This window comes from Cupressus sempervirens, chromosome 3 (genome assembly GCF_028749045.1).
Source record: "Cupressus sempervirens isolate cs-2001-9-10 chromosome 3, ASM2874904v1, whole genome shotgun sequence".
NCBI classification, from domain to species: domain Eukaryota; kingdom Viridiplantae; phylum Streptophyta; class Pinopsida; order Cupressales; family Cupressaceae; genus Cupressus; species Cupressus sempervirens.
Genome location: NC_143120.1, coordinates 233,415,206 through 233,487,294, shown reverse-complemented (window position 1 = coordinate 233,487,294; position 72,089 = coordinate 233,415,206). Strand labels below are relative to the sequence as shown.

The window sequence follows — 72,089 nt, the reverse complement described above, 5'->3', positions numbered from 1 at the left end:
TGGTCTTGTAAGCACTACAACACCTAGTTAAATGGACCTCGTGCTCCTCAACAGTCTTAGAATAGATCAATATGTCATCCAAGAAAACAAGGACACATCGATCAAGGTACGTGAAAAATACTCCATTCATCAAACTCATAAACATTGATGGCACATTGGTTAACCCAAAGGGTACAACCTTAAACTCATAATGAACATAACATGTATGAAATGTTGTCTGATGAATGTTAGCCTCATAAATATGAAGCTGATGGTATTCCAATTTCAGATCAATCTTTGAGAACACTCTTGCTCCCTTCATCTGATCAAACAAGTCATCAATCCTCGGCAAAGGATATTGGTTCTTCACTGTCACCTTATTCAATTATTGGTAGTCAATGCACAATCACAATGACCCATCTTTCTTCTTCACAAAGATGACTGGTGCACCCCACGGGGATACACTAGGATGAATGTGGCCCTTGGCCAATAATTCATCCAACTACAATTTGAGCTCACTCAACTCCTGAGTAGTAATATGATAAGGAGCTCGTGAATTAGGCTCCGCTCCTAGAATGAGATCTATGTGAAAGTCAATGTTGCATTTTGGTGGTATTCCTGATATCTCATCAAGGAATGTTTCCACATACTCACAAAGGAGTGGGTGATCATCTAGTGTCACCTCATGGCTCTCAACCTCTTCAAAGTCACTGACAAAGATGACAGAATATATAGTCCACTGATATAACTAAGAGGAGGGGCAGGGGGGGGTGAATCAGTTATCCAACTATTATCAAAATCATTCACTTTAAACAATCTTAACCACATGAGTAATGTTAACTAAAACCACAACAAGATACTCATACACAATTAACACTAGATATGCGAACTAGGGAAACCTTTGATCAAAGGGAAACCCCGGTGGGGATGGTACCCACAAGATGATGTACTAATATAAATATTCCTTATTAGAGTATAGACCATGTTAGGAGTCTATTACAACATTTAGTACATATGAGTCCCTATTAGGAGACTTTGAATCCCTGTTAGGAGATTCCAACCCTGTTAGGAGTTGTGGAAGATCGCTGGACCCACTACCTAAACAACTTCAAGGTTAATATCAAAGAACCTATTGTCCAAATGATCTATGTATTATTCCTTGCAAAATTATATAACTAAAATGTATTATTCCTCTATCTCTATCCTGACAACCAGACTTCTACTCCTTTAAATCTTGTAACCAGATCTCATACTACGCATCCAATAATCCCTTGGATTGCTTATACGTATTCAGTAAGCATTATGCTCCTTTTTACATTACCCACTAATACTTCACATTCCACTTGATCCTATAATCCAAGTTCACATCATAAGTAAGGGAAAAAAAAAATCTTTATACCGTATCTTCATAATAATTCCTTGAGTTGGCCTTGAGGCTTTCCCAATTAATTAAAATAAGATAATTAATTAATTCACAATTACAATAGCATTGTCGGCTCACAGTTTATACAAAACTTCACATGTGTGAAACCACGTCTTGCATACACGTTGGTGTCACCACAATATTGACCTCTATCACTGTGTAACTGTGCATCTCTTCATGACATCTCAAATGAAAGATAGTGATAGATCATCAGAACTTTGTTTTCTAGTACTATGTTTCTGCACTACTTCCAGTAAATCAAGTGTAACTTTTGTACACCATTGACTCAGAGTTAGTCCTCTTAACCATGTCATTAAGACAACCTTAAGAACATGTCCTCCACTATGCATCATCTAAAACTTCCTCAGCTTTTGTGCATACTAAGATTACTGACTGCTATTCTTCCAGTCTTAACAAAATTACTGTTATGTTTACATCAATGAAAAATACAGTCATGAATGCAACATATCAATACTCTTCAATGCTTAGGATACTCCCCCAATGTAGTATCATCAGCATTCATGTTAACAATCTCCCCCTTTGGTATTGATGGCAACATAGATAAAAAAGCATCTAAGTTCCAAGACTACCAAACTATAGTTGATGTTGTTGCTACTGTCATCTTCTCAAATCCTCTTCATCAATTTGAAATCTTCTGTTTGCTGGCATGAGTTGTTCATCGTGAAGAACTTACAACACTTTTCTGGCTGCATATCTTTCACATAAAGATATCCTTCTGTACACTAACATATTCTTCTATGCACTGACATATTCTTTTGCACACTTGCATATTCTTCTATGCACTTACATGAATCTTTCTAAATCTCCCTAAAGAGATAACACTCCCCCATTGACATCTCAACCGGTGTCTCTTTCATATTTTCTATCCCGATTTCCTATGAGATGTTTTTCATGTACACATTCTCTCTGCCATTGACATAAATGTCAAAGGTATCAATACAAGTACACAATTATACTTCTTCCAACTCTTTTAATCATCTCAAGTGTCCAAAGATACTATTTAATACAAAATACCAAAATAACAAGAGTTCTCAATGTCTCAGTACATACCAGATACTCTCCCATACAAGAAACATCAGCATTTAGTCCAGTCTAACCATAATGCTTTGTACCACTAGACTGATGCACTCCTTGCATCATACTCTGAGCTAGGTAGGGACATAACCCCTAGCACACCTCTTAGGTACTCAAAATTATCTTCGAGAAAAGGTTTCATAAAGATATCAAAAATCTAATCTTTAGTACTTACATACTCCAACCTTATCTCTTTCTCTATTGCCTTCTTTCTCAAAACATGATACTTCATGAATATGTGCTTTGTCTTAGAATGCAATACTAGATTTTTAGACATATTGTACTTATGTTATCACAGTAAATGATAACAAGTTCTGTAAACTCAATCCCAATATCCTTCTACATTTGTTTCATCCACATAACTTAATTACAAATATTTACCGCTACAACATACTCTACCTTAGCTATACTCTAAAATATACAGTCATGTTTCTCGCTTAACCAAGAAACTAATCTTCCTCCAAGAAAGAATGTTCCACCACTAGTGCTCTTTCTATCATCTATACTACCCGCCCAATTTGCATCAATATATGTGCAAAAGGTTAAATCATTTGATCTATCATACCAAATTCCATAATCAAATGTACCCTTCAAATATCTAAAATCCTCTTTACTGCTGCATAATGATACTCTTTAGGATTAGCTTGAAATCTTGCTACAATTCCAACTACATTTGTTATATCTGGTATGGTGTGAGTCAGATATTGCAATCCTCCAATCATAGATCTATACTTCTTCTCAACTATAGGTGTTTCATCTTTACTATATAACTTGTGACCAGTTATCATGGGTGTACCAATAGGTTTGCAACTTTCTAAACCAAATATTTTCAACAAATCTTTCAGATACTTGGTTTATGAAATAAATGTTCCATCTTTGTTTTGCGCAATCTGCAATCCTAGGAAAAACTTCATTTCTCCTATCATGCTCATTTCAAATTCATTTTTCATCTCTTTAGCAAACTTATCAATTTCTTTATCATTTCCTCCAAATATTATGTCATCCACAAATATTACAATGATAAATAAACCATCATCAATTTTTCTCAAATACAAATTACCATTTGTTGTACCTTTAATAAATCCAAGATTAGACAAATACCTATCCAATTTTGCATACCATGTTATAGGTGCTTGCTTCAGACCATACAATGCTTTCTTTAATCTACATATAAATTCTCTTTCTTTTTTCAGAGGGAATCCATCAAGTTGCTCAATGTAGACTTCTTCCTCAAGTTCTCCATTCAGAAAAGTTGACTTGACATCCATCTAATAAATCTTGAAATTCTTGCTTGCTGCATAAGCCAAGAACATCCTTACTGCTTCCATTCTTGCCACATGTGCATAGGTTTCTTCATAATATATGTCTTCTTGCTATGAGTAACCTTTGCAAACAAGTCTGACCTTGTTTCTCACAACCTCTCCTTGCTCATTCATCTTATTTCTGAATACCTGCTTTGTTTCTATAACATTTTTGTCTTTAGGTCTAGGAATTAATTCCCATGTCTCATTCTTCACAATCTAATCTAGTTATTCTTTTATTTCTTGCATCCAGTGATCATCCTTACATGCCTCATCAGAATTATCCTCTTCTTCATCAGAATTATAATCTACCATCTTCTCTTTAGTACCAAACTTTTCATCAATCCTTACATTAGCGCACTCAACTATTGTCTTAGTTCTATAGTTGAAACATCTATATTCTTTACAATGTGTAACCAAGAAACATACCTTCATCGCTTCTGGGATCAAATTTACCAATATCATCATCTCTCTTTAGGTAACACTTACTTCCAAATATTCTGAAATACTTGACTGATGGTGAATGACCAAACCATAACTCATAAGGTGTATTGTTCATATCTTTTATGATATGTACTCTAATTCATAGTATATACTGCAGTGTTAACTGTTTCTCTCCAAAAATTCTTTGAGAAATCATTCTCAAATAACATCTCTCTTGCTACTTCTACCACTGACTTATTCCTTCTTTCAGCAATCCCATTCTGTTCAGGTGTTCTAGGTGAAGATAATTGTCTTTTGATTCCATTCTCTTCATAGAACATGTTGAACTCTCTAGAGGTGAACTCTCCTCCTCTATCTGATCTCAAAATTTTAATCTTGACATTAGATTCGTTTTCAACTCTATTCTTAAATATCTTGAATTTCTCAAAAGCTTCAGAATTCTCTTTAAGAAATACTACCCACACCATCCTAGTGAAATCATCAACAAAAATCATAAAGTACCTTTCACCATAGAATCCTTTGGTTCTTACAGGACCACTCAGATCTATGTGAACAATCTCCAGTTTCTCTGTAGTAGAGAACTTCTTGCTTGGAAAAGACACTTTCCTCTGCTTAGCCAAAATGCATTCCTTGTAGACAACATTAGTAGGCTTAATAATCTTAGGTAGATCTCTCACTGCAAATGTACTGCTAATCTTCACAATATTATCAAAGTTTATATGATAGAACCATCTGTGCCATAACCAACTATTGTCAACCTTTGCAAACAAACATGTTATTTCAGTAAGATTCAACTAAAATACATTACCTCTAGATTTGATTCCAGTACCAATCAACTTACCATCTTTGTCTTTGATAATGCAAGTCTTCTCTGTGAACTGCAACAGATATCCCTTGTCTACCAACTGTTCAACACTTAACAAATTATGTTTCAAACCATCAACAAAGTAAACATCATCATGTTAGTTTTACCATCAAGAGTAATAGATCCAATCCCTATGATATGATGGGTTGCATTGTTACCAACTCTAACAATACATCCATCATGATTTCTAAACTTGACAAATTTGTTCATATCACTAGTCATGTGATGTGAACATCCACTATCAATTATCCAATCTGATTTCTTCTCAACTTGGGAAACTAGAGCTCTCTCTTCTCTAATTTCTCTATCAAGATTATCTTCCTTAATAGCCACAAATCCTAATTCATCATCACTTTCACTCTTATCATTTTCATTAGATTCTTTGTCCTTATTAGCATATAAACAATTTATATCCTTATCTCTTCTAGGCTTAAATTTTCCTCTAATTTTTTTTCTCTCTTTTAGGACATTTAGATGCATAATGACCATATTCATCACAAATCCAACACTTAAATATTTTCTTACCATATTTCTCTCTTCTTACTAGAAGGGCTATTCCTTCTTCAATCTTTTTATCTTCTTCAAATCTGCTACTGCTGGCAAAGTCTCCTCTTATGCTTGTACATCTTGATAGATTAGGTTGAATTTCAGAGCACTGAAAGCTGTCTCAACTTTGGCTAATTCTATAGACTGTATCATTTCTACTTGTGTATAGATTCTAATCTTCCAAGAAATGTTTCCTTTGTTAAATCTTTGGTGCAAGGCATTACTATCTAAGTCATCTGAGTTGTTTGCTTGAATGGTGGTGATAAACTTTTCAAGATTTTCCATATAACCTCATCATCTTGTTTAGTTCCACTAAGAGATCGAATACCTGAAATAATCTATGATATTCTACCAACATAACTTCTTATGGATTCATTTTCCATCATCTTAGCATCTTGAAATTTGCAAATCCAATTTTGCAATTTCATTCTTTTTGCATGATCATCACCTTCAAAAGTAAGTTCTATTGCTTTCCAAATTTCATGAGAAGTTTGAAATGTATTTCCCTGATTGTATTCATTCTCTCAAAGAGCTAATATTAGGGCTTCTCTAGCTTTCATATTATACATGAATAGATCTCTTTCTCCCTCACTGCATTCCTTTAGCTTTGATTCTTCAACAGTTGCCTTCTTAGCTTTCATCAAAAGCCAATATCCTAGACCCATGCATAGCAGATGAGTCTTCATCTTTTCCTTCCAAGTATCATAGTTGGCCCCATCAAATCTTGGACTATCCTTCTTAAACATATTCACCATTCATCTCCCAAAGCAGTTAAGCCTTATCTTCAAGGACACGATGCTTTGATACCAATTTTTAGAATATATAGTCCACTGATATAATTGAGAGGGGGGGGGGGGAGTGAATCAGTTATCCAACTATTATCACAATCATTCACTTTAAACAATCTTAACCATATGAGTAATGTTAATTGAAACCACAACAAGATACTCATACACAATTAACACTAGATATGTTAACTAGGGAAGCCCTTGATTAGAGGGAAAACCCTAGTAGGGATGGTACCCACAAGATGATGTACTAATATAAATATTCCTTTTTATTGTTACAACATTCAATATATATGACTCCTTGTTAAGAGACTTTGAATCCTTGTTAGGAGATTCCAACCATGTTAGGAGTTGTGCCAACCTTGTTAGGAGTTGTGGAAGACAATTGAACCCACTGCCCAAACAGCTTCAAGGTTAAGATCAAAGAACCCACTGTCCAAATGATCTCTGTACTATTCCTTGCAAAATAATAGAACTTAAATGTACTTCCTCTATCTCTATCTTGTCAACTAGACTTCTGCTCCTTCAGATCTTGTAACCAGATCTCATACTATGCATCCAATGATCCCTTGGATCACTAACACACATTTAGTAAGCATTCTACTTCTTTTCACACTAAACACTAATACTTCACATTCCACTTGATCCTCTAATCCAAGTTCACATCATAAGCAAGGAAAACAACTTTCTTGTATACTATATCTTCACAATAATTCCTTGAGTCAACCTTGAGGCTTTCCCAATTTATCAAAATAAGATAATTAATTAATTCATAATTACAATAACACTGTCAACTCATAGTCTATACAAAACTTCACAAGTGTGAAACCACATCTTGCGCACATGCTGGCATCACCACATGATTGACCTCTATCACTATGTAACTACACATCTCTTCATTACATCTTAGATGAAAGATAGCGACAGATCATCAGAGCTCTATTTTCCAGTACTGTGTTTCTGCACTACTTCCAATAAATCAAGTGTAACTTCTATATACCATTGACTCAGACTTAGTCCTCTTAATCACATCATTAAGACAACCTTAGGAACATGGCCTCCACTATGCATCATCTAAAACTTCCTCAGCTTCTGCACATACTAAGATACTCCCCCAATGTAGTACCATCAACATTCATGCTAACAAGAGACCTCAAATAAATGACATCCATGTCACACACTTCACTTCAACTTCTTATATGAGATCATCTAAAGTGAGATTGGCCTCTACACCCCTACAAGTCCCACATGCCCACCTGTGTCATCCACACTATACCAACTTGTGTCAGTAGTCTATATTCGCTTGATGGGTGGCTAACCAATCCATGCGCAACACAATGTCATAAGACCCTAAGGATAGGAGGCGAAGATCGACTATGGTGATGAAGGTGCCCAAATCCAACACACAACCACTAACTATGGAATCCACAGTCACCTTGGAACCTGTAGCTAACTCAACCTGCCACCTATCAACCCATCGTGAAGCCACCAACCCACATCACTAAACAAGGGATGGTGTAATAAAAGAATCTAATGCACCAGAATCCATTAAAATAACAAAAGAATTATCATGCAACATAATTGTAGCCTCGACTATGGTACCCTGGTGCTCAGCTTGACAATTTTTAATCATTGAAAATAACCTATGGGATCTTCCTATGTCATCCACAGTAGGTTTAGACATGGCCACACCTTCGCTAGGTCCTGAAGATGTCTTTATGGGACACTCCATTGATTTATGGCCCCACTGACGACATGAAAAACATGCTTCTCCAAAATTAGAACCAAATCCACGTCCACCTTCGGAAGCACTAGAATACGGTTCACTCCCTCTGCAAGAGTCCTACTGATTACTCTGAGATGGATGACTCTGTTGGGACTACTAACCTCGACTCTGGTCATGACCCTTTCCTCCTATGGTACCTAAACTCTGTCCACCCTTTAGTGGATAATGTTGGCATCGTCGCTCCTAACAATCATGACCACCCTATGAGGGTGTTGGTAGAGCTTGACCCTACCCTATGACCTATATCTAAGGAGGTGGTACACTTTGTCCTGTGGTTTGTGTACTATGGCCCTAAGAGCCTGATCTAACACTGACCCCCTAGCCACATTGCTCTTGACAATTCTTGCTTTCTTAGTAGCAAGTACAAGTGTCCTAAGGTAATGAAGATGGACATCCCTAATGATAGAGTCTCTAAGATCCCTAACAAAATGTTGTGTGAGGAGTACCCCGTTGTAACAATAATTGGAGTATTGTCTCAGCCCAAAGAACTACCTCTCATACTGATCCACTATCATATTCCCATGTTTGAGGTCGTGGAACTCATTAGTGCGAGCCTCATAGTACTGTGGAGATAGGAATTTCTCCCTAAACCTCTCCTCTAAGATCTCCTAGGTGAGATCCATTATACTGATCTGGAGCTTCTCACTCTCCATATCTTACAACACAGACCCATTTTCTCTTAATTGAGTAACAACACAACAGGCCTTCATGTTGCTTTCATATGAATGTAAGGAAAACCAATGCCCCATATCCAGTAACCATGTCTCAGCCTTGAGATCTCCTCCTAGGCCATCAAATAGTGATGGTTTAAACCTTTGAAGGTCTCTCATCATATCTATTTGGATGGAATCTTCATCATCCCGACCATGGCCTCTCCTACAGTTATCCTGACTACCAGGTGGTGTGCGAGAACACTCACGCTTATGCCCACGCTCTTCTTCACCTCCATGCTTTGACAGGTGGGAGTCTCAATGGTGGGATCCCTCTTCCTAGCCATGGTCCTATCATTTTTCCTCAACTCAAGGTCCCAAATGAGCTATAATCTCCTGCAATAAAGGAAATAGTGCCCTAACATCTCCCTGATTGTTATCCGCTTGTCCTCCCCCAAATTCCTGACATTCTTCCTCCTGGTGTTAATCTTCATTGTTATTCCATCGGTTGTTGCCCTGACCACTAGGTGTATGTGCAGGAGGCATCAATAAGGAGAAACAAGATAAGGGTCAAATTCATACATAACAATCATATGTGTCACAAGCATATGCTAAAATAAGATACCAATGCACGCAATAAAAATAATATCATAGTGGGAGCATAACACAAAGATCCCAATGTTGCAACATGGGATTTGATACCAGATGTAATACTCGACCGGAGATCCTTGGAACAAGGATAAATAAAAGCCAATTTTTTTTTCAAGCATGGAATCAAACACATCAACATGCAATCGATCAAAAGATCACAACGAAAGACTTAACCACAAAAATCCAAGCAACCAACAAATCTCCAAGCATCACTACCTACTAACGCGTCCAAAACCAACTATGAAAGTTCATGCAAACAAGAAACCAACAATCTTTGATAGGTTGGAACCTAGGAAGGGGCACATCTCAAGAGGGTACCCAAAACACCCTCTGACTCTCAACCAACAAGTCTGGAGATGCTTGTTGTTTTCTTGAGCAAGTCTTTGCAAGAAATCATGTAACAATACTACCGAGCGATACTTTTCCAATATCTTGTGATACTTCTTATAACTACTTGGTGACACTTTTAGGGAGTGCGCAATAGACCTTACTACTACCATGCGATACTTTACCAGTGTTGCACGATAGAACTTATAATTGTCATGTGATACTTTCTAATATCGTATGATATTTCTCCTTAAGGTGTGTCATACTTTTCTAGTATCGCCCAATGCTAAACTTCTATCACCCAGGATTGCAAAGAAATAACTCGACAAACAATCAAAAGGGGAAAAGATTTAGAATCTCCACACTAGGGAGTACCAGATCCACAATAATTGAGGCTCGAACACTCGAATGAATGTAAAACAACCAAGCATGCTAAAAGGGATGAATCAAACACTTAATCACCTAGTCCATAGAATCTAGTAACAATGTAGAAAGATAACATCACAATGACATACATGAGCATAAGTCAACTATCTCTATGAACTGAAATAACATAAATCACATGGAAACATACTTTGGAAGATGCAGAGAACCATGTAAGCATCTAGCTTTGAAATTGAAGAGGGAGAAAGGCCAACTCTATAGGCTGGTCCCCAGCAATGGTAAAGGCAGTTACACCTCCTAACCATGTGGAACACATAGGCCCACTCCCATCGTGTTGATGGAGATAGTGATTTAACCTCAGATACACATAAGACAATCATCCATGGCTAACACTCACTCCAAACAGTATAGAGGACTGAAAACAAGATCATGAAACAATGCAATACAACAGGTCCTGGTCAAACACTCTATGGGTCTACTATGTAGGGAATTTGGTGGAGAGTAAGGTTCTTGGTGTTGCCAAGCTCAATATCATTATGAACTGTACCCCTCAGGAGGCCAATGTGATGTGTCCCTAGATGAATTGTACGAACAATATGATATTTTATTATCTTATTAATTACCCATGAATTTATATAGTTATCACTTAATTAGAAACTTCTTCGTGTACACCTCACCAGGAACATGACCTACGGTTACAAGAGAAGCCCCTCCACACTAGCCTACCCTACATACCCATGCTCATCACATAATGAGTGCTCATAGGAAATGCAGTTTCCCATCCCAACCCTAATGAACATAACTCAACCAACAAATAACCACGAGCTCGGGTCTTGCAAGAAATTTGAAAAATACACGCTCACGTGCTCATGTGTGGGCACACCAACTACACAATTATCATAAATAACAAGGGTTGGATGAGAAATAAAAAGACACAAGCAAACAAATCACTCAACCAACCTATATCAGGGAGTACAGATTCGACATGAATCCCAATGCGATAAAATACAACAAGGGTCAGAAAGATATCCCTAAGATAATTTGGATCCACAACCAACTATGGTGCTAAGAAAACTCAAGAAATCAGGTGACATACAAATCAAGGCGAAAACCCAAAAAGTAAAAAACTTTGAAATTAAAACCCATTTTGCCTTTGGGTACAAAAGAAATGAATATCAAATAAAATATGGGATTGGAGTCTGTATGTGAAAATGACTAGCATGACGGTACAAATCCTTAAACCCTCATCCCAAAAAATAGGGAAATGCTCATACTCGGCCAAACAGGTAGAGCTAGCAACCAGAAATAGAGGGGAACACTAGTTCTCAATCTCCTAACAAACAACTACAAAAATAAGAAGCTAAAATGAAGCTAAAACAGCCTAAAGGGAAAATACGAGAGCCCAATTAGTAAAATAAAAAACCTTGCAGAAACTACCAAAAGTCATAGCAATCCAAGGTCTCCCCAAGCTGGACCCAACGAGACCAACCTCATGAGGATCCCACATCCATAGCTCCTACAATGAACAAAACAATATTTCCTTTTGAAAAGGATTTGAAATTTTCTCTCAAACTCCTATTTCAAAAGTCAAAAAGTGAGGAATAAAATTCCTTTTTTGATATGTATTCACTTTTCAAGTGAATAAAAGGATTACGGTAATTAACCAGATCACCTAGTTAAACCCTTAATCAACCCAAACAAAAATAGGTTATTCCAAGTAATTGGAATTCAACTATGACAAAGCTACCGAGAATTAAATTAAATAAGATAAAGCCCAAAAATTTTCTTTAACCAATAAATCACAATAATCTAAAATAACTTTCGCAATAATTGCGAACCTCTAAATGCACAGACACACTCATTGGTCTAATCACATAATACAAATGAGTCCAGATTTATTAAATCACTAGAGGGTTTAATTAATCAATTAAATTGGATGTGTTGGCCATACATGGACTACATTGGCTAGGTAAGAACAACTAAATTACTAACTCCATGTGTCATTGTCGGGGATATAATTCTTGCACACTAAACAACACGATCAAGTGCAATTGCATATAATAATAATATAGCCAAAGTGATAATTGCATTAAATCATATTAAAATCATCCATTTAAATAACTCACTACATTATAAAACATCTCAAAGCAAGAATGAAGTAAATAGCCATAGAAAAAAATCAAAGTATCCAAAATCCAATAAGTCTGTCATATAATCATAAACATAGTATATGTCCAAATACGAAACAACCAAATATCATCATAAAGCATCATAAAGCATCAATAAGCACCATCGTGCAGATATGATCAAACTGAACATCATAGCATCTAACATCTATGATATTGATAAATCAAAATAAAGTATATGACCATTAGGTCATCTCAAATGTCCTCGAACATAAGTATCAAAGTATCTCTCAAAACCAAAATAACAAAGTATAGAATTCAAACATAGGAGGCACTACAAGTCCTTTAGGAAGTAAACCACAACGATTCTCATAAAAAAGGTGTGACCATTTCTATTGTTGAGGATATAGAGGAGGAAAAGAAAAACAAAGAAAATAGATTAGGGATAGATTAGGTAGGACTTTCTTCAGGGGGAAGTAGGTCGGCTAGGTTGGCTAAGACCACCTTGGCCCCACTATCAAAAGGAAAAAATATTGTTGTACAAGAAGAGGAAAATGAATCCTCTCAACAAAAATAGGATTCTACAATTGAAAAGGATAGTGAAGATCCTACGAGGAGGAGGAACAAGATGATGAGGAGGTCAATTTCCAAAAGGGTAATATTGATTTTCTGGATACATAAGGGAACCCTAAGGATGAGCGTTTTAGTAATGAAGATATGCAAATATCTAAGGAGGGAGTGCAAGGCAAGGGACTCAAGAATACAAAGGGGATTGAGAGAACAACAAGGATATTGTCTTGAAGCTTAAGGAGAACATGAGTTTGCTAGAAAACAAGATGATTGAGAAATGGAAGGAAATGAATAGAGTGGTGATGGGGATGTCAACTAGAAGGTCCAAAATCAAGAAACGACTTCAAATAATTGGAACCATATTGTTGTCCCTAATAAAAATAGTTAATAATGTCCTATATTTTTAAATTTTTGGTTTGGATCTATGTAACCTAGTGGTTCTAAGCTCACTGTCTTCTTATAGTTTAATGGTTACATTTACAAACACTTTTATTAATATTATGATTAAGTAGAGTAGTAGTAAGTTTTGGTTCAAGTTTTTTATTACTCCAAAATAATTTCCAAAATACTTCTTAGAATTACCTAGCTTTCAAGTATACTCTTTAAAAAGTTTTGAGTAGATACAAACAACCTAATTTGTTATATTGAAGTATTACATCTACAAACCTTGTTTGAATTCTCCAAATCTACACGATATTAGATTCCATAATATATTTTTTACAAATATATGATCTATATCCAGTTTTCAATTTAAGAAATGAATTTATGTCAGAATCAAATTAATTTCCTTCTCTTTTTTATAAAATCATAATAAATTTAAGAGAAAAAAATATTGTTGAAGAAATGTAATTTATAGTGGTCCTTTCTTTGAGCCTTATTAGTTCCTGCCTACGGCAGGTAACTTATGCTTTCGCTTAGTCCATTGTATTAATAGCTGCACCAATCAAATTTTAGATTTCATTCATATAGTAATGTTTGCAAAAGGTTTTGTAATTTGCATGATTTTTTGGAATTGAAAAATAAATTTTTTTGAAAATCTTATTGGCTCATGAGGAAAAAGGCAATGAAAAAATTTAATTTTCTTCAACAAAAATACAACTATTTTTTCCAACACCTCTATTAATGCAAGCATTAATTGCAACTTTATCTTTTCTTTTCTTGTGACAAGTGGATAAATTTTATTAAAAAATAATCATTTTCCTAACACCTCATGAATGCATTAATTTCAATTTTACCTTTTCCACATTTGTGACTAATGGACAAACTTTTTTTTAAAAAGACAATCACTTTTAATTGATGTTTATTTTTGTAATTTGTAAAATGCTATTAAATATAGATATTTTAATCAAGTATATGTATTTTAATCAAATATAGACATTTTAACTTTTTTAAATTGTCAATTTCCAAAAATTATTTTTTATATAGCTTAATTTCATATTTATTTTAATTTTAATTTATATATAAGTTTAAATTAGAATTTAGTTTCTTTTATTTTGACATATCTAAACCAATGCTTTTAATAGATTTATTGTTTATTTTTTATTTTTATATATAATTTTTATTATATTGATATTTTTAATTTATACTTTAAAATACATAATACTAATTTTGTATCAATTTTAATAAAGTTCAAATTGTTTAGCTTTGTATATTATCAACTTTATTTATGATAAGTGTGTTTGGTTTTTTTAAAGCATAAATGTTATTTTTAAATTAATTTATGTTTATTTATTTTTATGCATTAGATTTAAGCTTAAGAATATTGTCCACTTTCTTCAATTAGATGAATTTATCACTTAAACAAGATATATCAAACAATTTCATCATTAAAATTAATCAATTTAACTCTTTTTCAAAAATTATATAATTTTATCTATATCTTATATATAATTAGTTCATAAATATCTTTGCTCTCATAAATGTTCTTTACGATGTCATCTAATTTTAATTTACCATGATACTATAATATTTATTTATATATTCTTTTACTATTTTAATTAATATATATCATTGCAGTTATATAATTTAATAATATACTCTATACTCTGTAATTTGATTTAGCTTACCACTATAATATTCTATTTGTTATTACTATTTATTTGTTATTTTATTAAACTAAATACATTATATTTTAACCAAAACCTACTTCAATCAACCATAAAATCATGAAGGCAGGAACTTTGGCGCTTGCGCCCCTTGTTAACTACTAAATCCCATAATCAAACCCCAAAACATTTACTCGTTTGGAAAAAAAACATTACTCATTTGAGTGTTTAAAAATACATCGCATATTCCTTTCATTGAGATGTTAGGTACCGGGAAGAATCTGCAAAAATTTGTTCCAACAGTTTCTTATGATAATCGTAAAGTGTTATTCCTCACATGCACGGAAAGTACACTTTCCTGTACTTTCTCTCGCTCTTCTCTCACATCCAACATAACAGCCCTTTACAGTTATCGCTTGCGGTTACAGGCAAGTGACATTCTTTTCTTTCACAGGGGATAACTTTCAACTTAAACCGCCTTCAAACCGTACAGAACTGCCCTCAAGCTGCCCTGATCCTTCTTACCTCTCTCACATGAGAATGATTGAGCCAACAAATTACCCTGAAACCAGTTGGGCTTACCTCAACAGCAATATACATATGTAGCATTCAAAGAGTCGGTGCTTGATAAACCGCCCATTTGAATGACTGGAATAAATTAGAGTGACATTAATTTCTTTACCAAAAAAAAGGGTACTTATGAGGGTGGCAAAAAGAGCTCAAAAAATTGAATGTCACTTTGGAATCATAGGCTTTGAGGCTTTGAAAGATCAATTGCGACGTGTATATTCCTCTACTGGTTTATACACTTTTATGCTAAAATTGAATTAAGGGGATTGGTTAGTAGGTAAAGAGAGTTAGAATTGCAGAGCTGTTGAAGCAGCTCTTCTTGCATAACTGATAGGGATAAATAGAGTTAGTTTCAGGAAAAAAAGTCATGGTTCTAAGCCACTCTTAAACATCATATGCTAAGGAAAATATTAAGTCTGGAATTTTTTTTGTCAATTTTGACCATTTAACACTTCTATTCTAGAGATCAAGCTTTAGTGTGTGATGTTTAAGCCATCTGAATTCAGCCACGGTTGAAGTTGTTATTTATGAGGCGGAGAGACGAGAAAAGCATATAAAAGCTCATTCCATGTATCAGGAACCCCAGGTAAGCACCAGTGGCTGCAATCTTGAATCTTATCCTGGGCCAGTCGCTCATCTTGAGAAAGGTCTCTGTTTGTCTGGGAGTAGATGGAAGGATGGGCATCCTTGCGGTAATCTGTGAGTCTGGTGATGTTTAAGTAAGTTATTGCTGTCTTCATCTCTCCCTCTATTACAGACTCTAACACATTCATCATTGCTGGATATTTGATCAGATATGTCTCGTTGAAGATTGGTTGGGTTTCTTTGTGGCATTGCCCACCTGAATTCCACTGCCCTCCTCTGCAATACACCAATCAGGCATAAAGATCATCCATTACACAGCATTTCAATGAAATTACAGCAACTAGAGAAAAGGGGGCTTTACAACTGCTCCAAGTAAACATTGAACCACTTTCTCCACTAAAAATGTGATCATCTTTTGACCAGATTGCAAAAACTTACAAATGTCATCTTTTGGCCACTAAATCTTCTTGTAAATCTGTTTTATTCAGTGACTCTTTCAACTTTTGTTACTTTTGAATTTGTTGAAAAATGTTGTGAACAAGTTACCTGAAATGGGAGGCTGAGTACCCACGAAAGAAAACTTTTGTTTTGTTGGGGTCAATGTTTTTATCCACCCAGTGGCCCCATGTTGTGAGGGCTTTTCGAAAAGCTTTCAACACATTCAATTGAGGATAAACATAATCTCCTTCTTGATAATAGTTCTTCCTGTTGTGCGTAACATGTAAACACAGAAGCATATGAGAATACATTAAAGTGGCATTAGGCAACAAAACAAATACTTTTGGAAAGGAAAAAGATTTTTTTGGGGGGAAAAAAGATTATGGATTGCAAAAAAATGCCGATGAATTTATTTATTTTTTAATTTAAATTTTAGAATTCCAAGACATAACTAGAAAAGTTTTCTTGAGAAAGATCATTTTCATAGCTTTAGATTGTAAGGGCTCTAAAAGGTAAAAGCAGTCATTACCCTTGTGAAGTTTTGTCATGGGTCCACCAATGCCCTGAATTGAAAACAAGAACATGTGCTTCCTTGTACTTGGCAGCAAAGCTATCCATTACATCCAGCCTAAGAGTGCTAATGCTACCATTCTCACCATTCCTCTCCGATTCTTGAACCAGGAATGGTGCCCTCACAAATTCCACACTGCAATTGTAATCCTGTCATCCACAATCACAATCAAAGCACATAAACACAGACTTAAGTAAAAACATGCATACCCAAAATAAGCTCACAGCATACCTCGAATCTAAATGCATAGAAACCTTCTTTCTTGAAGTCCTCTCTACCTGATATCTCGTACACTTTTTCCTTGTCCTGAACAGCATGACGAAGAATGCAAACAAGAGATTCCCACATGTTTCTGTTGAGTGAATCACCCACAAATGCCAACCTCTTGTCCCTTAACATTTCCAACATATGACTTGCATTCAACCTGAACAGGTCCATTCAAAACTTCAAAAACTATACTACAAAACCCCTTTGAAGGTAGATTACATGAACATGAGGCACAAGGCACCCCTGAAGAAAGATGGCTTGACAAAAACCTTCTAATTATCATAGCTGAAACTGCAATTACAGGTAATTAAGACAAACATTTACACAATTATCCCATAACCTAGAGAAAATCTAATAAAATTGTCCATAATCATTCTTTTTACCATATCTTAGAGATGATGCTCGGATTGATGAAAACACTCATTCAATAACAAAACAAGAGGCATAAACTCAAGATTAACATTATGAAGAGATAAACAATGCTACAAACCCTTCGCTGCCTTGTCTACCATAGCTGAAAATCAAAATACCCACTCATATAAGAAAACAACGGAATTCACGGACATTGATTAGGACAAAAACTCATTCTACCTTGGAATATCACAGTCATTTGGCTGCCATCTCCAGTGCTGGTATTCTTCATCCGGCCTCTTATTTCTAAAACAATTGAAAGACTCATCCATATGAGGGCATGAGCCTGCAGGATAATATGGGTATGAATTATCTTTCACCCACCTCCCCAAAAATATATTGCAATGCTTATTCTCCATCTTCATTGTGATGACCTTCACACCAGCAAATTCAGCATTATGAACAGGAAAAGAGCCTCTGTTTTCTCTTGAATCCACGATTTCTTGTGCATCTTTAATGGCCACAGACGAATATATAACTTCCAGAGGCCTGTTTATGTTCAACATGGGATACACCTTCAACTTGGCTGGATAATTGAATGACATATGTACTGAAAACACAACCATGAAACCAAAGGCAAATCCAAGGCCGAAGGTAAATATCTTGGGCCTTCTAGCTGTCAGAATGCAACCTATCTTCATGGTGATTGACATATTATTTTGATTATCTATAAGCGCTATGAAGGTGTAAAACTCGAAAATATATTCTTTTCTCTCATATAAAAATCTTCAATTGAAGATACCTTCTTCCTCTTTTTGATATTCTCTGTGCAGTACATTTCACAGTTAGGGCTGCAGCTGCATCTGTTGCATTGTTAACTTTATAGTCTTGTTTCAAAGCATATATTGCTAATTGACAAAAATTAGTCTCATTTTTGACGGATATTTCCTGATCAATAGCTTGTATTGTATCTGGAAGAAGTGCTAGGAATTCACGATTGTTGGAGGGAACGACATATTCACGAGCAGACAATGGAATAAGTTGAAAAGGAGCAGTCTGTTACGAGGAAATAAACGTTGGAGTTGGTTATTCCCCGCTCTCAATTCCTTGGCCTGCACAACATTCTTGTGGCACATGTACCCCACGCAAAAAGATATACAGCATGTGTTGTTTCTGTGAACGGCTGGATGATTTTTTTAGCTGGATAATTTTTATTTCTTATTTTAATTATAATGGGTATTCAAAAGCATTTTAGTTGTACCATCAATATAATTAATTTCGATGGATGGCATTTGCCCATCATTAAGATTTTAAAATATGTTTAGTTATTTAATTTCCATTATCAGAAAGGAATATAGAAGAGACAATCTCTAGACACGTCTCTTTTTCATTCTCTCTTACCTGATGATCTATTTCTAAATATCTCCTTGTCTATATATAATAGAGGTTTGGTAATAGGTGCATAGAAGAGGGGTAAAAAAGGAGAGTAAAAGAGAGATAGGTATATAGAGAGGGAGAAATAGGGATAAATAAAGGGAAAGATAGGTTTAGAGGGAGATATTTAGATATGAATAATTAGGGCATGATAAAGGAGAAGATAGATGGGTAGAGGGGGGGAAAAGATAGCGATGAAGAGGGGGAGATATAAATATAGGGAGGATTATCAAGAGTGTGTGTTTATAAGTGAGAGCGAAAAAGATGTGGATTTAACAAGATACAAAGGAGAAAAAAGGGAGAGGAGAGAGAAGTAGATAGATATAGAAAGATGCAATGATATGAAGGGATAAGATAGAAGTAGGGAGATATATCTAAGGATAGATAAAATGAGGGAGGGGGAGAGGGAGAGGGAGAGGGAGAGGGAGGGGGGAGGGGAAGAGGGAGGGGGGAGAGGATTACAAGAAACATAATTATACGTATCAATATAAGCAATGGTGGGTAGTTTGAATCCATGGACAAAGGAATATGGTTCACCTTCTAAGTACACATATGATAGCCTCTTTATCAACTTCCTCCATCCTATTTTCTTCCTCTACCAATGGTGGATTACTTTGACCTCAGACATGCAAAAAAACCTTGGCCAATATATAATAGGAGTGTCATTTATTGGTCAAGGTTGGGAAATGAAAGGGGACACATTAGTGTGATTTGAGTATGCCAAAACTATTTCTCAAAAACTAGGGCATGCTTGTCATTTTCAATTCAAATATCATCATGTCTCCACATGCTTGGTCCTATTTCCACTGATATCATGGTATGTACGTAAAAATAGAAAATTTGAAGTTTAATACTACATTCCACATATATCTAAAAATTGTATGTTCGTTAAAACACAACTTAAATTGATCCTATAACATCTTACTCTAAGTAAAATAAGCCAAAAAATAGATAACAACATATAATAAAATTAACATATCAATTTGATACCTCATTCCATCTCTAGGAAAAGGGGAAGGAATGAACCTATTAGTAAACCTAGTTAGCATTAGCTCACATGGATCATGAGTGTTCTCTCTCTCTCTCTCTCTCTCTCTCTCTCTCTCTCTCTCTCTCTCTCTCTCTCTCTCTCTCTCTCTCTCATAGTTGTACGTATTACTTTCCTTAAACATTTTCATGTGTTTTCCCATTAAATGCTTGTGAGCTTGTCTTTTAAATGCTTGCAAGCTTGTCTTTGGGAACCAAACATGAAAAATGGTGATGGAAACTTAACCCGTTTGTGTTTCTGGTTCCTTAACTTTAGTGTTAAGTGGGGAGAGAGGTAGAGGGATATGGAGAGAGAGGGGATAATGGAGACAAGGAAGAGAGGAGTAGAGAGTTGGAGAGGAGAGGTGGGCTAAGGAGGGAGGGAGGGAGGGAGAGAGAGAGAGAGAGAGAGAGTATTCTATGGGGTGGGGATTAGGGGGCAGGGATGGAATACGATTTTCTAAACATATCTTTGATCTTTCAAGTCCATTGCAAAGATAAATGATTGAAATTTCCAAAATTGGGCATTCTAATAGAAACATTATCTCAATAGGTCTTATCATTCATAAATCATAACTAGTCCTTATATGGTTGCTTTCATGACCAACAAGAGAGGGATTAAGGAGACCTAGTTACTATTGTCCTTGGTTGTAGAACTTAAATGAAACATGTGATGGAAGAAGCACTCGATCATGCTTCCAAGAAACTAAAGACCATGATGCAAATTTTACTTCATTAAGAACAAATTCAACTTCTTCTTATTAAATTGGCCTTTATTGTTTCAAATTTATCATTTTCACTTGTACACAATTTTAAATAACATGGTAAGATTTTTCCTATGTAAGCATATTTAAATGATATGAGAGAGAGAGAGAGAGAGAGAGAGAGAGAGAGAGAGAGAGAGAGAGAGAGAGAGAGTAGCAAGTAGGAATACCTTACCACTTCAATGGTTCTATTGTGACATTATGAATAATTCTCAAATCTAATGTTTTTTATTAAGAAAATGGGTTTTGAAGGGACCCTAAAACCCAACATAAAGTAGGATAAAACAAAGGGGTCTGCAGCCTATATCAAAAGATATACAATGTACTCTAAAAAGTGAAATAAAGCAAGTACAAAACAAGACAAAGATGAAGAAGGGGGAGCCAAGCCATTGAAGACCCCCCATAGGTGCAACCTAGCGGTGAAGAAAAGAAAAACAATCAAACACCAGACCACCCTTGGGAGAAAGCCTAGCATCGAAAAAATTAACATTTTCGCTTAGATCCAAGCAAGTGGGATCTAAGAGTCATGTCAAAATATGGGGATGGCTTCTTTGGATGTTTACCTTTTACAGTAATCCATCCATCTTCCACCTTGAATGCTGCAACATGGCAAGCTATCGATTCCAAAGACCTATTAGAATTAGCAATGATCAGCTTATCCAAGGAAGCAAAGCCATCAACAAATAATCATATGATTCATCACTCCTTTTAAAGTAAAGTAACAAATTTAACTTCATGAAGCATTCTCATTAAAAAAAATCTAACCAAAAGTTTTTCATTTCAAAATATATTATAATTACTTTCTACCAAAAAAATGTGGTTATATAATTCACGTAGATCAATAACATTCTATTTTATATGATATTTTGCTTATGCGTTTCTTTAATCCTAAGGCCTAGGTTAGCTAGTTTCTCATGAACATCTATTCCCCTAATACTAATAATAGTAGAAGAATATTTTGGAAAAAAAATTGTCATTTGGTAGCCCAAATGGGAGAACCAAAGGGCATCATTATGGGTGATTTCAATACCCCTCTCTTGGCCTCGGAGAAGTTAGGTGGGCTCTCGCTTGATGTGGATAGTAGGCAACATTTGGCTGACATGATAAGGGACCTGACCCTTTTCGATGTTGATCTCGAGGGAGGCAAATTTACTTGGCCCAATAGGAGAATTGGCATAAATTGCATTCAGGAAAGATTGGATAGGGCCCTCATCACTTTGGATTGGATGAACCATTTTTACTAAAAGCTCTCGTCTATGGTGCATCTTGGATTGGATCATTCTGTGATCTCTCTTACCTTAGATACCATCAATAGAAAGAAGGCTTTCCCCTTTAGATTTGCGAAGATGTGGCTTGCTCACCCTAGCTTGTTTGACAAAATCAAGGAGTGGTGGGGTATAGAGTTTGAAGGAATTGCCATGTATAAGGTGGCCAAGAAACTTAGATTAATTAAAATGGAGATTTGAAAATGGAACAAAATGGACTTTGGTAATATTTTTCAAGCTAAAGAGTGGATTTTGGAGGACCTTTCTAAGGTGTAGGAAGAGATTTAGATCTGGGGTTATGATGATTTTAGGATGAATTCTAAGAAGGATATTCTAGTTGAGCTTCACAACATTGTGGGGAAAGAGGAAATGTTTTGGAGGCAGAGGTCTAGGTCGGTTTGGCTCAAAGAAGGGGACAAAAACTCTAGATTCTTCCATTTCTCCACTTTGAAACATAGGGCTGCCAACAGAATTTGTGAGATTAAAAAGGGGAATGATACTATTAGGGAAGATAATGAGATAGTGGAGGAAGCTATCAAGTACTTTTCTTGCATCCTAGCTAAAGACCTTAACTTGGAAGAAGAGGACCAGAATGTTATTCTTAATGGCATTCCTAGTGTGATTAGTGATGCTCAAAATGGGACCTTAGTAGCCATCCCAAAGTTAGAAGAAATTAAGGAGGCGATGTTTGCTTTGCCAACTGAGAAGGCCCTTAGCCCTGATGGTTTCCCCACTTTTTTCTTCCGGATGTATTAGGAGGATATTCAATATGATCTAAGTCAAAGTTGTTCAAGAATTTTTTGGAGCCAGGGACCTGCTTAAGGAAATCAATACCATTTTTTGGTTTTGATCCCTAAAGTCACTGGTGCATATTCTTTTGAATCTTTCATACTGATTAGCTTCTATAATTCTTTTTACAATATTTTTGCGAAGGTTTTAACTAGCAGATTTATCAAATTACTTCTGGAGATTATTGCACCTCAGTAATCAGGATTTATACATGGCAGACAAATCCTAGACTCCATCATTTAGGTTCATGAAGTGGTCCACTCCCTTGATGTTGGTAAACATGAGGCTTTTCTTCTTAAACTTGATCTTTCTAAGGCCTATGACAAGGTGGACTGGAGTTTCTTGGATAGAATTTTGGAAGCCTTTGGCTTCAATGACAAAGGGAGAAAGATTATTTCTCAATTGGTTTCTACCCCCTCCTTTGTAGTCATGGTTAATGGGACCCCCTCTGACTTCTTCAAATCTTTCATGGAGCTTTGGCAGGGAGACCCTCTCTCACCTATCCTTTTAATCATCTTGGCTAAAGGCCTAGGTAGGCTTATCCATTTCAAAAGTTGTATAGGGGATTTAGTGGGCTTGAAACCTTCCTCTGGTCCCTTGGTCTTCACCCACCAAAAATTCATGGATGACACCAATTTGGGGGGAGAGGCCTTGGTGAGAGAAGCTAGAAATGTGAAGAGCGTCCTCAATACTTATTCCAAAGCCACTAGACAACTCATCAATTAGAACAAGAGTTCAGTGTTCTTTTTTAACACCCTAATGGATAGACAGAGGAAAATTGTTGACATTCTGAGTTGCAATGTTGGCGTCCTCCCTTCCATTTATTTGGGTCTCCCCTTGGGGACCAAACCTCCTGACAACTTTTGGAATAATCTCATTGATAGATTCAACAAGAAGCTGGTGGGATGGAAAGACATCACTCTGAGTTAGGCTAGTAAAGTGATGCTGATTAAATCTACTTTGCATAATTTTCCCACTTATGCTTTAAGCCTCTTCTCTATCCCATCTAAGGTGGTTAATAATCTGGAAGAAAAATAGAGGAATTTTATGTGGTTTGGCACTGAAGACAACAAGAAATACCCTTTGGTGGCTTGGGAGAACATCTACAGATCAAAGAAGCAGGGGGACTTGGGATCAAAAATTTGAAATAGTTCAATAGAGCCCTTCAAGCGAAGTAGATTTGGAGGCTTTTCAAAATCAATGGAGAATGGAGAGATATTTTGAAGTTTAAGTATGCTGCTAACATCAATTTTAGATAGCTTATCAGTAAGGATCCTAACCCAAGGGGCTCTAACATCTAGAATGGTTTTTTCAGAATGAAGAGCTTAGCTTTTGAGAAAGCTAAATGGAAACTAGGTAATGGAGAAGATATTAATTTCTGGCATGATGACTGGCTTAGATTAGGGCCTCTATGGGACATAGATCCATTTAATAGATAGGCTAATGATTGTATGGACAGATATGGGGGCAAGGTGAGTGACTATAGGATACAAAACGAGTGGATTGATCTGGCTGAGATGTCCTTGAAGCTCAAGCCATTGATGGACATGGTCAAGCATATTCCCCTATCCCACAATAAGGATTCCATAATCTGGCCTTTGGCTATAAGACTATGCAAAACAATGGTTCTACCCTTGTTTGGGCCAAAGCCTGGTATCCAGGTCTCATCCCAATAATTAACATTTTTTTTTGGATTATACTCCAAAACCACATTCTTACGGTGGACAACCTTACCAAAAGGGGGAATACAATGCCCAATAGATGCATTCTATGCAAAAATCATAGTGAGAGTGTTGAGTATATCTTTATCCATTACCATTTCATCAGAATTATCTAGTCTCTTTTCTTATCTTTTTTCAATATGACCTGGTGCTTTCCTTCCAACATTTTGGGGATCTTTGAACAATGGCACAATGGGTTGTTAGGGGGTGATATCATGGACATGTGCAACTGGACCTTACCCCATGTGTGTTGGGGGGTTTGGAAAGAGTGAAACAACATAATTTTTAGGGAGAAGGAAACAAATGTAGACATTATCTTCCACAAACGCCTTAATGCTATGCTAGAAAACTACAACAATATCAAAGGCCCTATCCCCTTTCTCAGCACAAAGGGCGGGGATAAAAATAAGAGGGAAGATTGCAGATGGACTCTTCCACCCGAGGGATGGCATAAAGCTAATTTTGATGGGGCTACCAAAGGCAACCTAGGAAAGGAAAGGGTGCGAGGCATCATCAAAAAAGCATATGGTAAAGGGATTGTTGAGGTTTCTGCCCCTCTAGGAATTCAAACTAATCATTATGCAGAGGTGATAGTAGCTCATCAAACAATCAAATTGGCTAGAGATATGGGAGTTAAAAATCTTTGGCTAGAAGGAGATTTAAAATATATTATAGATTGCCTTAACAATAAGAAAAAGCCAACATGGACGATTATGAATATCATTGAAGAATGCATCCAACATCTTAAGACCATCAAAAAAACCTAGGTGGCTCACGAGTATTGGGAAGCCAATCAAGCAGTAGACAGGTTGGCTAATTAGGCAATCAAGTACAATGAAGTGGCTAAGTGGATGGATGGGCATAATTTCTTGTCAGATATTAATGAGTTGATCGAAAAGGAAAGGATCTCGAGCAGATTGGGAATCATAAAAGGTCCATTATGATCGTTTATGAGTTATAGGGAATGTGCAAAAATATGATATGTAGATTCATTATGATTGTTTATGAGTTATGGGGAATGTGAAAAAATGTGATGTGTAAGTACAACATCAATTGTACTTCTCACACCAACAATATCCATCAACTTACTTTGAGGACCGATTTTGGGTAGAAAGTACACAAGGTGAAAGGAAGTTTCAAGAAAATGACTAGTGCCAAAGATATTCCGGCTTCAAAGGGTATCAATACCAGAAATAGAGCTTGCATAGAGGAAGACATCATGGTGAGGGAAAGACACAGGAGGGAACCAGAGGACAAAGCTCAAAAGTGGTGCAAATGCTCCAAGGTGTGGAGTATTCTGAAAAATGGTGAAGTCACAAATTTCATAGAATGACTCCATGGTTGGAAACCCTCTGTTACCCAAAGCATGGTAAAGAGCTAGAATGAGGAAATTGCTAAAATTGAAGGGGTGGATTTCATGATGATGGAGGATGTTATCTCCACTATAACTAGCCATTATGGGAAAGAAATTCTATAGAGACAAAAAAAAAAATTGGGTAGGTGGTGGTAGAATTCACCAAGGATTTAGGGAAAAGAAGTTGTTGGTGAAGAAGGGTACTTACTATCTGTCGAGATCCATTAAGCCATTGTGGAGTTTTGTGTTGCAGTTTATTATCAAGTACATCTCCCTTGACACCATATTTGAATGCCTTAGCACCCACCATTTTGTGCTTCTCAACCATTTCAGGTATGGGGCAATGATATCTATTCCCTTCTACCTCTACTCTTCTATTAATGAAAATATTAATGATTATAAGGAGAAGCATTCTAGCAACCCTACCTTCCATAAGGGGCTTTTGTTATTAATCTACAATTTTTTCAAGGCTAGGTCTATGGGGAAACAAATTAAGAATAGGAAGGAGGGCAAGAAGAGCAAAGGGGACTCAAAAGAGTTGAGAGATGATTATTTGCCTTCTAATACTAAGGACAGCCTTGAGATGCACTCAAACTCAGAGGAGGATGAGTCCCCACAACATAGCTCTACTAAAAGAATCATTAAAACTGAGAGGAAGGAGAAAAAAACACTAATTGAACCTAAACAAGGTTTTGACATATCTTTGGATAGGGACTATAAGGAAAGGGTTGAGGGCATGGATACAAAGGGTGATAGTGCTAAAGGTAAGGAGGAGACTTATCTTAGAGAAGGGGAGGGCACAAAGAGGAAGAGGGGTAAGAGAAACATTACCATCAAAATGTCAACTAGCAATGAGGAGGATGTAATGACCTTCAAGGGCCAAAAAAAAGGGAAAGTCTCTAATTCCAAGGAGGAAAAATAGGGGGTGGGAAAGGACGAGGTAGAGGAGGACATTAATCAGAGTGAAGGGGATGAGCAGGAGCAAGGCTATGAGGAATTTAGAACTATAAAATACAAATGCTCGATTGCGGGCAAGGATAGAAATGTAGTGTGGAGAAATTTTGACACTGATTCTGCTAGAATGGGGATTAATAGAGAATTGATCAGAACTTTGGTCAAAGAGAATGAAGAGGGAAAAATCCAAATGGAAGAGTTGATTGACTTGACCCTTGTGATTTTTAGTACTCCACTAAGGAAAATCCTCAAATGGATGTTCTCAACAATGCTAAAAACGATGTGGTGGACAACTTCCACACCACCAAATAGATTTTTCATGAAATCCAAGAGCTCAAATATAGAGTGAGTAGCTTGGAGAAGGAGAACTATAGCTTGAAGAATAGAAAAATGGAGGAAGAAAAGAACATGAACAATAGAGTGGAGGAAGTGAAGAGTAGCGTCCAAACTATGGAGAGCTCAATGCAAAATATAGCTAAACAAAGCTATAACATTCTTAAAGAGGCTAATGAGAACGTAAAGGTTCTCATTAACAAAGTCGAAGAACATAGGACTAGTAAGGAGGAGGACCATTCTCCCAACAACGCTAAGGATAGGTCACCTGAAGATAGTTTGAGGAAGCAAACTAGATCCAACATGAAGAATGATATCTAGGAACCCGGCAAGGATCTCTCTGACATGAAGGAGGCAGCTAGTAGAATGTCAGAGCTAGAAATTTGTGCAACAGAAATACTCAGAGAACTCACCAGAGCTGCCTTTCTAGCTTTTTTGCCAATCCTAGTTTTTTGTCCTGCCCTCATGGTTTTTTCAGGTTTCTTCCTTTTATTTGTGGAGGGCTATTTCAGTTGGTTTCTTTTAGTTAAACTATTACACTAAGCATTCTTTTTATGTCTATTTTTTGTTGTGCAACGGTTTCAGGGCCTCGTTAAAACCTATTTTCCTTAATAAAAAATGTTCCATTTTATATGTATATAATGATTGCTAGACTTTTTTAGTAAGTGAGAAATAGATTTGTGAAATTAAGTACTTGATGAATTAATAGTGGTAGTGCTTACCGAGTCAACACCATGCAACCAAAAAGTGTTTAATAGATAGTTGCATACCTTTTGTATTAGAATCATCTACCTTGTTATTGTGTTTTCCCTTTCTTGACCCATATTCATGATCAATACTTAAAGGAATTTGATTGACATTGATTTCACATTTACTTATATCTAACAATATCATTTGAAGACTACGAGTGCTCTGCAACTTGGCCCATGACCGAGTGTATGATATCCACGACCTTCCCAAGGAGGCTAGTTGGTTGGTATCCTGTTCCTTGTCCTTTCATTACCTTGGAAGATTTAATTATTTTCCATCCTTTTGGTGGCATTTATGAGCCTCTCCTCTTTAGGTGGTATTTCATAGGATATACCCATCGCTAACCTATAGAAACCATTAAACCAACCTGTTGTTGCTATGTTGAAGACATCTATCCAGGCATTGAGAAATCAACCAGTCATCCCAAATAGTGCCAAGCTCAAGCACGTGAGGCAAGAAAGTGGTGAGTCAAGCTGAGAAGGAGATTCAAGTAAGGATCCTTTCTCTCTTTCTTACATCCTCATTCCTAATTCTTAGATGAACAAGGCAATAAAGAATGAAATCTTTAGGCTCAGAGAATTTGCAATCTTCATAACCTCTCAAGACCTAAAGAAACTAACTGCAACATATTATCTTAACAATTGGTTGCATAGAAATTAGTCAAATAAACTAGGTTTTAAGGGTTTGCTTCATTAGAATGGTTCAAAGTGGTGTTTTCCTTATCTTTTTCTAAGACTCTAAGTCCCAAAAGAGTGAAGTTGAAAGGAAATTATGGATATTTGGAAACTTCACCTTTCATGCAATTCTCTGGTCTCTAGATGTTGTAAATGAAGAAATTATGGCCTTATCATCCCATGTTGGGTTTTTGTGGGGTAAAAGTTTCACCTTTCCTTTGAAATTTGAAATTCTCAAGCTCTAGACCTTGTTAGCAAAGTTATTCAAATAGATAAGTCACCCACGTTGTTAACCCATATAGATGCAAGGGTTTTGATTTCTATCAACCTCGACAAGGATCTTCCCAAGGATGTTTCCTTTCTTATTCATGGTCATAATTATGTGTTCCCTTTAACCTTCTTAAGTAGCATCAATTTATGCTTCTTATGTAGAAAAGAAGGGTATATGAGGAAGAATTGCCCTCTTATCTAGAAAGTGAAGTCTGTTGCAATTCATGGTCATCATAATGATCCTTAAGCCCTAAAGGAGAGAAACATTTTTATTACCAAAAACATAAAGGAGTTGGTCAAGGAGATCCCCTCATTGAACATTGACACCTTGTGTGTTTCACTTAACCTTCATGCTGAGTTGGATGCTCTTCAAACTGCTTTCAAAGCCCTGACCGAGAAAGGCCCTTATGTGTTTGCTCATGTTCCATTATCGATTGAATTTTTATCTCCATCCTCAAAGTCTTCTAGGTTTGTAAAGGAAAAAATGTAACATAGGACGATGAATGCTCAACAAATTGTTCTTGAAAAGATTAAGATGCTTTTGAGTCATAAGTTTAGAAAAGAGTCTTTTAGACACCTTGTTTACCAACCCCCACCCCCCCCCCCCCCCCCTCCCTTACGAGGTGGATGCTATACTGAAGGGTTAAGAGGTCCAAACCTACAATTTGGTCTTAGGTATTACTCCTAATCAAAGAACCCCTAAGAATATTGATAGGAGTGATGGGCTAGATGCCATAATAGAAACCTATGATGCATATGATAAGCTCAATGATTTTGATTTGACTGTGATCCTAGCTGGAATTGGTCCTTCTACGCCTCTTGTTATTGGTGAAGGCTGAAGGAAGCTAGCTTCAGAGATTGGGGTCACAAGTGATGATGAACACAATGATGAGGGAATGGATGAAAGCCTAGGAATTAGGGAAGAAACTCCTAAGATGAATAATGTAATGAAGAGAGATGGTTTTACATTTGATGCCAAGAAAGTGGTGTGGATGCCTAGAAGGAATTTCATGGAAAAGATGGAGGAGTTGAGCCCCAAAGGGAACGCGCGCATGCGCACACGCGCGCGCGCACACACACACACATAGAACATGTGGTGAAAAGAAAGAGAGGTAGGTCCTCGATGTCTTACACCCCCTCTAAGCCTTCTAAGATTCAGAAAGGGTGATTTGCCTAATTTTTTTAAAAGATTTAAGTCCCCCAAAGGTAATCAACCCTTATCACCTTATTTTTAATGGCCAAGTACATTTCCTAGAATACTAGAGGTCTTAAAACCCCATATAGGAAGTATGTTATAAAGAGATGGCTTAGAGCTCATAAAGACATTAATTTTCTATTACTTAAAGAAATCAACGCCTCTGGATTCCAACTAGAAATAGCCTTAAAGTGTATATGGAAGGATGCTAAGATCTTTTGTACCAATCATGATAGAGGTAGGGGAAGGATTTTCATCCTTAAGGGGCTTTCTAATGAATGGTTCATAAGGCACAACACTTGGTGAAGGTTTTACAAATGGAGTTGCAAGCTTTGGGTTTAACCATGGAGGAAACTTTGTAGTTAAGTGCGCTCAGGCTAGAGTAGTACTAGGATGGGTGACCTCCCAAGAAGTCCTAGTGCTTCACCCTTGTGAGGATCACCTAGATCCAATGAGTGCTAAGTGTTCCATTTATTCTCATGAGAGATGGATTCATGTTGAATCACTACTCATGAAACATGGATCAATGAGTTTGACTCAAAATCACACAGTTAAATCCTAATAGCAATATCACAATTTGATTTGCTATAGAAATTGTCTCCTACTTATCAATTGTCATCCTTGTTAGCCCTAAATTGAAGAATTCTATAGTTGAAAGGGGATCTTTACCTTGCAATAGGATAGTATGGGTTGTGATTAACCACCAAGAAAGTGTGTTTGGAGTTTGTTTAGTTTATGCCCCTAATGAACATCTAAACAAGATTTCCTTATGGAATTGGATATCCTAGCTTCAACATATTCGCTAGATATTGGGCAAGGACTTGAATATGGTAGAGAATCAACAAGACAAGGTTAGAGGATACAAATTCGAATGGAAAGGAGAAGAGAGGTTCTTTTGGTCTAGAATTATGAGCAAACACATGTTAGTTGATCATCTTGTTGGAATAAGAGAAGAGCACAAAGACATGTGGTATACTTGGACTAACATCCAGAAAGGTAACAAAAGGATTTATTGTAGATTAGATAGATTTTACGTCAATAGAAACACATTTATCTTTCAACCCTTAGAGGAAGGTTTCAGCGTGCTAGTCTACCTTTTTACACTGTTTGATCATCACTCTATTATTGCTTCCATCTTTTGGATTGATAATCAATCTTTGGGTATCTCTAAGGTTGCAAGGTTTGCACTCAATACCTCCTTACTGAAGGATGATGATCTTGATGCTGCCATAGTAATGGTGAGATGGTTTAACCATTGTGTAGTTCATCATCCTAATGCATCTACTAGATGGACAACTATGATTGAGATATGGAGAAATCTTTTTCAAATAGTGGGTAAGAAGAAAGCTAAGGATGTCAGAAGAGAAGAGGTCTCTTTACACAAAACCCTAGTAGTGGCAGAAACAATCTTGTAGTCTGATCCAAATGATTGTTCCTTACAAAATGCCCTAGTTAAAGCTAGAGATGCCTTGAGAAGGATTCAACAAGTTAAAATTTAGGGAGCCAAGACAAGAGAAAGAATCAACTAGATTAAACATGGGGATAAAAGTACAATGTATTTTTTTCAAATACTAATAATAAGGAAGCTAGGAATAAGATTAAGGTACTTAGAGATGAAGATAAACTGATTAATGATAATAAGGATATATTGGAGTCCTTTGTAACTTTCTACAAAACATTATTCATATTAGAAAAGCATAGCTTTGATATGGAAAGTGAAAGAAATAGAATAAGAAAATTGATTCCATGAAGGATTATAGAAAAGGATAGAGTGATACTTGAAAGTCCCATTGCTAAAGAAGAGATTGTTCATGCTACATATCCTAGATGAGTAATTGTAACATTCTTGGGCCAGATGGAATTCTTGTGGAATTCTACAAAACTCACTTGGACTGGATTTGGAAAAATATTTAGATGTTGTATGAAGAAGCTATAGAATGTGGTTCTTTGGGGGATGCGACCAACTTTGGCCTAATAACGCTCATACCCAAGGAGGGGGACAAGACCTTGATAAAAATTTGACAACCTATTACACTCCTCAATGTCTCTTGTAAGATCTCGACCCTTAGAATTAAAGAGGCTCTACTAAATTTCATCAACCATACTCAAGCTGGTTTTATTAAGGGGAGATATACCTTGGAGAATCTCATTACCTATTGGGAAACTATGGAGTAGGCTAAGGACTCCAATCAACAAGAAACCATGTTTCTCATTGAGTATGAGAAAGCATATGATACAATAATATGGAAATTTATTAGATTGATGCTTGAATGTTTGGGATTTCCTGGAGGGTTTAATAAGATGGTGCTTACTTTAATGGTAGATGTCTGTACTACAATGGAGGTCAATGGGTTGACATCTAATCCCTTCCCCCTTTGAAGATCTATCAGGAACCCTCATTATTTTTCATTGTTGTTGATAGCTTGCATTACATTCTTAGTGATAATTCCTTGTCCCCTAAAGTCAGAGGTGTGGCATTACCTAACTTGGAAGAAATCAATAATGTGCAGTTTGTTGATGATGCCTCACTTCTCATTAAACTATCAAAGATTAATGTCACTAACCTCACCACCAAGATGAATATTTCATGTAAGGCATTAGGTAGCAAGGTCTTCATTACTAACTATATTATGCTTGGGTGGGAAGAGCAACCTCCCCCATGGTATTGTAATTTTGGTTTCTCCTAGGGCAGTCCTCATATAGTTAGATACTCGGGGATACTTTTTTCTGTTTCTCCTAACTTGTATTCCACGTGGGCATGGATTAAAGGTAAAAATGAAAGAAAAAAAGAGCAAATGGAATAATAACTACTTGTCCCTAGCTGGATGAGTCCAAGTATGTCAGATTGTTTTATTACCATACACTATATATTATTCTTATGCATGGTTCTTCAATCAAAATTCAATAAAAACCAAATAAACCATGTTTAGAAGGTGACTAGGGACTTCTGATGGTTAGATGGAAAAGGAAACAAGAAGAGGCATGCAGTTAAATGGAGTCAGTGTTCTATGAGGAAGGAAGTAGGTGGGAAAGGGATGAAAGATTTAAGATTACAAGACATAGCTCTTGCTTCCAAATGGATTTCCAAATCCACTAAATGTAATGAACCTTGGAAAATTCTAATCAGACATACCATTTCTCCTAGTGTCCCCTATTTACGAAATTTTTTGAAGGGCCTACATATTCATGACCTCCGTTCAAGTAAATGGAAGATCAAGGTAGAAGGTTATGTGGTCTATAAATATATTTGGAAAGCTTGGGAGAAAGTTAGACACTAGGTGTCAAGTGTTGAGATCAATAACAATCATGTCAAAATCTATGGGAAAAAATCCCATTGGTGGAATCTAGAAAGACTACTACAAGGATGATCTGCAAAGGTGTAGGACAAGATATTCATGCATAGATTTAGTAATCTCATTGAAGGAAAAAAAAATGTAGTTGGGAGATCCTTGCATAAAGATTTAATTTTCCTCTTTTCCAGAAAAGAACATATGTTGTTCTTAAAAGTGCTTGGTAGAATGCCAAACTTCTTTAGAGATGTGTAAGTGAGATTGATAGACTTCCTCTTCTAACCTAGCCTGATGAATCTCATCTCTTTTCTACCAAGGCTAAGTACATATATAATTTATTGTTTGATAAATTTGAAGTCTTTGAGTATCTTAATGCCAAGTGGGCTTGTAATCTAGAACCTAAATGTTGGTCCAAATACCTCTCCTCAATTTGGAACTGTAATATTGAGCCTAAGATCCAATGCTTTCTTTGGTAAGCCCTACTCCATTGTTTACCCTTGAACAAGAGTAGTAGTGACCCTTTCCCTTGTACCATTTTCTAAAGCCTAAAATTATGTCTCACTTGTTCACTTAATGTGACTTTGTCAAAGGGGTATGGGATTAGTTTGGCATTCATTTTAACCTTGATATTACCTTCTTCCATGTTGTTACTGGTTATATCCATGGGCTCCCCCAAACATCTAAAAAAAATTTGGGCCATGTTTTCTTCTTACTTGCTTTGGTATATTTGATTAATTACGGATGATGATGTATATAAAGATAGGAATATGACCCTTAGTAAGTCTCTATGGAGACTCACTATGAGTGAAATTTGTATATAGGTCGCAATTAGCTATAAAGTAAAGGACATACAAGCAATAAGGATTACTAGTGCCTATTCTAAGATACTTAAGGATGAGAACATCCATTTTGAGGTTAAAGCATGTGACAAAGAACCTTTCACATTTGAGGGTACCCTTAAAGACATGTTGGACCAAATCAAGTTAATAAGGGAACTTGAAGACCTGAACAAACAAATGGAAACAATTAATCAACCAAGTAACAACGCTAATGCTAACTAGCCTAATGTTAGTAGGTCTAGGATGAGAAAATTTTTCAATCAAATGATAGACAATATGGACATGGAAAATGTAGTTATCATCGTAGAGAATACCACTGAATTTAATGAAGGAAGAACTTCCATGTTAGAGCTTGATGAAGGATACAAGTATTGCCATCAAAGATGGAGCCAAGAGGCTCAGGTGGGCTGATGGTCTCTTCCATGGACAATATGGGTGGAAGGTTGAGTTGTCTACGATTTATTATAGGATAGTCTCTTTTTGAGCTTTAAACACTAAATTTTGATTGGTCTGATATTATAATGTTGATCTGTGTGGACCTTAGATCGTGAACTTGTTGTTTTTGTTCATAGACTCTTTAAAATTGTGGTTAAGTGACTTGTTAAAGACCTTTTATTATATCTAATAGAAACAAATTAATATCATTTCTCATCTTAGATAATTTGCAAATTCATTGAGAAATTATTAAAACATTAAATATGATGCACTAGCATATCTTTGTATGACTATAAAACCAATCTTTTTGAACTTGGTTAAATTAAAATTAAAATCTAAAATATAATAATTTTATAAGGGTTAACTTAAGAGAACAATCTATCTTAAATACTACTACCCTTTATTTAACATTAACCAAACTAATTATCATTTGAATATACATCTAGTTAAGGACCAAATCAATGCATCAAAGGATATATTGTTAGACATGGATAAGGCATTCAAAAGTCAATTAATTCATCTAAATAGGACAAAGATCTTGTATTGAATTTGGGAGAAAAATCCAAATACAATTTATCCATTGTAGTCACAAGAACATCAAATGTTTATGAAAAAGAAATTTGCGAGTTTGTAAAAAAACTAGAGGTAACTATATTTATCCATTGTATTTTAACTCCTAGCATAACTCAAATTTATTTTCATTTATCACGCCTCTAGCTAACTCTATTTAATCCATATTTAATCATAATTATGAGAGTGCATTCAATTTAACTACCTTAGATTGATTTTAGGACTTAACATCTTGTGCAATCTAATCTAATCTTATATGGCTTACATTCTCTAAGGATAATATTGCAACTCTTTAATTCTTGTGCAATTCTCCACTTAATCAGTCTAATATGGTTATCCAAACTATGAGAAAAAGAGATTGATAATGATTGATTCAAATATAAAGCATACAAAAATTCATTTAGAATGTGAAAAAAATAGTTCAAGTTCTTAAAAAATATGAAATTAATATTTATTATTATCAAATTCAACTCATAAATATAATTTTTTAATCATCTACTTCAAGATTAAAACAACTAGGTGATTGAGTTGTTTGATGGAAATTGCAATATTCTCAAAATCACCAAAGTGTATTTTTTTTTATCATATTTAATGTACATAATACACCGTAAAATAAAACATGTATGTGTAGAATTATAAGATGCACACAATTTTATTATTTTAAATTTTTTGAATTTATGAAAACACTCATATTATAATATGGGTGTACTAAAAGACCTAGATTCAAGCCCCCTTTAGAACCTGTTTTCTTAATAAAAATCATGCGTGTACGACAATATATTTTTTGCTACAAGTTGCATTGACTATTAATTTTTTTAATAATCATTAGTATTTAAGTTTTCATAGATATCTACCCTAAAGGGTTCAACTCTCATGTCAATACCCGAAAATACATATTTATGAAATTAAAAAAAAGGTAATTGTTAAACAGTTTCTAAATTGATTTTGCTTATCTTTCTAATTTGATGAAGACAATAATTTAATAATAACTATATTTGTATCTCTCCTACCATAAATATCTAATATAATTTAGATTTCTAATACATTAAGGTTTTGAACTTCTGTTAGTATTTCTATTGTATTCCCATTTTCCCTAAGACACTATATATCTAGTAATTTTAGATCATCATGATATTTCCATGCATAATTGAATAAGAAAAAATTTTAACACTTAAGATCATTTTGTTAAATAACTATTAGAAAATGATTCCAGTTAGTTTAAAGATTTAGTGAGAACAATGCCAAAAACAATTATTTTTACAAAATGTGAATGTTTAAATACAATTTTTTGGGAGTACATAAGATGTTACATTATATTTCATGCAATGTTTTTTCTCTAGATTTCACCATTTTAATCTCTTTCACTTAATAAAATATTACTTTATAATCTATAGTTTGGATAGTAAAAATTTCGTTCTTGGTGCATCCTCAATATATGTGTGTATTTTCAAAATTAAAACAACTAGGTGATAGAGTTGTTTGATAGAAACTACAATATTCTCAAAATCACCAAAAGTGTTTTTTTTTAAAAATCATATAATGTACATAATTTGAGGTAAAATAGAACATGTATGTGTAGAAGTATAGGTTGCACACAATTTTATTATTTTAAAAAATTTGAATTCATGAAAACACTCATATTATAGCATGGGTGTACTATAACATTTTTTTTACTACAAATTGCATTGACTATTAAAAACTCTTAGTATTCATTCATATTTAATTTTTCATAGATATCTATCCTAAAGGGTTCAACTCTCATGTTAATACCCAAAACTACATGTTTGTGAAATATAAAAAAAGGTAAATGTCAAACATTTTCTAAATTGATTTTGCACATCTTTCTAACTTGATGAACACAATCTCTCTCTCTCTCTCTCTCTCTCTCTCTCTCTCTCTCTCTCTCTCTCTCTCTCTCTCTCTCTCTCTCACACACACACACACACACACACACACACAATTCAGATTTTTAATACATCAAGACTTTAACCTCATATTAGTTTTTAGTAATTTTAGATTCATCATGACACTTCCATGCATAATTGAGTAAGAAAATACTTTTACATTTAAGATCATTTTGTTATATAAACATTAAAAAATGATTCAAGCCAGTTTAAAGATTTAGTGAGAATAATGCAAAAATATATACTTTTACAAAATGTCAATGTTTAAATAGAATTTTTGGGGAGCACATAAGATGTTACATTATATTCCATGTAGCAAAGACATGCACATTTTGTGTTCTCTCTATTTCACCATTTTAATCTCTACCATTTAATAAAATATTGGTTTATACAATTTGGATAGTACAACTTTTTCTCTCTGTGCATCCTCAATATCTACTGGTATTTTCAAACTATAGGACTAAAAGTTTAGGAGGGAGAATGGTGAGAAAATCTTAACAACAACACAAGTAAAATAATGCACTTCCATTGAAAACATTCTCTTGTTCATAAAGGCCATAGTGGTTCTATAAAATAGAGTGCAACATTAATTGAAAATACAAACTAGGTTGTGTCATCTCACACATCATACTAACAGTCATATTAGGTACCACTTCAGAGACTTATATGGTTAACATGAATATGCATGAGATTGTGTAACAACATACATCATTAAGGTAATTGTTAGAAAATTAAATGGGTTATATAACACTTCAACAATCATCAAAAATCTCTTGTGTTCCTAAATAAGTCACAGAGTTTTAAGTAAATCATGGTAATATAATAAAGTTATTATAGAAGGAGATGAAGAAAATAGGGCATGAAAAGGCACACATATGTAAGATCTGGCAAGGATAAGAAGACAATGGGAGAGAATAAGATATAGATAGGTCATATGTAGGTGATACTAATGGAGAATGGTGGGGAAGATATGAACATATCATAATGAGAAACATATTAACATTGAATAAGCTATTAAAGTTTATGAATATATTGATCTAATGTATAATGATACATGCAATTTATTAAAACATATTTGTACTCGATGTATATCTAATTTCTCCCTTTTTATTACATGATAGTTGAGCTTCCTACATAGAAAAAAGTACAAAACTTTCACATCGATCCTAATTATCTTGTCACATTTATCAAGTTACTTATCATTTCTAATTTTTATTTTGATATTTAAAACTAAGACATCAATACAACTTTAGAAAAAATAGTATTAATTTGACTAAAATAATTCTCCTTGCATTGTACCTCTAATTCCTCTTATGTCTCTTAATTAATGTTTGCTTCCTAAATAGCTCTCAAAATGCTTCCCATAAATCCTCTTAATAATGCTAAAAACTTCCACTTACCTTATAAAGTCTCATGGACGTTTAAATTTCATCTATCTATCAAATATTTCATAACAAGAAAATGAAAAAAGAAAGGAAAAAGTGCTTTAAAACTAAATTAGATTCAATTCAAAATACGAAAAATCTTTAAAATATATATATAATCGAAAAACGTTCCATACTTTTATCTTCTTAGTGAGGTGTAATGAAAGAAAAGGAAAATGAGCAAGGGAAAATCGGAATCCAGTAGAGAGATAGATATGGAAAACATACAATGCGTATAAAGCGAAGGAAAATGTAAAATAGAAAATTCCATGTTTTGGATGGGTTACATTTCCGCCCTGTACATGTTCTGAACTTTAGCTACAGCTGCTGTTGCCGCAGTTCGTTGTTCACATAGAAGAGGAATTAATCAAGAAACTAAACAAATCTTCCGTTGCAGTCTAAATAAATGTTTGTTTGGAGCATTTGATAGTAAAACTGAGTAGAGTTGCATATGTTGTTAGTCCCACATTGGTAACAATATTTGAAATTAACACTAAATAATCCCTCCGTCAAAGGCACCTAAGCATGTTCCAGAGGAGGTAAGTTTGCAAATTGATGGTCTGCCGCTCTCTTATGGTTGACTGCATGATTGATATCATCTATCAGCCAACATAACCCTAAACCGGTCTCCCTTGTGGAGTTATTTACAGACAACGTCAATGGGGTGTTTCTCCATGGTTTTCCTCATGATAAAATGAAACCATGATGCCCAAGGATGCCGCAGTTTGCAAACGCAGTTATGATTCATTCAGAGGGTTTGCAGGGGTTGTAATGGTGTAGTGCGCTACGCATGCAACGATTATCCTCGCCCTTGTTTCCACACCCCCTCTTTTCTTTTGGCAAACAAGAAAACATTTTTATCATCCCCATTTCTTCGAGTAAAGATAACTTCAACATCTAATGAAAGAGCGCTAGGAAAAAAACCAAAAAAATTGACTTTTAAACTTCATGCAACCAACAGTGTTTATAAATTTATAAAGAAAACAAGTTACATGTCAACATTTAAATACATGAATCATGCATCCCTCATCAGAAAATCCAGAGCCATTAAATTGGGAATACTGCAAACCTAACATTTAATAGAAATCTTTAAGTCATCCAAGGCAGTTACAAAATATATATATATATATATAGAACAAATTTCATATATGCTTTATGATGATGGCTGTACACAGCCTGTTTCAGAGCTCTCACTTGTGTAGAAAACACAAGTACTCATGATACTGGTCTCTACTTTATCCCCCATGCTAGGAATTTCACAATGATAAAATCATAGTTATTTGATCATCTGAAATAACAGTTATAAATTAGTCTTCTGAAAAAGGAAAGATAAGAATGTATAGATTGTTTTCTAAGGTTATCTGAGGACGTATAGGATACCCAAAAATTACATTGATTATGTACCCAACTCTGTACATGGACTTCAATCTCTCTTGAATGAGTCTGTACCTCATATTATCTGATTATTTGGAATTTAGTACTTTTTCCTATGAAATCGTTTCACACTATTCAATCTTGATCACTTCCCATGGCCCTAACCTTTGATTTGACCTAATAAGTTTCTTTCTCTGTCAAACTCAACAAAAACCACGCGTTTTCATGCTAAGGTTGATAGGAACCTTGATGATCCAATCCGCCACACGTAAAGGAAAAATTTAAGTTCTGAAAAAGTAGCCAATGTTCACTATTTAGTACTCTAAGCCTAACAATCAAACATTAGTATTAGCATGTGATGTTTAATTAGTCTGTAAATGATCAAAGGTAATCCAACACTGAGAAATCATTTGATCTAACTTGAATTGTTATGGTTGGAATATTGAGTTTAGTAACTAATTTCAAGAGTCTTGGAATTGGGCTTTACACCTGCTAATTGCATTTGCCTGAAATTCGCTAAAGCTTTTCCAACAGATCCATTTTGTGCATATCCTGCATTGACTGCTGTCAATGAGAAAGGCAGCTAAGAAGAGTTGCCTTCACTTCAAGGGAGTTGTCTGATACAATTGTCATATGGCCTTCAACAAAGCAGTTGATTTTCTAGCAAATTGTGAGGTACATAAAACTAACTTGGTTGAGTCATTCTTTGTTAGTGGAGATACACCTTTTCCAAAATTAGCATGTGTTCCCAGCAAGGTGGCTCTGGTTTGCTAGGTGCTTGCTATGGGTGTTCATATGATAGCTTGAGTCCTGCAACAAGAAAATGCCTATGTCCTATTTTCAACTATCATGAGATGGCTGCATTGCTGCTTGTAAAAGTCATGGTTCTCATTCAATTTGCTGGTGCTGAAATGCTGAGTGTGGGTCTTTACATTCCTCTGAGAGGTGATATAGAAGATGTGGAGAAATGCTGAGTTTGTGTCTTTCCATTTCTGTGCAGGTAATTTGGAGAATCTTTGGATAGAGAGAGAGCCTATGATGGCAATACATTGTTGCAAAAGTAGATCTAAATTATCTTGAAATGGCTAACATAGAAATCTGTAAATTTTTATTTGGATAAAATTGCAGACTATTGAATAAAACAGCAGTGTAAACTAGCAAAGCAACTGATTGCTATTAGTATGTATCGAAATAACGTTCACTACTTTTTCAACTGAGATATTATGAAAATATTAAGAAAGTGTAAATGTATTTCACAATACAGCAAAGTTCTATAAACACTGTAAGAAATTGGGATATATCAATGGACAAAACTGCTGCCAAAAATGGCACAGATATTTCAACCTGGATTGAAAATTTCAAGAAAGTGAAATTGCATTCCAAAGTTCAAACAACAATGTTTATGTTATTTGCATGAACTTATACATAGGAACTCAACCAGCATAAATAACTTTTGACATACAAGTAAAAGTAATATGAAATTAAATGCCCAAAAAACACAATCAAAGGTCATATTTTTTCAGCCTATACTTGGATAGGGTTGGAGTAGGCATAGAACCTAGTACATGGATAGGCTGGGAATTGTTATCCAGTACAATAATCCTTGCTTGTAGGGATGCTCTCCCCAGAAACCTAATATCTTCCAAGAACTTCAAACATTGAATCTTATCATGTTCTTTTTCGTCTTCAGGTTGCTGAATTTCCAGTACTTCAAGAGAGGGCATACTTTGAAGTAAGCAACTTATTATTTCAACTTCTTTCTGGCCAAACTCAAAAATGTCTATGCTCACTTTCTTGAGATTAAGATGTGGAGGAGTGATGTAAAAAGGTATAACCATCTCCTGGATTGCAAGGAATAATTTAAGAATTTACGACAAACTTAAACTTACTAATTAAAAATAAATAAAAAAGTTTATATTATTTATCCAAATTCTACACATACGACCTAAAACTACTAACTTATACAACTGGTTCAGAATTTGTGAAGTTTGTACATACCTTAAGAGATAAGCCCAACAAAGAGAATATCTGAAGATTCGGAAGCCTCTGAAATAGTTTGAATAGAGGAAAATCTATATTTTCGTTCCTTTCCAACTCCAAGGCTACGTTAAGTTTGTTCAAGGACTGAAAGTTTGCTAGGATTTCAAGAAACCTTGCAGCAAATTCTGTATATCTCAGATTAATATCTGCATCTATGAATACCAGTTGCAGCTCCGTTAAAGTATCTCCACAGTACATTTCAAGATGAGTGACTGCATAAGAAAGCTCATAGAAGAGAGCACCATTCACTCTCAAATCCTTAATCATGAAAGCCTTCATAAGTTTGAGCTTTGGGCAGTCAACTAATACAAACTTAACTCCATGCTGAAAATGTATATTCAAATGTTCAATAGCAGATGAAGAGATTATTGCACGAGCTACCCCAAAACAATGTGTCATTTCAAGTTTTTGCAAAAGGGGACAGAAGGATACCAAGGAGGCTAAGGATTCATCTGTCATTTGAACACAAGTGAGGTAACAACTAATGAGGTGGGGGAATCCAACAAAACTAGTTGGGAAGCTGGTGAGAACGTGGAGATGCAAACGAAGTGTTACAAGAGATGAACATGAAAAGAGAGCAGGGGGTGTTGGTCTATCAAATAGAGTGAGATGTTGGACATTGTGTTGAGATGCATATTCTACCCATTTACATACATTTTCAGGAGAGTAACACAAGTCCAGGTGAAAGCCCTCAAGGTTTCCTGAATGTTGAAGTAACATGTTGGAAATTATATTCTCATCCCATGAAATTGTACAGCTGGAATTGATTCTAGAGAAGGTGAGTGTAGGCATTTGAGTGTAGAGAAACCTCCACCTTTTAGAAAGAACAGAAGATCTGACTGCATCTTTCACTGGCATTTTTGATAGTATGAAAGAAATAAGAGAATCATGAAGTGTGTCGAATGCATTGTAGCTACATCTCACATGGCCTTTCCTTGGCATTGTTGATAACATGAAAGAAAGAAAGGAAGAGGTGAATGTGTCATCATCAGCCATTATCTTATGAGGAGATGCAGAGAATAATGAAATTGAAGAGAAAACAAAAATAATCAAAACAAAGCATGCACAATACCCAAAAGGAATATGGCAAATAGAAGTAAAAAAATATAAACCCACAATAGGAAAATATCACAATGGCAAGCAAACGCTCACAGTGACAAATGAATAACACATACAAAAGGTGAAGGATTTGATATAGATTCTTGCTGAAATGAATGGACAGCTGAGATTTAGCTACAAGATCAAATATGACTTACAAAAGGTGGTTCTTTTAAGTAAGAGAAGAAAAGATAGCTGTAATCAGCAGCTTTCATGAGATGGATCCACTAAATAATCAGACTCAGAGAATTAAGGAGGGTGTAATTTTAAGAAGAGGGTAAAAAATTATTAATCCCCAAAACAAATATAATAAGTCAATACAGCCTCGGTTGGGAAAACTAACAAAAGAATAAGAGAAATACCCAATCAATCAAGTCTTAGTGGCTCTGATAATGGCTCAGGGTGTTCCAAATGTTAGGAATAAGGTGTCTCAACCTTGTATAATTCCTATTCTTATTATTATTTGTTTTGTAAAATGTATTTTTGCAAATAATATGTAAACGTGAGTGTACATGTCTAGTTGGCATGTTGATCACTTACATGTGTCGGCATCTTGAAGTGTGTGAAGGAGATCATAGCTGAAATGGTTATGACGGATTCCTATGATGCGTAAGAGCTATTTAAGGAATAAGCTATGACAGGTGTAAGAGCATCTTATGACATGAGGCCTATTTGGGCGCCCAAGAATAAGTGGTTGGTGTGTGTAAGAGAATATGCCAAAAATAGGTTGGTATGATAGATTCTCTTACACTTCTCTTGTGACCGCTATTTTTGGCGGATTCTATGACAAGTTGTCATTGCCTATTCAAAGGACGGACGCCCTTTTCTTAGTATTGGATGTACATGTGGCATTGTGCATGGTTCTTGGTGGTTGAGCCATGAAAAATGCCCAACTCTTTTGTGGGCATTTTGTTGGGTCTTAAGATGTTCATAAAAGGAGTATTGCATGTTGTAATGCAAAAGAGAGTGAAAAAAGAGTGAGATGAGAAGATATTTGCACATGGTTATGCTGCCGGATTTTCTCTAGAATGGAGCAAGATGTAAATCTCCATGTGAAGGTTGAAAATGTATTGTAACTTGTTACTGAATAATACATTAGCTTGATGGTTTGGAGGGTGGGGTTTTTAACCTGAAAAGGTTTTCCCCGCGTATATTTGTGTTCTCTATTTTGTCTTAATCTTCTAGTTCTATGATTATAGAGTAATAATCTGTATGTCGTAATGCTGCTGAATTTTGTTTAGATCGGTAAATTGCAATCACTTTCTTTTAAGGTTTTAATTGTGGGAAATCAACTATGTCTGTTTCCGCTTTTATGGCATAGTAGTATGCACTTGTATTTGCTGATTAAATGTTGTACCAAAAACTATTGCATACAGGATGTGCATACTGATTTCAGATGGTAATTTCTGGGATGCTCTCATTTCCCTTCACCAAAGATAAATGATTTCAATGCCAATTTTCCTCTCTGTTTGAAGGAAGGTTTAGATTTTGGTTGGCTCTGTCATAAATATAAGATTTACTTTTGAAGGAATCAGAAATTTAAATATTAAAATTTATTAGAATAATTATATTGATAAAAATAGACAGTTTTAAATGATAGTTCATCTCACTTGCATTCAACTAATAAACAAGGCTTCGCATGCAAAACAGACATGCAGGTGAAAATGCAGTAGTTAACAGTGATAGAGATCATATTCAACTCTACTTGAATTTTCACGTAAAATTGTTAATAAAAAAAATCTCAAAATGTCGCAAGTCTTTGTTCAATGGCAGAGTTGTCAAAGTTGGCTTATGGTTAATGCTAGTTTTGTCATAATCGATTTCATTAAATCCTCTTTTAATTATCGGATATATATAAATGGTTTAACATGAATAAAATTCGAGTTTGCTATTTGTCATCAATCATATCACTTTATTTTAATTTTTTAAATAATTATATTTTAGTAAAGTTAATTTTTTAAATTCTTTTTAATAAAAATACTAATTATAGAATCCTTTTTCTTGGGCCTCTTCTATATTCTATTTTATTTGACTTTTTTTAAAAAACAAGAATAGTATTATTATTATCATATTTTAGAAATTGGTTTTAGCCCAATAAAATTTATTAAACTTATTTTTTTACTAATAATTTTAATATTGATTTATTACGTTGAGAGGCGTAACTTACAGTGGCAGAATGGGGGGAAATGAAGTGGTGTGACCGTGTTAATGTTAAGTTTTTAAATTTTAAAGCCGACTAATATTGTATGAAATGAATCAATTTTTAAAAATTTAAAGTCGACTAATAGTTTATGAAATGAATTGTTGCATCCCACAAATATCAATATTTAAGAAGTGAAAAGAAACCTATACTCATACACAATCAACTCCATCTATTTTTCATACTCCTCCAACTTCTCTGTATAGTCTATCTACCCATCTAGCAATAGATTACAGCTACCCACTATAACCAGCTCAGTAGGTAATTCTAGCCCTCCTTTAAATCGAGATCATTGGGTGCAAAAATTTTAACAGTACTATCACAATTATTGAATCCTATAAGCTATTGCGTCCTTTTCTTGTAACAAAACCACCATACAAGTTATGCATTGAGGAAAAATCTACTTTGCCCTACGAAAAAAATAGTAAGACTAAAAATGTTAATGAAAATATATAGAGGATTTTTAATGAATAAAGAGTCTGAGCTAAATTTTTTGTATTTAAGATATGATACATAATAAATTTTGTTATATAGATATCACTATACTATTTGAAATAAGGGAATATAACATTATGAAATATACAAAAAAACAGTATTCTAAAGTTACGATGCCACTTTATTCAAACTGTCAGAAAGAGCGAGATCTAATTAAAACTATACGGATGGTACAAAATACATCTGAAACTGATATAATTATTTTTTTAATGTTATCAACAGATGAGAGATTCAAGTTGTATAGATCATCCCAGATTAAAACCCGAAATACTTTTGCCTCCACAAACTTAACATTACAAGATAATAATATAATCAAAGATACAATCCTTTATTTCATACCTTGAAATATAAAATCAAAAGAGCAAAGTTATATTGCCATTGAGGGGCAGAAAGCATGTCTCTTCAACCTATGACTATAGAAATTCCAATTGCAATAAGAAATATACACATGAGAGCAACGAAAATAAGGCTATGTATGAAAATAATTTTAATATGATTTATTATCCGAGAGGCATAACCTACAGTGGCAGAATGGGGGGAAATGAAGTGGTGTGACCGTGTTAATGTTAAGTTTTTAAATTTTAAAGCCTATCTATTCTCAATAACTATTTATTGAAATAGGTGCCTCGAGATTGATATCTCTCGACGTGTTTTAGATAGATGTATAAAGATATCTAAGCTAGTAGCATCCACAGCGCAACATGTAAAACTGAAATCTATTTAATTTTTAATGTGAAATATTCTTTTTAAAGCATGGCGCTTATCATATCGATTATGTTTTATAGATATTGAAATATAGTATATATACAATGAATACAATTAATCTCTTTCTAGAGATTTGAGACGTTCCTCCTCTGCTTTCCTTTTCAGAACTTGCTTCCATGTCTTCATCTTCTCATAATGATCATAAGAAAATGGTGGTGAAATTCGAAGTTCATCCGAAGACTTAACTCGTGATATAGCAACAAATGTTAGTCATGTCCTTTCTCTTGGTCCAATGTCAATTGTTGACTTGGAAAGTGTTAATCCCTATGATTTATGGATAGTTAATGCCCAAGCCAAATGTAAGGGCAATTGACGTGTGTGACCTCTTTGTATTGGAGAAATGGAAATTAATTTTGGAGCTCTGTCTTCAAACGGCATTCCAGAGTACTTGTCAAATTCAAACATAACATATGTTGGTGGATCTGGTGGGGCATTTCTAGGTTTGTATATGATATCTCGAATGTATCTTAGAGCTCCTTTGACAATTCCTGCTTCAATCCATAAATTAGATGTTAACATGACCCTTGCATCTTTAGCAAGTAATAATTCAATATCTAGTTCATCATTTTGATCTCCCCCTAGATTAGTACTTCCTTCTTTTGATGTAATGTTGCGCGCAACTAGTTTTTTTAGTGAATGTAATTTCTTTCTATTATGGTTATGAACATTATCATTTGTTGCAAATAGATTAATAGTATTATCAAATTCCTCTTTAACATTTTGGGGCAATGAAACATTTTTCCTTGTCATTAATAATTTTTAATCATCTATAGCTGGAGTTGCATCTCGTATATTAGTGAGTAATTGGCAAAACCTTTGTTGGTCTTCACTTTCACCTTCTTGTCTGAACACTTTATCCAAAGTAACAATAGTATTAAACTCTTCCCATAATAACTTTTCATGAACATTACTATCATAAGGTGCTTTGTCACTAACAGGGGGTAGTTGTCCCAAATCTCCTACTAAAATAATCAATCTTCCTCCAAAATTCATGTTTGAATTTTCTGGAAAAGCTTGACGTAATCTTGAATCTATATTTTCTAACAAATTTTGAACAATAAAACTCATTTCATCAATTAATATGTACCTAATATGTTGAATTTCTTCTTGTAATGTTGTAAGCCTTGTACCTTGTAAGTCAAAAAAATCTGTAAGAGGAATTCTTAGACTTGAATGAATTGTTGATGCACCAATGTTAAAAGCTGCAATTCTAGTTGGTGCTAATAATAATAGGGGAGAACGTGGTGGTGTTGATGCATCATAAAGAGCTTGATGAATGGCTTGAATTAGATATGATTTCCCTGTTCCAACTGTTCCTTGAATTATCATACATAATGTCATGACTTGTTCACCTTGATTATAATGTGTCATAATAATATCAAGTGCTTTCTTTTGCTTAGCACCTAAAGTTTCATATGATATACTCATCATCATATCTTTAGGTATAAGTAAATCATTTTGTTTCATAGCATTGATAAAATGTATTGCATTATTTGTGTATTCTTCTCCTTGATATTCTGCACTCCATGGATTTTGTCTATCGATATCTCTTCTTCCTAGCATATCTATTTCTGTTAGATCCATCATTTGTCCACGACGTAGTCTTGATATTATCTCCCACTCATGTTCAATTATATTTTGATTATTTGGTAATTCATTTTCATCTTTAGAATGAGTTTCAACATTATTTTCAGATTCATTTTCAATAGTCTGCCTATCCACATGCCATGGATTATAATTAAGGGACTCCCAATTGGATACGATCGTAGTATCATCTATTCCAATATTTTTTTGTATATTACGAAATGGTTTTAACAATAATAACTCTGACCAACAAAAGTCAACCCATTTTTTATGAGTTTCGTGAAGGAATATTTGAAAATCTTGGAAAAACTTTCACAATAGCTGTGATTGTCCTTGCTTGCCATTTATTATCTCGTTTTCTTCTAGAGTTATAAGTCTATGATTTAGCTGCATCTATTAGTGTGAAACTTTCCATTGCATATGGTCTATCCATATATCCTTCAATGAAAAGTTTTAAGTGAGCTTCATCATCATTTTCTTCATTCTTTATCACCAGCTTGAACACCTCTCTTGAAACATTTAATGTAATAAATACTCTGCTACTTTCTACTAATGGCAACTCTAATAACATATGACACTTTTCTTGTGCACCAATGTCTCTTTCAATCAAGGTTTTTGTTAGTAGTCTCTTATATGCCTTTGATGCTGCTTCATCTAGATTTTCAATATTTGCAAGTCTTACCAACATTTGATGATATGTCTCAGAACTTTTTTATGCTTTTGTTGCATACTTCGCAATATAATTCATTACAACATGTCTTGAGAGAACAGGTTGCCAATCAATATTTTCTCTCCATAACTGAAGTATGGTATGATTATGTGTGTTCACTCGATCATCATTTCTTGCTAGTTCATATATTTTATCTCCTATTGTTGGATCTTCAAATAATCTTGATCCATCCAAATGTAATGGCCATGGTGCATTGTACCTAAAAAATAAAGAAACCTATTAGCTTGTACACTATTTTTTCATTTCTTAGTAAAAAAAACATATGAATCTATATAATTATCTTACCTACAAACCATTTTCCCTCTTTTTTTTACGAAGGCAAGCACCCTCTTTGCAAATTGTATGGCATTCAACACAATTGAGCAACTCTTCATAATCACATTCGAAGTCTACTTCGTTTAGTTGTTGTGTATTTTGAAGGCATGGATGTTGTGTAAAATTTTGTAGGGCCTATTATTGAAGATATAACATATTTTATTAAGTAAAATTTAAAAAAAAAACATTATATGTGTTGAATAGTTATAGAAGAATTGGTATCATACTTGTATGTTTCGTTGATGTGGATCTCCCTTTGGATTCCATGCATGTATAATAGAATCAAAATATTTTTGAACTATCTTGATTTCATTATGATTTCTCCAATTAAGATTGTCTATGTTAGGTGCTCCCTCTAACCATATGAATCCATGCACATGTGGTGACCCTCTGTGTTGCCATTCATATCTTGACCAAAAATATTTTACTTTCATTCCCTTTTGTAATACTTCCTTTCGAAACATTGTATATCTTAGATGCATATAATATGCAACAATGTGTGGATAGTCAATAATATTTTGTCATCGCCATTTTTGTGCTTCTTGTGGATTACATGGTTCTATTCCTGGCATTAATACATGTAAGTCAGGCCAATACATTTCCGGTACACTCAAAGTAAAGAAAATTGTTGGTGTTCCAATTTGATGCAAGAGATCACTTAATTCAGCTCAACATTTTGCCCAATAAGACTTTGTACCCCTTAGAGTTGTACCAAAACACATCAAGCGATCTGTTAGATGTGAGTGAGGGACATTTTCTATATGTTCTCACAACTCATTGATTGTGATTGGCATATCTTGCAAGCTCTTTTTGGCAAATATTGTTGATGAATTTTGTGCACGATATCACATGATCATATTCATCATATAATACCTAAATCATCGGTGTCATCCAAAGCGATGATCTCTATATCGAAGTAAATGCTTAAAAAATTCATGAAGATAGACTCTTCTCAATCTTGGTTCAATCCAATCGCATCGTCCATCCAAAAATAGTGTTGGAAAAGCCATATCAAGTAATCCTTCTGTGACATACTCATTCACTGGAGATGTTCCAATTCCTAGCCAATCAATTAGTGATCCAACCATGCATGAATTAGTTCCATCTCTCTTCGTGCATTTGGTGGTTTAGAGGCCATTGATGTAGTATGATTAATAATATTTCCTTGATCCATCTCCATTATTGGACCCACAAATACATATTCATTTGCATCTGAATCAGGTTCCATATGAACTGAGTTTAGTTGATCAAAGATGTTATCATCTAAATTATATGTAAGCTCACTAAGTGCATTTTCATCAATTTGAACATCTCTATAGAACTTATCATGATTTATTTTAAATTGAAGTGCTCTGTAAACCCTCTCTTTATTAACTGTAAAATTATAACTTGTTCCACATTGATCCTTCTTGTGAACAATGATAATAGGTAAATCTTTAATGTGATGTGGTAAGATTTTGGCTTTTTCGCTTACTTCTTGTGGAAAACTTATGGTATGCCCTTTATATTTAAATTGACCTCCAGTTGCGTGTGTAACTTGAAGAATGGGGTTGATACGTGTTATCAACATTTCTTCTATTTGTGTTAGATTAGAAAGCTCTAATGGTTGTAGACTAGGATCCATGTTGTTTGATGCTGAAAAATGATGTTCATTCTTTTCTTGTCGACATTGATAACAAATAGAGCCTTTAGGGACCTGTGCAACCTTCATTGAAAGATAACTTTCTTGACAAATGTAGCACATACCGGGCACAACAAGTTTATCTAATCCATTTTGAAATATTATTTGTAATGTCCTCAAGTCAATCCCATTATTTTGAATAGTGTTGATTGTTCCCTTATCCATTCTATTTTTTGTTCTTTTGAATTGTCTTTGTCTTCTTATTTGTGATGTGAACTCCTGTTGTAAATTATAATTGCCCAAATCAACATTCATAAGATCCTCTACTTGATCAGTTGGTATTTGTAGAACACGGTCTATTGTCATAGAATTCATCCCATTGGAACTAAACCCACCATTTTCATGAGATTTAGCTTGTCCTTCATTTGAGTCACGTTTACATAGTTGTATTTGTTGTATTTCTCTTTCATTCAACTCGTCTAGGCTCATAGATCTTTTTGTTTGTCTTCTCACTATATTTTGGTTATCTTGAGATGTTTATGTACAATGTGCTCTCATCTTATATGCATGCTATCTCATTTCTTCTTCAATCTCTTCCACTATCATAGTTGCCCTATGCTTGACATGTCTTTCTCTATCAAGTTGGTTTTGATGATTCCTTTCTTGTTCTCTTTCTGCATCAATCATTTGTTCACGCCATTGTCTCATATAATTTCGTGCATATTCTCTGTGTTGTATTTGTTGCTCACCATTTCTAGGACTTTTAGCTTCCTCTCTTTGAACATTATTCCTTTGTTCACGTTGTCATCTCATATAATTTCGAGCATATTCTCTTTGATACTGTCTTCATTGCTCTTCATTCTCAAAATTTAGTCTTAGACTAGGAATTGTAGAAAATCTGAATGTGATAACATTAAAAGCAATAGGATTTAAATTAGTAATCTTTCACAAAAATATAAAATATAAAATATATTGAGCCATATATTATTAAAAATTATGGAAGTAAAGATTAATATATTTCATAAATAAATATCAAGCTCTCGACATGTTTTAGGTAGATGTATAAAGATATTTATAATTATTTTAAAATAAAAATATAAAATATAGGTTAAGCTTTTATTTTGTTTAGGTAATTAGATTCTTTTTATATTAATTCCAAATAGAAATTCCTTACAATTTAATTTAAAAAGCTTATGTACTTGTGTATGTTTTCTAGTTCGTTTTCAATTATTTACTTCTTTCTTTTCTTCTTTTATAATCGATAAGTGAGAGTGGTTTACTTCTTTCTTTTCTTCTTCAATGTTTCTTTTTTGTTTTGATATTAATTAACAACTCACATAGTCCTCTTGTTTATTAATATTATTATTATTGTGGTGGTGCATTGAGCGCAGTGTTTAATTATGGTGGCGGTGAGGAAACTCATAATGTAAATGTAGTGGTCGGATCAGCAGTTGATAGCTGCGTTAAATTCTCAAAGATAGAATTTGGTCGACTGTTCTTTGGTAATTCTCAAAGATACAATTCTATTCGTTGTGCTTTTGTCGATCCTGCTATTTCAAATTCCTTCAAAGGGACGATTCATAGAGTTCTGCAACTTTCAGACCAGTGGGCTATCAATTTTTATACATACCCTTATTTTCGTTGCTCTCATGTGTATATTTCTTATTGCAATTGGAATTTCTATAGTCATAGGTTGAAGAGACATGCTTTATGCCCCTCAATGGCAATATAACTCTGCTCTTTTCATTTTATATTTCAAGGTATGAAATAAAGGATTGTATCTTTGATTATATTATTATCCAGTAATGTTAAGTTTGTGGAGGCAAAAGTATTTCAAGTTTTAATCTGGGATGATTTGTATAGCTTGAATCTCTCATCCATTGATAACATTAAAAAAATAATTATATCAGTTTCAGATGTATTCTGTACCATCCGTATAGTTTTAATTAGATCTCTCTCTTTCTGACAGTCTGAACAAAGTGGCATCGTAACTTTAGAAGATTTTTTTTTTTGTATATTCCCTTATTTCAAATAGTATAGTGATATCTATATAACAAAATTTATTATGTATCATATCTTAAATACAAAAAATTTAGCTCGGGCTCTTTATTCATTAAAAATCCTCTATATATTTTCATTAACATTTTTAGTCTTACTATTCTTTTCTTAGGGCGAAGTAGATTTTTCCTCAACGCATAAGTTGTATGGCATTTTGTTACAAGGAAAGGATGCAACAACTTATAGGATTCAATAATTGTGATAGTACTATTAAAAATTTTGCACCCAATGATCTCAATTTAAAGGAGGGCTGAAATTACCTGCTGAGTTGGTTATAGTGGGCAGTTGTAATCTGTTGCTAGATGGGCAGATCGACTATATAGAGAAGTTGGAGGAGTATGAGAAACAGATGGAGTTGATTGTGTATGAGTATAGGTTTCTTTTCATTTCTTAAATATTGATATCTACGGGATGCAACAATTCATTTCATACACTATTAGTCGGCTTTAAATTTTTAAAAATTGATTCATTTCATACAATATTAGTCGGCTTTAAAATTTAAAAACTTAACATTAACACGGTCACACCACTTCATTTCCCCCCATTCTGCCACGTTAGGTTACCCCTCTCGGCGTAACTAGTTTATCTATACTTTGAACTCTTATTTTTTTCTATTTATTTTTTTACTATATTTTTAAATATTTCTTATATTAATTTTTTATATTAATTGTTGGAGATTTTTAAAAATAATTATTTTTTTCATATGTTTAAGCCAATGACTTTAAATTAGTTTAGTTTTTAGTTTTTATAATTGTTTTCTAAAGTTTTAGTTTTTTATTTAATTTTTTAAATTAGTTTATTTTTCATTCTAAATATTGATTTTCTAAAGTTTTAGTTTTTTATTTAATTTTTAAATTAGTTTAGTTTATCATTCTAAATATTGATTTTGAGTTTAGGGAATAGAATTACCTATTAGGATATTTGTATTATTGAAGTTTTAGTTTTTAAATTAGTTTAATTTTTTTTTATTACTATAGTTTTTCATTTAAATATTGATTTTTAGTTTAGTCAATATGATATTTGCGGAGTTATTATTTTTTAATATTTCTCACATTAATTTTTCATTAAAAGAATTTACGGTGATTATTTTTAAATATTTTTTTTCATATATTTAAGTTGGTAAATTTTAAATTAGTTTTTTTTTTTTTTTTTAAATAATTTTATTCATATATTTAAGCTAATAGACTTTAAATTAATAAGTAGGAGATATTTTTCCGCAACAAGTTAAATTGTGCTATTGTTACTAAGGTTTAACTATATAGTTTTTGAGTCAAACTCATTAACTCATGTTTAATGAGTAGTGAATTACAAGAATCCATCTCTCATGATAATAAATAGAACACTTAACAGTCATTGGATCTAGGTGACAGAGGTGAAGCACCAAGACTTCCCTTAGTTTAGTTTTTAGTTTTTATAATTATTTCAATTTATATATTTTGCTCCACTTTATACATGTTTTTTTTTTCATATTATTTTTTAATTAGTTTTTCATAATAGATTTTTATGGGAATATTTTTTAGATGATAAATTAAATAAATAAATATTATTAATTTGATTTATTACAAAATTAAATTTTATTTTACTTAAAGTAAACACCTATCGCTCATCATTGCAAGCACAAAAGCTTGCAACTGCCAGTTTTAACTTATTTAATAAAAATTTAAACAAATTAAAACTATCGTAAGCTTTTGTGCTTGCAACAATGAGCCGATAGGTATTTACTTTAAGTAAAATTTAATTTAATTTTGTAATAAATCTAATAAATAATATTTACTTATTTAATGTATTATATACTAAAAAATTATCATCTAAAAAATGTTCCCATAAAAAAGGGAAGTCCATGTGCTTCACCTGGGCGTCACCTAGATCCAATGACTTCTATGTATTCTATTTATTATCATGAGCGATGGATTCTTATAAATCACTACCCATTAAACATGAGTCAATGAGTTTGACTCAAAAACTACATAGTTAAACCCTGATAACAATATCACAATTTAACTTGTTGTGGAAAAATATCTCCTACCTATTAATTTAGAGTCTATTAGCTTAAGTATATGAATAATATCATTTAAAAAATTAAAAATTAAATTAATTTAAAATCTACCAACTTAAATATATGAAAAAAATAATCATTTAAAAATAATTTTGATAAAAAAATAAATTATGAAAAATTAATATGAGAAATATAAAAATAATTTAAAAATAAAAACTCCCACAAATATCATATTGACTAAACTCAAAATCAATATTTAAAGTGAAAAACTAAGCTGATTTAAAAAATAAATTAAAAACTAAATCTTTAAAAAATAACTATAAAAACTAAAAACTTTACTAATTTAAAGTCCATTGACTTAAATATATGAATAAAATAATTATTTTAAAAAATCTTCAAAAATCAATATAAAAAATTAAAATGAGAAATATAAAAAAATAGGAACTCGTCTCACAAATTTTCTATAGGCTAAACTAAAATAAATATTTAAAGTTAAAAAAAAAAACTAATTTAAATAATTTTAAAACTAAAATTTCAATCAATTTTAAAAATAAAAATTAAATAAAAAGAAAGAAAAAAGTGAGTTAAAAGTGGAGATAACAACTAATTAATTTTCTAAATAAATAGGAAAAAAAGAGAGAGTTAAAGGTATAAATTAATTAATTTATAAATTAAATACAAAAGTTTAAAATGGAGATAAATAAATAAATAAGAAAAAAAAAATTAACAATAGCTAATTAAATTAAATAAATAGGGGAAAAAAGTTAAAGTTGGAGTGACAATTTTCTGGCCAAAAGAGTAATTTTCCCACATATAGCCTATCGACTAAATTATATATAAAATTATTGATAGTACTTACATATAAAATTGATTTGATCTATTTATATTAAATCTTAATAATATTTTATGATAAAATGAGATCACTATGGTTTTTATAAATAAAGAATTGGAAATTACAACAAATTATAAAAAAATTTAAAAATATATAGAATTTAAAATAAAATTATAATAAAAATACATATTATTTTAAAATTAGGTAAGAATCTATTTGTGAGCCTCTCATGTGGGAAGTCTTGAGTTTGAATCTATTGGAACTTAACACATAATAATAATTAGTTTTAATAATAAATAATAAATAATAATAATTAATCTCAAAAAATAATAATAAATAATCTAGAAAAATTGAAATAGAGCTTAAATTTTACAAAATTACAAGAAATTGCTCAATATCTCCTTGTGGATATTTGGATGGTCATAATGTTTTACATTTGATTTCTTGTAAGGTATATATAATCACTTAAAGGATATTTAATGTGAGTTTGATCCATTCCTTAAAACAAAGCAATTATCATGCTAGGAGTGAAGAAAATTTTGATGACCTCCTTTAGACACCACGTTGAATTTGCATAGCCTCTAGAAATATAGGAATTTATATGGTATTGGTCTTGATTTCTTTTTCCAATGTCAACCAAATTATTTTCCCCTTTCAAGATGTAGATTGAATTTTGACAAATACTCAAAAAAATGATCAACCAGAGTATTTATGTCACATCTTCCCCTATTAGTACCCTTCTTGAAATTATATTATAGCCGAAACTAGTCTCATCTTGTATACCAAGTTCTAGGAGCTCTCTTGACTCAATAAGGGACTTTATATCTCACTTCTTTAGATGAGAGTAGTAGTTTTGAGAGGATTGAACTCATATTCCCTCGTGATGAAATAATATCCTTTGATTAGAGAATATTCTAACTTGGTGATTGAATCATTCATCCTACTAAAAGAATCCATCGTACAATTGCATTACAAAACACTCACTGCCAATACAAATATAACACTAGATTCAACAAAAGTTTACATATGTTGGAACTTAGTTATACATATCTTCAACTCCTTTTAGACATTACAAAATTCAAAAAGGCATGTGCATGATGTTATAAAGTTAAAACATACAACTTTTTTAGTGTCTTGGAATAAAAAAAAGGTTTAAATATAGCCAAGTTAAATTGTAACTACCACTAACATGCTCCATCCCCCTCTTTAATGTCATTACAACCACAAGTTCTATTGTAAGGATAAAAAAGATTTTTAAGAGATTGGAAACCCCTCACAAAACTGTACTAAAAATATATTTAAACAACCAATCAACACCCTATATGTCGTACAAGTACATCAAAATGAGCCAATAAAAAATCATCAACAAGAGGAGAAGACTAAAATGAAGAAAGCACAAATATTTTATATTTTCATAGTTTCAAAAGCTTCCTCCTCAAATTAATTGATGTCAAGGTAAAGGTTATTCACCTCCTAGAGATCACCTTTGGCCTCCTCAATATATTTTCTCATATTTCTTTGCATACACCTCTATTGTCATCTCTCTACAATCCTATGTGTGTATGCTTAAGTTAAATCCATGTCCATCAAATGTATTCCACAGGAGGTATGAACTTTTAATCAAGTACATCAACCAAAAAGAATTATTTTCTATTTTTCCAATTTAAAGAGTTTTTTTTTTTTAATGGAATTCCTTTGGACTAGTTTCTTGGCTCTTTCCAACATTATGGTAAATTTATGAAATTATGGTTGATCTTTTTCTAGGTTCATATATTGATTTGTCTCTTCTTGGTGGAGATCTCTTTGATTTTTTCTTAGACCTATTTGTTCTTCATGTTTCTTGGCTAGTTTGAGTATTTTTATCTTGTGAACCATTTTATGTAGCTTGGAAATATCTTTAGCTCATTGTTTATTGTTCATTAACTCTTATCTAATCTACCTAAGTGTTTTCAATTCATGTGACATCTTTCTAGAGGAGTTCTTCATGATTTGGGTCATGTCCTAAATTTGGTGCTACTGTTTAATTCCTACCTTAGAAAACGTTATCCTGTGAATATTTTATGTATCAATGTATTTAATTTTTAGGAAACTAGTTCTTATAAGGACAGCCTTTTGAAGGTTCAAATTAAAGGATAGTTTATAATTCAAAATTTGAAAACATGCATGTATTCATGGAATGTAATTCTAGATGTTATTGGCCAATTGTATTTGATTCATGAGTTTGTAATAAAGAAAATATATTGTTAACCCTATTTTTTCTTCCATTGAATCTTCTTTTCTTAGACTCACTTGCAAAAAAAAATAGAGAATATGTATTCTCCATTTGATTGGCATTGTATTTTACCAAGTTATCATTCTATTACTTATAGGCCTTCTAATTTGGTCTTTATGTATACTAAAGCATGTAATTTTGAATCCTCTAATTGTATGGAATTTTAAAATTTCACCATTTTAAAGCTCCATTTTGTATGTGTACATATCTTGTCCCTTATTTTACTCTTAAGTCTCTATTAAAGGTAAGTTGGAGAAGTGTAAAGAGAGTTGTTGGGTATTGAACTTGACTCATTGTACCTCTGATTAGGTTCACAGTGTGTTGTTTATTATACACGAGGATATAAATATAAAGTTATAAATCATGTAAAATAATCAAATGGAAGCATACTCTATAAATTTTGTAATTTTAAACTTATGAAAGCTTTTACAAATAAAAGATAATTATTTTATGGCAAGGGCCTCATGTCAAGAGTAACTAGCAACTAATGATAGTGTAAAAAAATTTCATATATTAGGATAGTTTGGCATGAATAAATTACCATTGTAAAATCTAATAACTAATTACCTATATTTTGTATCATTTAAGGGGTATCAGAGAAGCTAATTTGTCATCAAGAAGATACAAATTGTTAAGTTAAAGTTGCTAGGGGTGATGAGTATTCCCTTTTAAAAAATTTAGGAAATTTGAATTGTACAGAAGGTGAGTTCTAATACTTCCCACCACTATCATTATTTCTTATAATAGAAATAAAATATTTTGGGCTTCATATATTTTTAAGCTAGTTTCATCTTTATGTTTTGTGTTTATATGAATTATTACCATGAAAGTTTTTTGCCAAGTTTTTCAAACTTTTTTTTTGTTTATTTACCAAAATTCAGGGATACCTTTTTATTCATTTCTAGTTTATAAGAATTATAACAAAGAGATAAAATCCCTATAACCTCTCCCATGATGCAAAATATTGTAGATAGTGGTCTCTTAGAAGTAATAATTTTCCCTACAACTCTACAAAATCCACCATTCAATTGTTAAATGTTGTATTTCTAAGGAAATTTATTAATATTTAATGTGAGATATTTCGCACCTTGTTGTATTCACCAATAAAAATATAGAGTATTTCTACTCTTATTAATTACCTTATTGAGATAGTCATAGTAAATGTATAGTCAACATTGTTCAATTTTTTTGGCCTAGAAAAAAAGATAAAGCAAAAATAAAGAGAAGGACAAAATAGGTACAAATAACACAAGAAATTATTTTGGAAAACCCTTCCACTTGAAGGGAAAAGCCCAGCCACACCACGAAGATATATCTTTTATTGATAAAAAAATGCTCAAGTATAAAGCTTTAACTTGATTCAATTGCAATACACTAGAAATCATATAAATATATTGTGTTTAGACTCCTCGTCTTACACACAAAGGTCTCTTCAATTCCCAGATGTAAGGCCCTTCATATTTGCAAATATTCAACACTTCATATTTCCACATGCATGCCTCTTTGTGTGACATATGATACATGTTTTTTTTACATAATATTAACTTAAATTAAACCACAAATGTCTCTTTTAGATGAAGATGACCATAACAATCATGATAACAAACCCATTTTCATTTCATAATACCATAGATAAAGTTCTCTAGTGGAGCTACCATCTTCAACACTCCCTCTTAGCAAGAGAGAGAGATCTTTAATGAGGCAGGCACCCATAGTTGCAACCAAAGGTGTCAGTGATATATTCTCATCATATAACATATGGTATCTTAGCATAACATAATTTTTCATAATTACTTCATAAGATCATAAAATTAAAGTCATGGAGTCACACGCATGACTTTCATCATGCATAACCATAGAGGGTGATCCATCATACCTTCTTGCAGAGGGTGGCACGAGGGCTTTTCCCCTCAAGCTTTACCCAAATAAGAATACATTTCCACCATACCTACTCACATTGGGGGGTCCACCTTACCTGCTCGTAGAGAGTGAAACAAGGGCTTTCACCTAAACAATTCTCTCAAAGAAGAATGCATTTCCACTATGCCTGCTCATAGAGAGTGGTTCACCATACTTACTTGCAAAGGGTAGAATGACATCTTTCACCTCAAAAATTTTCCAAAGGAGAATGCATTTCCACTATGCCTACTCATAGAGAGTGGAACAAGGAATTTCACCTCAAACTTCTCTCGGAGAAGAATGTATTAATCAATGATATTTTCCCTTAAAAGAGACTCCCTCTTAGTAGGGATTACTTAAAACACCATATAGAGGAAGTTGATTCCAAGTGTTTTACTATAACACAAGAATTTTAAAGGGTTGGATATCTCCCTCTAGGACATAACCTCCCTCTGAAGATGAGTAGTCCCTCTTTAATAATTATCTTCCTCTTTTAATGAAGATAATGTGCCACCAAGACTGCAAAAAATGATGCAAAATATCTCACTATCCCATTGCACTATGAAACCAATAGAGATTTATAACAACTCATAAGATCCATTCATAGAGATCAAAGAAAAGATATACTCTCTTTCTAGTTAGATATAACAATTATATAATACTTATCTATTTGAAGTTTGATCTCAACATGCATACATAAAAATTGTAACCTAGCATTTATATGTGCAAATGTGCTACTCAACAAGGATGTTACCATTAATGAAGACAAGAACTAAGATCTTCCAAAATAACCTACTAGTCTAATCACAAACCTCTTATGCATCATTTTTCATTCAATTAATCATCAACTTCTGACAATCATATTATAAATATCTCACGAAACATACCAAATCCCCCTATTATTGATTCTAATCTTTATGTTGATGCCAACCTATAGTCTATTATTTTAATAAACCTTTGCACACACATAGAGTAACTTTGCATGCACACAATACTTTGCATGGATAAAACCATGAGAAATCTCATAAATTTTCACTCATACAGTCTAATTTACTTTCTAAGCATAACCTGATTAAAAATAATCAACAACACTTTCATATATCACATACAACTCAAATAGTAATTTGAATCACTATTTAATAAAGTATAATTTTCTTATCTTTATCAGAACTACACTAGAGATAAAGGAACAGAAGGCAACAAAATCTTCTTAACACCAAACACACTAAATAAAAATCAACATCAATTCAGTCCAATACGGCAAACAATATCCTTGAGCAGTCTGCATTGCCCTGCATCCTACATCAAATATGCAGATCAAAGCTATACTCTATTCCCAATAAAGTAAAAAATTTAAACTATAGAGTGCTTAAAATTTTGATACAATAAAAATTCTCTGATACATCAAAATGAATTATAAGATATACATCAATACTATTCTTGTGACCAATTCAAATACTTACAAACAAAAAAATCATAAATTCAAATCATCTTGTTGAAATTTAACTTTATGAAAAAACAAAGCTACATAAAACTTATGACTAAAAATATATGATTAACAAAAACACACCCGACACACAATTTTTTTTTTATCAAGCAGATGAAGTTTTTTTCTTTATAAAGATTAATTAGAAATAGCCTTTAGGTGAAGTAATAGAAGTAAATAGGGTTACAAGTTCTAAGTTATGTTAGGAACTAAGGTTTATGTTTTAGTTTAATTTTAAATATTGAAATATTATGTGAAACTATATTATTTTATTAGGAAAGTATTTAAATAATTTTTAATAAAAAATTTATGTATTTAATTATGGGTTCCATTAATTCAAATTGCTAAGGTTATAGGTTTGAAGGGTTATTGAAGGGGTCTTGTATAGATAACCTGATAGTGGTATAGGAATGTGTTTTAAAGATGAAATGAATGTTGAAAGTTATTTAATGATGAATATTTAATATTTTAATTAGTTTTCAATAGGCTATGATTATTATCATGAACAAGTATTAAGGTGATAGTTCAGCTTCTTAAAGATGCAAAACTAGTTCACTTGGGAGATTGAACTGGCATTTTGAAATGAGTATAAGGTATCTTATCAACCTAATGGAACGATGTTAGTGATCATATGCAATATTGTGAAATTCATTCTAACTAAGCAGGGTTTTTAAACCCATAATTATGATTAAAAATTGAATGTACCAATATTGTAGTGCTCTTACGTCTTCATATCATAAATGAAAACTTGTGAATCAAACCTCATCTATACTAAACCTATCTAACTCAAATTCAACTTGGAAAATTAAAACATCCTTAATGCTTCTTCAATATGATTTCATACTTTAATTATAATTTGATTGACCAACCTTAATCAACCCAAACCAAGTGTTCTTGTAGTACTTAATTCATAGGTTTTGACCAATGCAGTTTGTTGGATACTGACTCTATGTCCCTTTGAAATGTTATCAAAAATCAATTGTTACCTAAACCTTGTGACTCAAAAAGCTATCTTTATCATGTTGACATCATGTTACAATGTATTCTATCCTAATATGTGTTAGCATAGTTGTTATTACCTCTCTCTTTTTAAATGTTGTGTTTTTGCCCCAATTTTTGGGCATGACAATAGCCTTTCAACACAAGCAACCTAGATGGAGGGTAAAAGCACAAAGTTGTGTCACCCTTGAGGATATCCAACAAAGTTATGACCAAAATGGTTATGGATGAAAGTGTTATGGATGAAAGTGTTGCGGCCAAACCTATGTGGCACCAACTCGCGTCAACATGGCACGAAGGTGGCATAATGGTTACGACCAAAACTATTTCGACTGTAACACTTTCAGCCAAAACTATTATTTGAAAATTAATGAAGAAATGTGTTTCTCTTAAATGAGGTCACATAAGCGGGTATAAAAATTCACCTTGGATTTTGACTGTGTAAGAATTTGGTATAGCTATGATACCAAGTAAGAATTTGCCTTAGGGCAAAATTCACCCAAGATCAAGGAACTCAAGCACAAGCACAAGAATAGACCAACAAGGTGTGATTAGAATAACAATATTCAAAATTGATTTGTTTATATTCAATGTTCTATTACATGTACATAGACATTAGGAGTGTCTGTATATAAAGGCCTCTAAGATGCATCTAGAATGTCTCTAAAAGGTGCTAGGAGATAAGATAAGCATGACAACTAAGCACACATCTTATCCTTCATTGTAGATGAGAGGATAAGTATGACAAGGTGTATCTCAGGGGGAGATGTTGTAGACACCACGTGTTTAATTAGAGTGCTAAATATTATGTTGTAGAAACCATGTGCATAATTAGAGATGGTAACTTCTATGTTGTCAACATGACAACTCACAAGAGTATGCATACTACTAGGTGACTAACTAATAAATAATAAAATAATGCATTTACCTAAGTAAACTTGACTATGTGTAAATAGTGAATACTTATTTACACCAACACCCCCCCTTAAGTGCAACGTAGGGGAATGCTCTCAAGCTCACAAAAGCTAGGATGGAAATACATGATGGGTTCTAACTACTAGGCCATGTTAGGTACCCATGTACAAATGAAATTAAATCTCTCATAAAGTGGAGAAAGAGGGAAAACCTCTTGGGAAAAACCCTCCCCCAAAAAGATAGATGAAAAAACAAGATGCATGGATGGATGGAGTAATCAAGACTCCCCCATTGCAACATATATCAAGTATATACAAGAGAGAAGAAGGACAAAATCCCATAAGGGGAAAAAGTCCCCCCAATAAAAGAGGAGAAGGAGACAAGGTAGTCCCCCCCCCCCCCCCCCCAAATGTAGTGTGTCGATTAGTGAGAGATGCTCCAATTTAGAAGTTGATCCATGATTGTTGAATAATGTTCCTCCCCTTTGGAAGAAAAAATGGTAGAGGTACATGTGAGATGATTTCCCTAAGTGTAGAAAGAATCTCGAGGATGAAAGGTGTCTTTGAAACCTGCTCAACTATCCCTGTATCGATACTGACAGTCGCCCCTTACAACATTGTTGAAAAGAAGAAGTGTAGATCTAGCAAGGATGGATGTAGAACCTGTCCCAAAGAATCAATTGTCTCCTCAAAGGATAAAGAGACCTCCTACAACTACTATACATAAGGATCCACAATCATATCAACTTGTGAAGACCGATCATGTAGAGAATGGACAGGAGGGTCAGAGTGAGCCCTTGTGACAACTAAAGAAGGTTCTTCTTCATCGAAGAGAAGATGTATATCATTAATGATGTCTCTGAAATATGCTATGTGTGACTCCACAAATAAATCTAAAATATCTGTCAAGAAGTCATCTCTCAAATGAACCCTCCAAAACTAACTCATGTACCATAGCTCAAGATCAATATCAATGAAAGATAAGCATAATCATAATGCACCTAAGATAAATAGTGGCTATCTCCGAAGTAGTAAACTCTTGAGTAGACCAAGAGTTGGGAATGAGAATTCTTATGAAGATATCCAAGTTTCCAACTAAGACTCATCTAAGAGAAATATATGTTAGGATTAGAGAGACAAAAATAATAATTACATGCAAAATTTATCCAATATCAAAAAATAATAACACATACAAAAGAGAACACAAGACACCAATATTTAACATGGTTCACCCAATCCCTAGGCTACATCCACCAAATAGTGAGTTCAATATTCCTATCATCTAGTGATTATAACCTAACTACAATATGCAATCACTTGTGACTTAATACCACCACAAGAAGCTACTATCTCATCATCATTCATAAAATCCCTAACCCTAAGCCATTTTATACAAGATTTATTCCTCTTACAAAAGTAGGGCTATAATATGTTGTCCATTAGAAAAAATATCTATTGACACCTTTTACAATAATAAAGTCATTTGAACTTCTGGGGGAACTACCCCAGAAAACCCATGCGAGGGCACTACCCCTTGACCTTGCCATGTATTACAATAAGGAGTGCACCTGGGGCTCTACCCCTTGACCTTGTCTTGGGGGCACTACCTCCAAAACCCCATAGACAAATTTGGGGAGAAACTGAACAAAATAAAGTGGGGAAAAATTAACCTCTAATTTTGATTAGGCTCTACATAACAACAATCTCATCTCAAGTCATAATAGATGAATGCCCCTCAAACTTATTGCTCAAACCATTAATCATCCCAATAAATAAATTTCTAATTACAAGAGAAACCAACATCACTATCATCTCTATGCATCCATGAGCACATGTAACTGATCAATCCATGTCAATGCCAAATGAAACATAGCAATATCATGAAGTATACAACAAATGATCAATGTGCTCAATACCAAGAAACTAAACCAAGATCAATGTCAAAGTTCCAACCGTGGCCTTAGGAACAGAAACATGAAAATATGATTTAAACCATCTCAACCAAAGAGAGAACATGCTTGATATGAACATGATGGACAACTTTGGGTCCATTAAATGGTTGTTCCACTAGATTTTTGAGATTAAGAAAATACTAAGTCTGACCAATATGTTGACCTTGCTACCTTCTATAGACTGGAAGCTGAAGTGTTAGATCTCACCAAAAAAGTGGATGCCACCCAAGCTACCCTGTGGGGCATAGCTAACCAGAGTTACCTTATCCTAAAAGCCTCCAATGAAAACCTTAAGGATCTTATCAACAGATTGGAGGGCAAGGGAATAGAAAAGGCGATGATCATCATAGATGATGGGGGTTGTTGGGGCTAATATGGAAGGCCCAAGAAGTAGGACCAGGTCTAGAAAGAAGAAGAATCTGAGTACAACAATGAGCTCACTGAAATCAAAGAGGTTACAGGAAATATGGGCCCTTTGGAGGAGTCTATGAACCTCCTTCTAAACATGGACTACTAGTTCTAGTTGTCTCTTTTGTGTTGTTTTAGATTGTCCTTGTGTTGATGGTCTCTCTAGATTGACGTTTAGGTCAATGTCCTTTTCTAAATCTATTTTTTGTTAGCTTGGTCTTTTAATGTTTTATTCTCTAATGTTGTAAAGGGCTTCAGGGGCTCTTCAAAACCTATTTTCATTATCAAAAACATTCTTCATATGAACATAGTATAACATGTCAAAACTCAAAATGTCTACTAAGAATATACCATGATATAATAATGAAACCATACTAACCCCAAAGATAACATGTTAAATGAAAGCATAAATGCCACCTCTACCAAGAACCCCGTGAGTCCTCAAGACACAATTATCTCCATATGCCATGAAGATAACCACCACCAACAAGTACACTATGCAAATGTCAAAGACACTTCTACAACAACAGAATCTAAGATGCCCTACAACATCTGCAAACACTTAATAAATATATCAATGTTGATAACTCCCACTCAACTTAGGTACCGAATCACCATAACATCATAGCATTCATCTCCTACATGAAGATCCTCTAGGTCAACACACACACAACCAAAGTGTCAATGCCAAGTGAAATCAAGATCTCTAAACCAAGAAGGTACAAACCAAACTAGGGAGCCAATCCTACACCACCACATCATTGATGTCACAAGATCCCATTGAACCATGTATCCAATCTATCCATGATATCATGATGAAAAACATCATCTAGCCATGAGAATAAACTAAGGAATTAAACCATTAAAGAACTCAAAGTGCACATCATGAGCTCCTCAAAAGAAACCAAATAACCATGGTTCTCAACCAAGAAGATATACCACCATAACCAAAATAGGAATTCAAACCAATGAATGTATATCTAATCATTTTATGCCAAAATATATGGCACCATTATCATATCCATGAACTGGGCTATTGGAAACTACAATAGGAATAGTTTTTATGTTGTTATTGATGTCAAACCTTATTGATAAGACAATTCCTATTTGAGTAGAGTGTTGTATCTAGATGATTGATGAAGAGGATCTGAGAAGAAGATGTAACAGAAGGACCTAGAGGAAAGGTTGAGTTATGAGGAAATACAATGGGAACTTGATCGGTTGGACTTTGATAAGATAATATGATTATTTAATCATAACCTAAGTCAAGAAGACAATTGTACTGAAGCCTAGAAGAAGTGATCAAAGAAAGAACAAATGCATAGGCTTGACAATGAAAAAGAAAAAGAAGATTAAGGAACTAAAAGTTTATGCCAAGTGATGCTAGATTTGATCAAGCAATAGTATAAGATTAGAAAATTATAGTGTTGTCTAAGTATCAAAAAGTATGTTGGACAAGAAACCTAGTATCGACCAAGTAATTCATTGATGATCGAGTGTTAGAATTAGTGTTAGTTGTGGGACAAAATTTGACAAATTATGAGGAAATATTTATTTATAGTCGACACAATTGATTTCTTGGAATATAGAAAGTGTTTGGAAGATAAGGATGGATGACCTAGAGCATTTAGTTTCAAGGGAAACCATCTTTGAGCATTTCTATGCATTAATTCAAGGAGAAGTTTCTAGAAGAGAAAAGAGAAGACAAAATGATGGAAGGATTCGATGAATCTGAGCTAACCCTAAGATCTACAGTGATATCTAAGTGGAAAAAGATTAAAATTACCTATTTAAGGAGGTACAATGGCTAAACTTAGAGAGGGCTAGTAGAGTTGGTGAAGACCTTAACAAGGTTGGAGCAGTTGCTGATTATGTTGATTGATGAACTTGAGTAGAAGGTCAAACAATGAAGTGTTGAGATGAAGAGTGATTGCTTGAAGGATTTCCAAGTGAATCAATGATGGAGATGTTAATGGAGGCTAGTCAATGAGTCATCTGTTGGATCAAACTGTGATATGTATTTGTAAAGTGAGTTGTATTGGTCAAATCAACCTACTGTTACTTTCTAACCATTATGTTAGTATTGAAATCCTTTAATCAAGGTTGACCTAATAGTCATATGTAAATCCTCTAATCAAGGTGACATTCTAGTGGAATGTTCTTAAGCCCTCTAACAAGGCCACTATTAATAGGGTGATTAAATCCTTTAGCAAGGTCACCTTTAACAGTGTGTTTTGTAACCTTTAACAAGGTTGACTCCTAGTAGAGTGAAAAATTAGTCACATGTTATTGGTGGTTTCCCTAAATTGGTTTTCCACATTAAATATTATTGTCATACTTGTGTGGATGTTATCTAAGATGTTTTACCTTCTGTCAGTTTTTTAGTATTAGGATAATGGACTACAATTTTATGTTGCTGACTATTTGCTATAGATACTGAGCTACTACATGTTTAGATCTGAAGTATTTGAAGTGATTGAATTTCAATTAGTACATCTAGACTTGAGGATAATTGATTCACCCCCTCCCTACCTCTCACTTATTCCAAATCATTCTAACACTAAGCAACTCTTAAAGTGTCCAACCTATCAGCATAAAATAGTCAACCATAATCCTCTAGCATGACTATACCTAGTAAAAATATCTCATCACCTCTACATGATTACAAATCAAAAAATCATGTGACTAAGGGCATAGATAACCCAAATCCAAGGCACCAATCTAAATACGCATCAATGATGAAATATCAATGGGTTAAGCTAATCCCATAAATGCAACGTATAAGTAAAGACCACTTACGACACTGCGCAACTTGTAGACCCAACAAGTCATGATACATATCCAAATAAGACACTGATAACCATGTCAACAAGAGAACAATCTAATATATAAAATGAGTATACAATGACATCAAATCTCAAATCTCCAAAACATATTGTGTCATAAACTCACAATATTACCATAGTCAATAGAAAACATAAATAATCCAAATTAATATATCACTAAATAAACCATGTGAAACCTACACCAAATTTGAATCAAGTGTAGAGCTCTCCAAGAGATTTCTATTGACTATTTGAAGTCCAAAATATGACTTCATATGCCCAAGTTGTGGCCAAAACTATGCTAAAAATAATTAATATCAGACTTTAGGTCTCATCTAACCTAACAAAATTTCAAAATCATGCAATAAAACCTATACTAAATTGTAGCGCTAAGAATTAGGTTTTCAATGACTATAAATAGTCCAAAATTCAACATCTTAAGTGAAAGTTATGACCATTTTACCAAGATAGTCCTTTTACAACTTTCAAAGTGATACTTTTTTTGTGACAAAAATTCTAACGAGATTAAATTTGATAGATGTCATGACCTGCAACTAAAAAAGCTTTGCATTTTCCCTCAACATGGCCAAACTAAGACATATTATATATCAAAATATATGGAAATTCCAACCTAGATCTAATGGTGAGGTATATTTTTTCCCAAGAGGTCATTACTACAAGCTCCTCCCTAGAACACTCATTTAAATGAAACATCCAAAAAACCCTTTTGACCAAAAATTTTACATGCCCAAAATTTTCCAACAACCCATTATAACAACAAACCCAAGACCCTTAGATCTATAATAAACAACCTATAAAACCCATATATATTACCCTTTATTTTATTCTGTTATGCATTCCCATGGATTTAATCTTGGGTTAGAACAACAATACCATAGCTCTGATACCACTTGCAAGGAAACTTGCAACCAAATATATTACCATTTTAAAATAACCATAGTAGATATAAAATAAATAAGCACTTAGAATCCACACACAAGAGAATAGGAAATATACCCACAAAATGTGACACGCTATATACCCTTTGAAATCCTCATTGAGGGAAAGAAAAACCAACTTGGAAAAACATCCATCACCATGTATTATTCAACAAAAGTACCATTGCAATAAAACTATGAAAGCCTTCAAAGCCATAGCCACAACCAAGAAAATCATGTGAACAAACATGAATCAACACATCCCATGCCATGCTTCTAACCTCCTTAAATACTCCCTTGGCTAACTTATCTTGCCTTGTATTCTCTATCTCACACTCAACATCTACCCCTGTGGTTACTTTTGTAGCAGCAAGCTCCCAAAAAACCATCAAGTGGTATTACATTAATCATGTGATATCAAACCCCCCCTAACGCACATTTAATATTGGGCATTTACTTATTTCCCAGTATTAAACAATTACACCAAATATTATCACAATGTGCCAATACAACTCATCAAAAATATTCCATGATAATCTCTTCATATTGCACATCCATCTAGGTGCTCATAGGTGCAACATTACATAATAAAATAAAATAATACAATACAAATAATATTATGCAATGTGTGAATACACATAATCTCAAAATATAGCATACCTATTGTTTAGGGATATTGTGAGGTTACATGGATTACCAAATACTATTATTTCAAATGGAGATACTAAGTTTCTTGGTTACTTTAAGAGGACACTTTAGAAGAAGTTGAATACTGAGGTCAAATTTAGTTCTACATTTAATATATAGATAGATGGACAAACTAAAGTTGTGAATATAAGTTTGGGTAAATTGTTAAGATGCTTAATTGGAGATAAGCCTACTAATTAGGACTTGATTTTAGCACAAATAGAGTTTTCATATAAAAATTCAGTAAACAAGATTACTAAGAAGAAACATTTTGAGATAGTAAATGCTATGCACCCTAGAGGCACTAAAGGGCGAAGAAACTTGACTACCTGAAGTAAAGACTAGTGTTGAAGAAGAAGAATATGTGAATTTCGTGAATACTTTACATGAGGAAGTAAAGAAGAACTTGGAAAATAGTAATCAAGGATATAAGAAAAAAGGAAAATAAGAAGAGAAGACATAAAACTTTTGGGGTCAAAGATGAAGTGATGGTATATTTGAAGAAGAACAAATTTCTCGTAGGTACATAGAGTAAGATGAAGATGAGGAAGTTTGGGACTTGTAAGATCTTAAGGAAAGGTGACATTGGAAATACTAATGAGGTTGAGTTACCAGAGGACATGGATATTTCACCTGTATTCAACATTACAAACATTTATGAGTACTTTTAATCCGATAAATAAGTAGTTGATAATCTTGATTATCCTAAGAAAAATACATATGGTATTGAATGAATCTTGTATACCAGAGTAAGAAAGAGCTCCAAAGGAAAAGACTAAAATAAGTATCTTATTCAATGATATAAAAAAATAGTTGACGATAGTTCATGGATTTATCAAGATGAGTTGGACCTCTATGATACTTCTTAGAGCATCAAGACTTCTTGATCTAGACATTAGTCTTTACTTAACCCAATTGTTTGATGCAGGAGCATCCTGGGTTCTTGGGTAATCTTGCATCAACCAAAAATATTTCCTTCATTTATGTTCTACTCTACTATTTGAGGGACAACCCTTACTATTCATGTTCTTTCTTTCTGGACAGCTGGTTCCTTATTGTTGACCTATCATACATCTTTTCCCTATGTTTATGAATCTCAATTTCATCTCATTGAAAAGTCGTCCTTTTTCTCGAGACATTTTCTTTATTGGAATATCGAGTAATGTGTGATAATTTTATTTATCAAGTTTCATATGATTACAAAACATCATGTGGCTTTGGCGGCATCTTCATGGATCATGATGTACCTATCCCCTTGTTCGTAGATGATAATTTTCTTAGTTATATGAGGTCATTGATTTCCCTTTAGAATGAGACCTATATTTTATAATAAATTATATATATCATCCAAAAATTGGTCCTAATGGCTATATATTTGAGATCTAGGATGTATATAATGTAGTTAGAAGTTAGCAATTAAAGAATTAGATAGGAATTACATGATAAATGGTAGATTGAATGAAAGAGGAACAAGATTCTAGGCTCACCCATTGTAATTCTATCAAAATGGATGCAACCAAGTACTCCTTATGCCTAACATGTTGTAAGAGGATTATCTTAGAAGATTTATATTGGAATCCATATAATTATTTGTTCTTCCATATTTGTATTTTCTTTTATGTGTAACTCTAGAAGGGTGTTTGGAGAGTCCTTCTTTGGAATCCTTCCCCATCCTATTTTGAATCAATTATGGACCAATATGACCAAACCTATATGTGATATAGGAGAATCCTGAATTTTTTGGTTATCCTTCTCATTTGGAATGGATGTACGAATTTATTTCTTTGGATCTTCTTGGTAGTCATTGTTGATGTTGGATTGGTAGACTCATTGTCTTCTTTCACAGAG

General features: G+C 33.6%; 2 protein-coding genes across 2 annotated transcripts; both read right to left on the bottom strand.

Annotated features, from left to right (window-relative positions):
• Positions 1-15,177: 15,177 nt before the first annotated feature.
• Positions 15,178-18,805, bottom strand: LOC149565710 (protein trichome birefringence-like 2). Its single transcript, XM_089817233.1, has 5 exons — positions 18,003-18,805; positions 17,376-17,568; positions 17,103-17,293; positions 16,682-16,840; positions 15,178-16,411 (listed from the first exon to the last, which is right to left on the bottom strand). The coding sequence occupies exons 1-5, from the start codon at positions 18,473-18,475 to the stop codon at positions 16,072-16,074; spliced, it is 1,356 nt and encodes a 451-aa protein (XP_089673359.1). The 5' UTR covers positions 18,476-18,805; the 3' UTR covers positions 15,178-16,071.
• On the bottom strand, positions 18,537-43,076 carry LOC149565709 (F-box/FBD/LRR-repeat protein At1g78750-like). Its single transcript, XM_089816371.1, has 5 exons — positions 42,126-43,076; positions 41,693-41,968; positions 41,390-41,471; positions 40,615-40,691; positions 18,537-18,818 (listed from the first exon to the last, which is right to left on the bottom strand). The coding sequence occupies exons 1-5, from the start codon at positions 43,023-43,025 to the stop codon at positions 18,537-18,539; spliced, it is 1,617 nt and encodes a 538-aa protein (XP_089672497.1). The 5' UTR covers positions 43,026-43,076.
• Positions 43,077-72,089: the final 29,013 nt, after the last annotated feature.

Excerpts from the sequence above, each read along its gene's own strand:
- LOC149565709 (XM_089816371.1), bottom strand. The coding sequence starts at position 43,025 with ATGCCAGTGAAAGATGCAGTCAGATCTTCTGTTCTTTCTAAAAGGTGG. Across the intron at positions 41,969-42,125 it reads TGTTGGGCTTATCTCTTAAG|GAGATGGTTATACCTTTTTA; the intron begins GTATGTACAAAC and ends CTTGCAATCCAG. Across the intron at positions 40,692-41,389 it reads AGTGTTTATAGAACTTTGCT|CAGTCAATGCAGGATATGCA; the intron begins GTATTGTGAAAT and ends TCTCATTGACAG.
- LOC149565710 (XM_089817233.1), bottom strand. The coding sequence starts at position 18,475 with ATGTCAATCACCATGAAGATAGGTTGCATTCTGACAGCTAGAAGGCCC. Across the intron at positions 17,569-18,002 it reads AATGACTGTGATATTCCAAG|GTTGAATGCAAGTCATATGT; the intron begins GTAGAATGAGTT and ends GGACCTGTTCAG. Across the intron at positions 17,294-17,375 it reads TCTATGCATTTAGATTCGAG|GATTACAATTGCAGTGTGGA; the intron begins GTATGCTGTGAG and ends TGTGGATGACAG.